Source organism: Salvelinus fontinalis, chromosome 5, assembly GCF_029448725.1.
Source record: "Salvelinus fontinalis isolate EN_2023a chromosome 5, ASM2944872v1, whole genome shotgun sequence".
Classification (NCBI taxonomy): domain Eukaryota; kingdom Metazoa; phylum Chordata; class Actinopteri; order Salmoniformes; family Salmonidae; genus Salvelinus; species Salvelinus fontinalis.
This window is the reverse complement of record NC_074669.1, coordinates 38,337,308-38,409,396: the sequence shown is the minus strand read 5'-3', so window position 1 is coordinate 38,409,396 and position 72,089 is coordinate 38,337,308. Positions and strand designations below refer to the sequence as shown.

At 42.9% G+C, this 72,089-nt stretch overlaps 2 protein-coding genes and 1 pseudogene across 5 annotated transcripts in view; all 3 read left to right on the top strand.

Annotated features, from left to right (window-relative positions):
- The first annotated feature begins 23,696 nt into the window (after positions 1-23,696).
- LOC129856084 (RAB6-interacting golgin-like) lies at positions 23,697-29,985 on the top strand (annotated as a pseudogene).
- A 6,363-nt stretch (positions 29,986-36,348) lies between these two features.
- On the top strand, positions 36,349-45,301 carry LOC129855553 (paired mesoderm homeobox protein 1-like). 4 transcript variants are annotated; one of them, XM_055923340.1, is made up of 5 exons: positions 36,349-37,241; positions 40,693-40,868; positions 42,248-42,429; positions 43,842-43,903; positions 44,192-45,301. In XM_055923340.1, exons 1-5 carry the CDS (start codon positions 36,995-36,997, stop codon positions 44,245-44,247), a joined length of 723 nt encoding a protein of 240 aa, XP_055779315.1. In that variant the 5' UTR covers positions 36,349-36,994; the 3' UTR covers positions 44,248-45,301. The 4 variants fall into 4 exon arrangements, with proteins under 4 accessions (XP_055779315.1, XP_055779312.1, XP_055779314.1 ...); XM_055923339.1 differs by having other exon boundaries at positions 36,350-37,241; positions 43,842-43,907; XM_055923337.1 differs by lacking the exon at positions 44,192-45,301 and having other exon boundaries at positions 43,842-44,179.
- A 21,777-nt stretch (positions 45,302-67,078) lies between these two features.
- Positions 67,079-72,089, top strand: part of LOC129855546 (myomegalin-like) — a 137,775-nt gene continuing 132,764 nt past the window's right edge. Inside the window, exon 1 of the mRNA XM_055923328.1 lies at positions 67,079-67,407. Within this exon, the coding sequence (XP_055779303.1) occupies positions 67,364-67,407 (44 nt within the window). The 5' untranslated portion in view covers positions 67,079-67,363. The remainder of the gene's footprint in view (positions 67,408-72,089) is intronic.

Here is a 72,089-nt window from a genome sequence, read left to right as displayed (position 1 = left end):
TTTATGAGTATTTATGTATACGACTAGATCACTGTCTAATATGGCGCAGGATATTTTCTGACCAGCTGGGCTACTTTTCTCATTGTCTAACCATGATTTTGGTGGCTAAATATGCACATTTTCGAACAAACTGTATATGTATGTTGTAATGTGATGTTACAGGAGTGTCATCTGAAGAATTCTGAGAAGGTTAGTGAAAAAATTTATATATTTTGGCGATGTTTACGTTATCGCTCTCTTTGGCTAGAATCAATGCTGGTGTAATGTTTGCACATGTGCTATGCTAATATAACGATTTATTGTGTTTTCGCTGTAAGACACTTAGAAAATCTGAAATATTGTCTGTATTCACAGGATCTGTGTCTTTCGATTAGTGTATGCTGTGTATTTTTACGAAATGTTTGATGATTAGTAGTTAGGTAAACACGTTGCTCATTGTATTTATTCTAGTCCATTTGTGACGGTGGGTGCAATTGTAAACTATGACATCTACCTGAAATATGTACATTTTTCTAACAAAACCTATCCTATACCATAAATATGTTATCAGACTGTCATCTGATGAGCTTTTTTCTTGGTTAGTGGCTATCACTATCTTAGTTTAGCCGAATTGGTGATAGCTACTGGTGTTGGTGGACAAAGAAAAGATGGTGGATTATGCTAATGTGTTTAGCTAATAGATTTACATCTTTACATATTGTGTCTTCCCTGTAAAACATTTTAAAAATCGGACATGTTGGCTGGATTCACAAGATCTGTGTCTTTCATTAGCTGTATTGGACTTTAATGTGTGAAAGTTAAATATTAAAAAAAAATATTTTTTTTGAATTTCGCGGCTCTGCCTTTTCAGTGGGGGTGGGGGGGGTCCTAGACAGGTTAACAAGCCTCCAAACGAGCTTCGATGCCATACAACACTCCTTCCGTGGCCTCCAACTGCTCTGAAATGCTAGTAAAACTAAATGCATGCTTTTCAACCATTCGCTGCCCACACCCGCCCACCCGACTAGCATCACTACTCTGAACAGTTCCGACTTAGAATATGTGGACAACTTCAAATACCTAGGTGTCTGTCTAGATTGTAAACTCTCCTTCCAGACTCATATTAAACATCTCCAATCCAAAATGATATCTAGAATCGGCTTCCTATTTCGCAACAAAGCCTCCTTCACTCACGCCGCCAAACATACCCTCGTAAAACTGACTATCCTTGACTTCAGCGATGTCATCTACAAAATAGCCTCCAACACTCTACTCTGCAAACTGGATGCAGTCTATCACAGTGCCATCCGTTTTGTCACCAAAGCCCCATACTCCACCCACCACTGCAACCTGTATCCTCTCGTCGGCTGGCCCTCGCTACATATTCGTCGCCAGACCCACTGGCTCCAGGTCATCTATAAGTCTTTGCTAGGTAAAGCTCCGCCTATCTCAGCTCACTGGTCATGATAAAAACACCCACCCGTAGCACGCGCTTCAGCAGGTATATCTCACAGGTCATCCCCAAAGCCAATACCTCCTTTGACTGCCTTTCCTTCCAGTTCTCTGCTGCGAATGACTGGAACGAATTGCAAAAATCGCTGAAGCTGGAGACTTATATTCCAATAATAACTTTGGAAATGTGTGCGTTTCTATCAAAGTAAGTGCCTTATTACGTTGTAATAGCTTCTGCATGTTGTGTTTACTGTAGCATAACATTTTTGTGTATATTCCTTATAACCACGGACACGCGAGGTGACGTTACTCATTTCATAGCCTTTATGGTGTTATACTCAATGCTTAGGTAGCTAGCTACATTCTTCTATTAGCCCTGGAAAACAATGCTAATTGCGTCAGAGAAGTATTAGCATGTGTTGTATTTTGAAGCTACCCTGGCCTTATGACCCCCAAGCGGCCAGCTGTCTAATGCGCAGCATTTCAGTGCTAGAGGTGTCACTACAGACACCCAGGTTGTCACGTCTGCTCAACCTAGAGGGGGGGGGGGGTTACTGTCACGTCTGCCCCCGCTCTTCCCTCCCCTGGCGCCCTGCATCACGCACTCCTGCCTTCCCTCGTCACGCGCTTCAGCGATATTGGACTCACCTGGACTCACTTATCATCTGTTTATTACCTCCCCTATATTTGTCAGTTTCTCTGCTCTGTTCCCCACTTCTGCATTAATTGTTTTTTGTCTGTGTTACTAGTTTGCTGACGCTGTTCCTGTCTCGTTCCATGTCCGTTCTTTATTAAATGTTTGACTCCCCGTACCTGCTTCGTCTCTCCTGTGTCATACATGTGACAGAATTCAGAAGCCAACACACGAAGCATCGGGGAGTACTGGCGTTCCGGTTGGTATGGTGGCATCGGCTCTGGGTCGCCACCGATGGAACCGGGGGTGCCTAGCCATCTCGTCGGGCTTCCACGCCCTAGCTGGCTCGAGAGGTTTTCTTGCCCCGGTTGGCTCGGATGGCGCCCATCCCACGTTGGGCCTCAGCTGGATCGTCAGTTCTTGTTCGCCCAGCCGGTCCAGGAGTTTTTTCTGTTTGTTTTTTGTTTTGTTGGTGACGTCGGGGTGTATTCCACCGCCGATGGAATCGGGGGTGCTTTAGCCAGCCCGTCGAGCTTTCACGCCCTGGCTGGCTCGAGAGATTTCCTTGCCTCGGTTGGATCGGCGGCTTCCCATCCCACATCACACTCCACCGGATCTTTGCGCTCCTTCTCTGCAGCGGGATCGACAGGCGTCTTGCCTCAGCCGGATCGTCAGGCTTCCATGCCTCAGCCAGCTTGCCAGGCTCTCACACTCCTGCCGGTTCGTGGGGCTTCCACGCCCAAATCCACGCCCATGTCTCGGCCGGTTCGCCCAGGTGGGACGTCGGATGGCGCCCCTAGAGGGGGAGTACTGTCACGTCTGCTCCCGCTCTTTCCCCCCCTGGCGCTTGAGGGCGCCAGGATGCCCTGCATCACGCACTCCTATCATCCACACCTGCCTTCCCTCGTCATGCGCATCAGCGATATTGGACTCACCTGGATTCACTCATCACCTGTTATTACCTCCCCTATATTTGTCAGTTCCCCAGCTCTGTTCCCCGCTTCTGCATTGATTGTCTTTTGTTTGTGTTGCCTGTTTGCTGACTCTGTTCCTGTCTTGTTCCATGTCCGTTATTTATTTCATGTTTTACCACCTGTACCTTCTTCGTCTCTCCAGCATCATTCCATGTGACACAGGTTCAAATCCAGACTGCGTTTCTATCAAAGTAAGTACCTTATTACGTTATAATAGTTTCTGTAAGTCGTGTTATACCGTTTCTACTGCAGCTCACTCTATGTATGGAGCATAATATATTTGTGTATATTCCTTATAACCGCGGGTACGCGAGGTAATGTTACTCATTTCGTAACCTTTATGGTGTTATATTCAATCGTGCTTATGTAGCTAGCTACATTATTCTATTAGCTCTGTAAAACAATGCTAATTGCATCAGAGAAGTATTGGCTTGTTGTATTTTGAAGCTACCCTGGCCTTGTGACTCCCAAGTGGCACAGCGGTCTAAGGCCCAGCATCTCAGTACTTGAGGAATCACTAGACAAACTGGTTCAAATCCAGGCTGCGTTTCTATCAAAGTAAGTGCCTTATTACGTTAATAGTTTCTGCATGTGAACTGTATGTCCAATTACAAAAATTCCTTGTTAAGTAATCATCTCACTTGTTAGTTGGCGGTGGCCATTGAGGGCTGCGTCGATCAGATGGAAAAATATCTTCTTATACCACTTGGTCATTTTCTGAGTCCATTCCATAAAGCTGTTTATCATGTCCGCCTTATCCACTGCCCCCATTTTGAGGTAATCTGGTTTGATCTTTCTCTCTCCTGTCAGGTGGTCCACCTTCCCTGTGGCCGACATGGTTGCTGTATGGACAGTAGAGAGGGCATGGATGTCTCGTTTGTCATGTCACTTTACTGCCAGCTGTTGACCGTTCTCCTTGAACTCCGCCTCCCCTCTCTGCATCTTCCTACATCCAAATGCCGGCATCCCCTTCCTGTTTGACCTGACTGTGCCACAGGCCCCTGTGCTGTTGGAGAGCAGATGCTGGAAGAGTGTGGGACTGCTGTAACAGTTGTTTACATACAAAGTGTGTCCCTTGCTGAGATGAGGAGCCAGCATGGTCATCACCACGGACATTGACACCCCAAACCCCTCATACTCAACAATGCATAGGTCCTTGTATGACACAAAGACTCAACCAAATGCTATTGTCTGGCTGGTAAGAACATTTCTTATTTTGTATAACGGGTCATTTAGGATGGCAGTAGCATTGTTGATGAAATGCAGTCATCGCAGCAGAACTAGGAAGCGGTCTTGGGAAAAGAGGGTGGCAAAGAAGGGAGTTGCAAACATAGGATCTGTGTATTCTCTTATGGAGTTCTTCTTTACTATCCCCATGAGAATGACTGTCACCAGGAAGGTATACATTTCACTAATTGTGGTTGTCCCCCCCACTCCTGGCTCTCTCTTCTCCTGTAGCTCCAAGGCATAGTGATTGGTCTCTACTATGTCTCCCACCAGCTCCTCTGTCAGAAACAACTTGAAGCACTCTGCCTCAGATGGAAATGGCAAGGGGTGTTGCACTCCAGACTGGGACTCATCAAAGCAAACAGCAGGGCCAGGAGGGAGGAAATGGATGGCAGCCTTCCAGCTACCACAGAACTCCTGTACTTCATCCACTGTCGGTCTGCCTCCATCACCACCAGCATCTTCAAAGGGAACTGTGACTTTGTCAGTGGATAAGGGGTCCTCAGATTCAGGGTTCTCAATGGCTGGAGGGCAGCTCCTCACTGTCAGAAACTGATTCCTGACTTTCAGACTCATTGTCAGAATTTTTTTTAAATATCCAGAATTTCCGCGTTTGTGAGTTGTCTCCTTTTGAAAGATGTTGCTAATGCTACAGCTTAGCTCACTAGCTACATACATAAACAACACTGAATGGCTCAGCGTGGGAGTGAGAGGTTACGTGATTGACTGCCAGCACGCGCCATTTGTATCAATAAATCACTATTAGAAAATGATTTGTATTGATATATTTACTGTTTTATTCACATGTTTTCAAGTAACGGTGATAAATCATGCATTGTAGATAGATTGTAATGGGCACATATTATGTGTGTAAAATACTTTTTTGAAGGTTGTACTGATTATGATGAGCTATGCTAATTCCAGCTGTGTGTGTGGAGCCATGTTTGTTTACATACAATGCATTCTGGGTTTCACATAATCGTTTGTTGGACCAATGATGCTAAGAAAATGAGGTGAGTAGGGGTTCACTCATTTTTTGAGAACTTCAGGAAGTGAATGGTGGGATGTGAACGATGGTAGACGACACACCGCTTCAACATGCATACTATTAACTGACCAAATTAATATTTTCTTATCTTATTATCTTTGGTTTCTGTGAGGAAAAAAAGCATGGCGGCACGCTGAAACTAATCATCGTCGGGTTACTTTCAATTTCTAGAAAGGTTTTTACTCAATTATTTCGATCTATGGTGAGCTCACCCGTGATGTGATTAATTATAAATAGAAAATGCTATTAGCTAATTCATATTGTAGTTTATGTCAACCGAGAGTTATACAAATATGACCTCTTGTGTTGCGTCAATCTTTCCTCAGTTAGCGCTAGAACAAGTGTAGCCTACATTTTTCCGGTTTGGATGTTTGTGTTATGCTGTAGATACTTCTGTGGATGTCTGAACATTGAATCCAAAAAATAAACTGCTCACATTCTGGACATAACTTTGTAAGGACTGTGTTTGTGTAAACAGTTTCTGAAAAAAGTGTGGCCAGCTCAAATGCTGATTGTTGCGTTATTCAAAACTGTCCGTTCTAAATAAGCGTTCTAAATAAACGTTCTAATCACACAGGTGTGATCGTACGCTTCAGGGACCACTGTAGAATGATCACACCTGTGTGATGGTATGTGTGGAAGGGTTAATATTAGAGATCGAGCACAGCAGACACACACAACCCCCATTGAGTTTACACAACGCTGCCGTTCTGTCTTGCCAATGTACACGCACGCACACACAGAACTTCAGGGACTGCGTGAGAGAGTGACTCTGGGCTAGCCTCTCTCTCTGTGTGTGTGTGTGTGTGTGTGTGTGTGTGTGTGTGTGTGTGTGTGTGTGTGTGTGTGTGTGTGTGTGTGTGTGTGTGTGTGTGTGTGTGTGTGTGTGTGTGTGTGTGTGTGTGTGCGGCAGTCCTCCAAGAGTTGGATGGATGAGGTATGAGGAGCCGTCAAGGTTCAGGGCATAGTCCCACACGTTTCCCTCTATCGCTCTTTCATGCTGAATGAGTGGAGTGGAGGAGGAGGCAAACAGTGACTTGACTTTATTAGCTACGAAAACACAACTTGTTTTCAATTACAGTCTAATTTAAGCCACAGCCAAACCTACACATCCCAATTATAATCCTATGTCATATTTAATGTTTCCGTGGTAGAGAGCTGCATTGCGGTATTTCAACTCTTTCCCATGGTCATATAAACTCATAGAACGGTTTGGGGTTTTGTTGAAACCTACTGCTCCCACCAGGTATTCTTTCCTTCTTATTCCCTTTTGACAGGATCAAATGCTTGAATCTTGACCTAAGTGTATGCATGTGTAACGGATGTGAAATGGCTAGCTAGTTAGCGGGTACGCGCTAGTAGCATTTCAATCAGTTACGCCACTTGCTCTGAAACCTATAAGTAGGGTTGCACCTTGCTCTGCAAGGGCCGCAGCTTTTGTGGAGCGATGGGTAACGACGCTTCGTGGGTGTCAGTTATTGATGTGTGCAGAGGGTCCCTGGTTCGTGCCCGTGTCGGGGCGAGGGGACGGTTTAAAATTATACTGTTACATTGGTGCCGTGACCCGGATCACTGGTTGCTTCGGAAAAGGAGGAGATTGAAAGGGGGGTGAGTGTAACGGATGTGAAATGGCTAGCTAGTTAGCAGGTACGCGCTAGTAGCATTTCAATCAGTTACGTCACTTGCTCTGAAACCTATAAGTAGGGTAGCACCTTGCTCTGCAAGGGCCGCGGCTTTTGTGGAGCGATGGGTAACGACGCTTCGTGGGTGTCAGTTATTGATGTGTGCAGAGGGTCCCTGGTTCGCGCCCGTGTCGGGGCGAGGGGAGGGTTTAAAGTTATACTGTTACACATGGGCAGTACAGTAGCTTGTAAACAAAGACAATGTCTAAATATTTCTATGGCTGTTTTGATTGAATTCCAGTCCACGACAGTGTGGTGTGTGTGCATGTCTGCATATCTGTATGTCTGTGTAAATTTGTCTGGATTATATGGCCTTGGACATTTCAAAGCTAACAGATTCTCCAGTTATGAGTGAAAGTGGGAGCAGATGTTTATTTTTTTATGTATTTTCTCACAAATTTGCTTCAATAAAGATATGGCAAACTTCCAGTCATTTATTTGATAATGGCATAATGTTTATCTGTCAGTTCTCACTAAACTAATCTCTTCGAATCATCAGCATTGTCACAGTGCAGAGTTAAAGGGTAGTATAATTCATGTCCACAAGTCTTGCATGCCAAGCACACACACACAGTAACTGACATGAATGTTAACAGGTGCCGTAGTTTAGCGTGATCATTATGTCAATCGTGAGAGCTGCTGTACGTGCTTGGAGAGTATGTGCCTGTGTATGTGCACGTGTGTGACATAGAGAGTTTGTGTGTGTTTAGGGTCGCAGATGGTACTGTATGTCACTACACATTGAGTGAACTTGTTCCTGAGCCTGGCAAAGAGATAGCACTCACACTTGCACGCACGCACACACACAAAGTATCAATCGTGTCCATTAATTATAAATGCCATGACTTTGATTTAATCAGTGCATGAAAGTGACAGCATTCAAGCTTGTTCTACTCGTGTAATTCCATACAAATTAAGACAGATGCTTTGAGTTCTCTGCCCTTACACATCAACAGAAATAAGCAAAAACACATTACTGGTGGCTGTGTTGGCTGTCTGTGCCTGTGTGTTGGTTTTCTATGACCGTGTGTGTGTCTGTGCATGCGTGCGTGTGGGTGTGTTGGCGTGCACGTCTATGTGTGTGGGTGTGCACGTCTGTGTGTGTGTGTGCCCTTGTGCATGCCTGTGCACATATGTGGCTGCGTGTGTGCTCTATACCCTGCAGTCAAATGTCCTAAACTAGAGGAGAGTGGGTGTATGTGTCAAACCCAGAGGATCCTTCCCATCGTCAGGCAGAAACATGAGTACTGAGCTCTGTCAGACATTGGTGGCTGACTGACATTTTCCACCGCACTAGAACCTCCCTTAGTGCTGACGGCTACATGCTAACGACAGCTCCATGCTAATGTTGGCGTGTCTGACACAGCCTTAAAGAGGCAGCTGATGAAATGATTGGCCTCTGGTTCCCCTACAGGAAGCGCTGGGCTGACCACTGAGGTGGGTAACTGTAACTGTACTGCTGTAAAGACGGATAGAAATGTAGACATGTACAGTATCTATATAGGGCTCTAGGAAACTCCGATATAGAATGACAAACAGCCATGTTTTCTATTTCCATTTAGAATCCTTTGATGGCTAGAATAATAGAGCACTATTAAGACTTTCATTCACTCATATATACGATTTCTATCCCAAACATGAACCGAAACAAGAGTCGCGTGTGTATGTTTAAGAAATGTGGTTACCCTTAGGCCTATTTTTCATTTAGAGTGATTGCATCCCTTGTGAGGATTGCAGGCCCATTGAGGAGACGTAAAGTAGAGAGCAGCAAAAACAAAAACTCCGAATACACTGTTTTACAGGACACACCCTTCATGTTACTGACCGATTAAGGAAACCTTGCGGGCTCTCATAAAATAAAACAGCGTCCTTCTCTCTCTTACTCATAGAATAAAACAACATTTTATCCTTCCACAAAAACACACAGGCAGCACTTTTCCCTGTGTTTTTTTCTGGGACTAAAATATTTGTAGAGTGTAATTAGATTAATAAATAGTACTGGGTAGTAAATCACAACCACTATCTGTGTGTGTGTGTGTGTGTGTGTGTGTGTGTGTGTGTGTGTGTGTGTGTGTGTGTGTGTGTGTGTGTGTGTGTGTGTGTGTGTGTGTGTGTGTGTGTGTGTGTGTGTGTGTGTGTGTGTGTGTGTGTGTGTGCGTGCGTGTGTGTGCGTGTATGCGTTTGTGTGTGTTTACGGTAATTGCCTGCGTGTATGTATGTGGCTAAGGGGTGGGATGCTAAACAATGGTAACAAAATCATTAAATAAATGTTCCCCTAATCCACCAGGCATGGCTCCCACTGCATTACCTCTAGCGGTTGGCTGGCTGGGCTAGGGTGGAGCAGCGGTGGGGTGGTGGTGATGTGGTGGTCTGGATTGTGCCAGTTTCTGTTGTAATAAAGACATTAAAAAGCTCCCCGTTAAACTATTTTAGGCACAGGGGTTGGCAAGGTGGGGTGCTGGGGCTTTAAAAGGGGGCATAAACATAAAGAGAGTTAGAGAGAGGCCTGCGCTGAGCTCCCAGGCAGCCAGTGTTTCTGTGCCAGGACACCTCTGTGTCGCTGATGGCTAGAATGAAGTAATTACTAACACATGGTTATTAATGGGCTCACTGGAGACCTGTGGGATGGATGGAAGAGAGAGAGAGTGAGAGAGAGAGAAAGATTAAATTCAGAGAAAAAGGAGTAAGGAGAAAGAGAAAACAAAGAAGTCCGTTGAGGTATCCTCCCTGGTTGGCGTGTACCCACAACTCTTTAACACCCTGAGAGATGGAACAATGGGTACCATCTGACTGATGAGGGTTGATGGGAAAGAGGGGTTTGTAGATCCGTGACAGCTTCTCCATGGAGACGGCTCTAATGTGAGACATATAACGCAGAGCTTTTTCTTGATGTGGTGTAATGGTAATTATGTCACCCGGAGTCTGACTGTGCCGGTAGTGGAGACGCCGCTTGAGAAATTATCCACACCTTCAAACCAATGCTGATGAAAGGGCTCGGCCACTGTTTCAAAGCGCCTCGTTGCATTAAGAAAAACTCTTGCGGTGGTGACAGCAACATTTACAAGGTTGTAACTCAAATAAGATAAACAAATAGCTGAAATCATATTACTAAGTGACTCCTCATCTTCTCACACTGAGGTTGGTATTGCAGGACGAGAAGGTTCAGGGCCATTATTTAACCTCCAAAGTTCAAATTCAGGCAACACCTAGAGGGCAACATTTTCATAATTAGCCCACATATTTTTCTGGTTGTAAACAGGTCTTCTGGTTAAAGACACATCAGATAACAAGAGTACAACAATGACTTGTAAAATCCAGGCAATACAACCAAATAATACAACCTGACCATGAGGTCAAAGTCTGACTGTATTGCAAATAGTTTTGCCTGCTTGGATCGTGTTGACACGTTAAGGTGCTGATGACTGTTCTATTTCCCACAGTCAGCATTACATCTGTCCAGTCATTCCTTGTGTTTAGTAATTCTGTCACATCAACCAATCACAGTACGGCTAGCTAGACTACTGGGATCTGCAACGTTAATGTGAAACTAATCTGAGCAATAAGGTGCACATGTAAAGCTAATGATCAAAGGGTGCCTGTGTGTGTTACTGGGTTCCCATGATATCAGACCACCATGTTGTCTGGGTCTCGGTATCAGCTGTGGTTACGTGACTTGATGAACGGTTTGGGGCATCTGTCTCCAAGAGCTTAATGTATCCTGATGTTCATAATCGGAATACCTCAGTGCTAGAGGCCTGGATCTAATTAAGAGTGTATTTCTCTGTGTGTGTGTGTGTGTGTGTGTGTGTGTGTGTGTGTGTGTGTGTGTGTGTGTGTGTGTGTGTGTGTGTGTGTGTGTGTGTGTGTGTGTGTGTGTGTGTGTGTGTGTGTGTGTGTGTTGCATGAGGTTGTATTTTTAGACTGCTGGCTGGTGGCAATAATGTAATTACTTGTTCAGTATTTAAAGTTGGAAATTCAAACATAAAATTAATTTTTGATGCAACAGCTTACTAATCAGCTACCAATAGATTTTTGGGAAATACAACTGTCCTGTATAGGCTACCTGAGCTGTCCTGGCGCTCTCTCTCAGCTTGGGTAGAAAGTTGCTGTGCATAAAACCAGTCTACTAATGCCAAACAATATGGTCATAATACATTATTTAAAAAAATCTCCAAGCTCTGTCAAATTGGTTGTTGATCATTGCTAGACAAACATTTTCAGGTCTTGCCATAGACTTTCAAGTAGATTTAAGTCAAAACTGTAACTTGACCACTCAGGAACATTCACTGTCTTCTTGGTAAGCAACTCTAGTGTAGATTTGACATTGTGTTTTAGGTTATTATCCTGCTGAAAGGTGAATTCATCTCCCAGTGGTTAGGTGGAAAGCAGACTGAACCTAGATTTCCTCTAGGATTTTGTCTGTGCTCCTTTCCAATTGTTTTTTATCCTGAAAAATGTCCCGGTCCTTAACGATTACAAGCATACCCATAACATAATGCAGTCACCACTATGCTTGAAAATTGGAGAGTGGTACTCAATAATGTGTTGTATTGGATTTACCCCAAACATAGCCCTTTGTTTTCAGGATGAAAAATGAATTGCTTTGCCACATTTTTTGCAGTATTACTTTAGTGCTTTGTTGCAAACAGAATACATGTTTTGGAATATTTGTTATTCAGTGCAGGCTTCCTTATTTTCACTCTGTCAGTGAGGTTAGTATTGTGGAGTACAAAAGCTGAAGAACATACGCACATCCAGGAACTTTCCGCATGTGCTGGAGTTGCAGGCAAACTCATGAACAAAAGAAAGGAAAACGCAGAACACTGCTGCTCATGCTCCCAGGTGATATTTATTTCTAACAACATTTTAACCCTTAGGTCTTCATCAGGCATCCATTTGGAGTATTGTGGAGTAACTACAATGTTGTTGATCCATCCTCAGTTTTCAACTATCAGAGCCATTAAACTCTGTAACTGTTTTAAAGACACCATTGGCCTCATGGTGAAATCCCTGACTTCCTCTCCGGCAACTGAGTTAGGAAGGATGTCTGTATCTTTGTAGTGACTGGGTGTATCGATACACCATCCAAAGTGTAATTCATAACTTCACCATGCTAAAAGGGATTTTCAGTGTCTGCTTTTTTTTACCCCTCTACCAATAGGTGCCCTTCTTTGCGAAGTTTTGGAAAACATCCCTGGACTTTGTGGTTGAATCTGTGTTTGACATTCACTGCTCAACTGAGGGACCTTGTAAATTATTGTATTTGTCGGGTACAGAGATGATGTAGCCATTCAGAAATCATTAACTTCTTTGGGATCGGTGTCCCTTCCACAGAACGGTTGAGCTAACGTAGGCTAATGAGATTAGCATGAGGTTGTAAGTAACAAGAACATTTCTCAGGACATAGACGTATCTGATATTAGCTTAAATTCTTGTTCATCTAACTGCACTGTCCAATTTACAGTAGTTATTACAGTGAAAGAATACCATGCTATTGTTGGAGGAGAGTGCACAATTTTGAACATGAAAAGTTATTAATAAACAAATTAGGCACATTTGGGCAGTCTTGATACAAAATTCATTGGATCAGTCTAACACTTTGCACATACACTACTGTCATCTAGTAGCCAAAATCTAAATTGCACCTGGGCTGGAATAATACATTATGACTTTTCTCTTGCATTTCATAGATGATGGTATAAAAAATTTAAATAAATAAAAACTGTTCGTTTTTTCTTTGTATTATCTTTTACAAGATCTATTGTGTTATATTTGCCTACATTCCTTTCATATTTCCACACATTTCAAAAGTGTTTCCTTTAAAATGGTACAAAGAATATGCATATCCTTGCTTCAGAAGAGCCTGAGCTACAGGCAGTTAGATTTGGGTATGTCATTTTAGGCGAAAATTGAAAAAGGGGGCGGATCCTTAAGAGGACAAAGACTGAGTCCATGCAACTTATTATGTGACTTGCTAAGCATATTTTTACTCCTGAACTTATTTAGGCTTGCCATAACGAAGAGGTTGAATACTTATTGACTCAAGACATTTCAGCTTTTAATATTTAATCAATTGGTTAAAAAAATTACAACATTATTCCACTTTGACATTATGAGGTATTGTGTGACAAAACATCTAAATATAATCCATTTAAAATGTAGGCTGTAACACAACAAAATGTGGGAAAAGTCAAGGGATGTGAAAACTTTCTGAAGGCACGTTTAGATGCTATTTAGCTGATATTTATAAACTTTTTATAAAAAATTACACATCGAATAGCCTGACAATGAGGAAAAAAGTACATTTTACATCTACATTTGACTTATTTTGCAGACGCTCTTATCCAGAGCGACTTGCAGTGGTGAGTGCATACATTTTCATATTTGTTCGTACTAGTCCCCTGTGGGAATCGAACCCACAATACAGGATAAATTCAGCCATTAATTATTGCAGGCCAGTCAAGTTCTTCCACACTGATCTTGACAAACCATTTCTCGATGGACCTTGCTTTCTGCTCAGGGGCATTGTCATACTGAAACAGGAAAGGGCCTTCCCCAAACTGTTTCCACAAAGTTGGAAGCACAGAATTGTCTAGAATGTCACTGTACTGTATGCTGTAGCGTTAAGATTTCCCTTCACTGTAACTAAGGGGATTAGCCCGAACAATGAAAAACAGCCCCAGACCATTATTCCTCCTCCACCAAACTTTACAGTTAGCACTATGCATTCGGGCAGGTAGCGTTCACCTGGCATCCACCAAACCCAGATTCATCCGTCGGACTGCCAAATGGTGAAGCGTGATTCATCACTCCAGAGAATGCATTTCCACTGAGTCCAATGGCGGCGAGCTTTACAACCCTCCAGCCAACGCTTTGAATTGCACATGGGGATCTTAGGCTTGTGTGCAGCTGCTCGGCCATTGAAACTAATTTCATGAAGCTCCCAATGAACAGTTATTGTGCTGACGTTGCTTCCAGAGGCAGTTTGGTACTCGATAGTTAGTGTTGCAATCAAGGACAGACGATTTTTACACACTACACGCTTCAGCACTAGGCGGTTCCGTTCTGGGAGCTTGTGTGGTCTACCACTTTGCAGCTGAGCCGTTGTTGCTCCTAGACATTTCCACTTCACAATAACAGCACTTACAGTTGACCAGGGCAGCTCTAGCAGGGCAGACATTTGATGAACTGACTTGTTGGAAAAGGTGGCATCCTATGATGGTGCCACGTTGAAAGTCACTGTCTTCAGTACAGGCCATTGTACTGACAATGTTTGTCTATGGAGATTGCATGGCTGTGTGCTCAATTTTATACACCTGTCAGCAACAGGTGTGGCTGAAATAGCTGAATCCACTAATATGAAGGGGTGTGCACATACTTTTGGCCAATATAAGTGACAAAAATAATATTGTCCAACCCATGAGTTCTCACCACACCCCATATGCCATGTCTTGAAATATGCTGATAGACGAACTAAAAGTTCATTCACATTGTAAAACTTCTGACAGCCAACTTTCTAACTCTGCCCATAACTTTTTGACTTCATAGCACTCCCAGAAGGCATGAAATATTAAGTCATTGTTAGTTTTACACTTTAGACATGACTCTGCCTTTGTGCTGTAGAATTTGGGAATTTTGTCTCTTGTATAATAAATGATACACATTTGTTTATACTGGATTAAGCGTACATTTTTGTAAATTGCAATTTTGTTCATTATGCTCCATCTTGTGCCAATATCAGTTATTTTTAAGTCTTGGTTCCAATCGTTTATTATTTTTTTCTAAGAGATTGTCAGAAGGATAGGCACTCTGCAAGGTTTTGTATTTCTTACCCATCACATGAGTATCTTTTACTGACTCAAGTAGGATTTTCGAAATGTTGTGATATAAAACTTTTAAGTTGCATATATTTGAAAATGTTTACATTGGTCAGTCCAAAATTGCTTTTTTATTATTTTATGGAAATCATTTTATTTCCTATTACCACGTCATTTACGTTTTCTATGCCTTTAGTTTTTCATGTTGGCCAATTTATCAGTGAATTCTGAAAAGCTATCCAAGGATTGTTCCATATGGGGTGTGTTTTTAGGGAGTGATGTTGGTTCTTGTACAATCTTTTAGATTTTCTTCAATGTTGTTATAGTGTTCTTAATTATGAAGTTGTTTTAATGTTCTTGGCTCCATCCTTTGAAAACAAGCAAGTGAAAAGATTGTGGGGATGAGCATGCACATCTTCAATGTGTACCCATTGTCCCTCTTTAGTGCATTTAACGATATGTCACAAGTGAAAGCCTTGGGTGGTGTAAAGGTTGTCAATGTCATTCTCCTCCTCAGACGAGGAGGAGCATGGATCGGACCAAGATGCGGAGTAGGAGGTATTCATGATTTTAATGGCAAACCAACAAACACTACAAATTAACAAAACAACAAACGTGACTAACCTGCAACAGTCCTGTGTGGCCCAAACGCTAACACAGGAAACAAACACCCACAAAACACCAGTGAAACCCTGGCTGCCTTAGTATGACTCTCAATCAGAGACAAACGATACACACCTGTCTCTAATTGAGAATCATACCAGGCCGAACACAAAACCCCACATAGAAATAGAAAACATAGACTGCCCACCCAACACTCACGCCCTGACCAATAAAGACATATAAAACAAGAGAAAACAGGTCAGGAACGTGACATAACCCCCCCCTTAAGGTGCGAACTCCGGGCGCACCAGCACAAAGTCTAGGGGAGGGTCTGGGTGGGCATCTGACCACGTGGTGGCTCAGGCTCTGGGCGAGGTCCCCACCCCACCATAGTCACTCCCCGCTTCCGTATCCCCCTCCCAATGACCACCCTCCAACTCAACCCACCTAAATGAAGGGGCAGCATCGGGATAAGGGCCAGCACCGGGATAAGGGGCAGCAGCTCCGGGAGAAGGGGCGGCTGCTCAGGGATAAGGGGCGGCTGCTCAGGGATAAGGGGCGGCAGCTCCGGGAGAAGGGGCGGCAGCTCCGGGAGAAGGGGCGGCAGCTCCGGGAGAAGGGGCGGCAGCTCCGGGAGAAGGGGCGGCAGCTCCGGGAGAAGGGGCGGCAGCTCCGGACTGTAGGGCAGCTCCGGACTGAGTGGCAGCTCATGACTGGAGGGCAGCTCATGACTGGAGGGCAGCTCATGACTGGAGGGCAGCTCATGACTGGAGGGCAGCTCATGACTGGCGGGCAGCTCATGACTGGAGGGCAGCTCATGACTGGAGGGCAGCTCATGACTGGCGGGCAGCTCATGACTGGCGGGCAGCTCCTGACTGGCGGGCAGCTCCTGACTGGCGGGCAGCTCCTGACTGGCGGGCAGCTCCTGACTGGCCGGCGTCTCTGGCGGCTCCTGACTGGCCGGCGTCTCTGGCGGCTCCTGACTGGCCGGCGTCTCTGGCGGCTCCTGACTGGCCGGCGTCTCTGGCGGCTCCTGACTGGCCGGCGTCTCTGGCGGCTCCTGACTGGCCGGCGTCTCTGGCGGCTCCTGACTGGCCGGCGTCTCTGGCGGCTCCTGACTGGCCGGCGTCTCTGGCGGCTCCTGACTGGCCGGCGTCTCTGGCGGCTCCTGACTGGCCGGCGTCTCTGGCGGCTCCTGACTGGCCGGCGTCTCTGGCGGCTCCTGACTGGCCGGCGTCTCTGGCGGCTCCTGACTGGCCGGCGTCTCTGGCGGCTCCTGACTGGCCGGCGTCTCTGGCGGCTCCTGACTGGCCGGCGTCTCTGGCGGCTCCTGACTGGCGGGCGTCTCTGGCGGCTCCTGACTGGCGGGCGTCTCTGGCGGCTCCTGACTGGCGGGCGTCTCTGGCGGCTCCTGACTGGCGGGCGTCTCTGGCGGCTCCTGACTGGCGGGCGTCTCTGGCGGCTCCTGACTGGCGGGCGTCTTTGGCGGCTCCTGACTGGCGGGCGTCTCTGGCGGCTCCTGGCAGACGGGCGGCTCTAGCGGCTCGTGGCAGACGGGCGGCTCTAATGGCTCGTGGCAGACGGGCGGCTCTAATGGCTCGTGGCAGACGGATGACTCAGATGGCGCTGGGCAGACGGATGGCTCAGACGGCGCTGGGTAGACGGATGGCTCAGATGGCGCTGGGCAGACGGATGGCTCAGATGGCGCTGGGCAGACGGGCAGTTCAGGCGCCGCTGGGCAGACGGGCAGTTCAGGCGCCGCTGGGCAGACGGGCAGTTCAGGCGCCGCTGGGCAGACGGGCAGTTCAGGCACCGCTGGGCAGACGGGCAGTTCAGGCACCGCTGGGCAGACGGGCAGTTCAGGCACCGCTGGGCAGACGGCAGACTCTGGCCGGCTGAGACGCACTATAGGCCTGATGCGTGGTGCCGGAACTGGAGGTACCGGGCTGAGGGCACGCACCTCAGGGCGAGTGCGGGGAGGAGGAACAGGGCTCTGGTGATGCACTGGAAGCCTGGTGCGTGGTGTAGGCACTGGTGGTACTGGGCTGGGGCGGGAAGGTGGCGCCGGATATACCGGACCGTGAAGGAGGACACGCGCTCTTGAGCACCGAGCCTCTCCAACCTTACCAGGTTGAATGGTCCCCGTAGCCCTGCCAGTGCGGCGAGGTGGAATAGCCCGCACTGGGCTATGCAGGCGAACCGGGGACACCACCTGTAAGGCTGGTGCCATGTACGCCGGCCCGAGGAGACGTACTGGAGGCCAGATACGTTGGGCCGGCTTCATGACATCCGGCTCGATGCCCAACCTAGCCCTCCCAGTGCGGCAAGGTGGAATAGCCCGCACTGGGCTAAGCACGCGTACTGGGGACACCGTGCGCTTTACCGCATAACACGGTGTCTGACCAGTACGACGCCCTCTCACTCCACGGTAAGCCCGGGGAGTTGGCTCAGGTAACCAACCCGGCTTCGCCACACTCCCCTTTAGCCCCCCCCCCCCCCAAGAAATTTTTGGGTGAGCCTCTCGGGCTTCCAGCCTCTCTTACGTGCTGCCTCCTCATACCAGCGCTCCTGGGCTGTGGCTGCCTCCTCCTCCCGAGAGCGGCAATTCTCTCCCACCTTAGCCCAGGGTCCTTCTCCGTTGAATATTTGCTCCCATGTCCATTCCTCTTCTCTCCATTGCTTTTGTTCTTGCCGTCCTTCTCCAATCCGCTTGGTCCTGGTTTGGTGGGTGTTTCTGTAAAGGTTGTCAATGTCGTTCTCCTCCTCAGACGAGGAGGAGCATGGATCGGACCAAGATGCGGAGTAGGAGGTATTCATGATTTTAATGGCAAACCAACAAACACTACAAATTAACAAAACAACAAACGTGACTAACCTGCAACAGTCCTGTGTGGCCCAAACGCTAACACAGGAAACAAACACCCACAAAACACCAGTGAAACCCTGGCTGCCTTAGTATGACTCTCAATCAGAGACAAACGATACACACCTGTCTCTAATTGAGAATCATACCAGGCCGAACACAAAACCCCACATAGAAATAGAAAACATAGACTGCCCACCCAACACTCACGCCCTGACCAATAAAGACATATAAAACAAGAGAAAACAGGTCAGGAACGTGACAGGTGGCGAGTTAATACAAATCCATATCTGGATGGTTAAAACTACCCTCAGATTTGTAAAACTTTCTGTTATGTTTGAGTATACTTTTTTAAAGAATGTTTTTGGTGGGGTAATTGGTATTACCAAAAATGTATATAAAAGATTTGGGAGCCATATCATTCCAAATAGGTTTATTCCACCTGTAAGATTTATGGGGAGATTATTCCATTGAATTAGATCTGCTTTCGTGTTGTTGAGTAATCGTATAAAGTTATCTTTATATATTTGTTGTTTGTTGTCACTTGTTAAGCATCCTATGTATTTAATATTGTTTGTGGTCCACTTAAATGATTGCTGTAGAGTTATTCTATTTATTTTTCATTTTTCAATATTAGTCATGCATATCAGGAGATCGTCAGCAAATAAGTTTAGTTTATAGTCATGTTTACCAATACTGATGGCTGTTACGTTTGGGTCGTGTCTAATTCTTTCTGCAAGTGCTTCATTTGCCAGTGCAAACAGGAGGGGGGAGAGATGACATCCCTGTCTCATACCCCTTTTTAAAGCAATTTAATGTGTTATTTGTGTATTTTTTTGCTTTTGGATATATAATATTTTTATAAAATGTATTATTTTTGCTGGAAAGTTGAATACTTCCACATTTTTTAATAGAAAAAGCCAGTCAAGATGTTCAAAAGCCTTTTAGGCATCAACAGCCATTATTGATGAATCTACTTTTTTTTTGCATATTGTATTGTACTAAAACATGTTATTGTATTTATTTGTAAGTGTTTTTGAATAAACCCTGTTTGATAAAGTTGTATCAAGTCTGGTAATACTTTGCCATTCTGTTGTAGTGGACCTCAGGAGGTCAAGAACAAATAAGAGAATGAACAATGAATATTAGAGCCTTTTATAAGCATCTGAGTTGTTTGAATTCAAAACCTGAGTTGTTGACTAATAGTATTATTGTTTAGAAACATTTACAATCAAAATGACCTCCAAAATTGCACAATACATTATTTACTATTCATTTCTATTGGGCACAAGATAATATTTAACACAACTTAAACAAACAGCAAATGCATCCAACAATTTTGTAGAGTCACAAGCTTGATGTAATCATGGTGTGCTAGGAATATGGGACCAAATAAAATTAAAATGACTTCTTTATTACACATATACAGTCCCAGTCACAAGTTAAGACACACCTACTCATTCCAGGGTTTTTCTTTGTTTTTGCTATTTTCTACATTGTAGAATAATAGTGAAGACATCAAAACTATGAAATAACACATGTGGATAAAACAAACATTGGCTTCAGCTACTTCTATTGTTACTTCAAAGAGAAGAACAGTTACTTGGGGAAAGTAGAGTATAGATTTTATTGGGGGAGGGGGAAACAATATTGTCTTAGTTTACAATGAGCTTGTCTTAGGCATCACTGTATGTAGCCTAGTGTGCTTAATGCTTTTTACCCGCTTCGTCCTCTTCTCAAGGCAGGGGGCTCTCCTGCTTCAACTGGAATTGTTTCTTGTTTAGGGCTTGATAAGCACTTGTGAATTCCATCCTTTGCGTTCCCTTCCATACCCATAGCACTGCCGGGAAGCGGAGTTGAGATTTTATTCACCAGTAAATGTCTTATCAGAATGTATTCCTTGAGTTTTTCCCCCAGTCTAGCAAACAGATCCTGGAAGAATCGAATGGAATGACTGTGGATTTTGATCTCCTTTCCACCTGTGCCTTCAGAATGTTGACTTTGATCTGATAGTTCCACAACTTGAAGATTACCATGCAGAGAGTATTTTACGGTAAGGACAATATTCTCATGTTGTTTTGTCTCATTCTGTTTCCTTGCTGGTCCAATTCATCTTTTCATCTTTTCAAACAAAGTTTGCAACTTTGTTTCCAGAAGGCACATTTTCTTTGTCTTGTTCATTCATGCTCGCTCATGCCTTGTATGTGCATGTCTGACATGATAGACTCTACTTTCTTTTAGAGCGAATATACTTTTTTAATTACAAAATGTAGCTGTTTGTTCGTTTTTGTCTGCATTGACAGCATTTTGGCTTTGTTTTCCTGGAAATCCTTTAACTGTTCATTATTCGTGTTGGCATCTCCGAGTTGCTCCTTGTCTTTTCCTCTGGGGGAAGCCATGGCCTGTTGGATTCGTGTCCTAGCGCCGCTTTACCAACTGAACGGTTCGCTGTTGTAAATAACTGATCGCTCACTCTCTCCCTGTTGCGGAGCTACTCACACCACATGCATCCTATCAGTACGTGCATAAACTCAGCAGGTTTTGTCTGGCTAACAGCCTAAACAAATGTGCTGCAACATTCAAGGTAAATTACATCAAATGATATCCAACTCGAGAGAATCACCCGGTCTCCTGAAGTCCTCTTTTTTTTGTGTGCAAACGTTTTCACCACAGCCTGTCGATCCAGGTTGCGGGCCCGACTGTTTTCTATAATGAGTATTGCCAACCCAGACAGTCTTTCCTGAGACATTGTGCATTATATGTCCATTGCGGCGCACACAATTTAAACATAGTCTTGAATGACGCATGCCAAGATATACCAGCGAGAAGGGACTTGATATTGCAACCACACAACTCAAACGTCAGTTCACCAGTATGAACGAAACCGCAAACTGCTTTTTGTTGTTCAAGCCCTCACTGTTGTCTGCTAAAGACGATCATCTGTTTGCATCTGCTAATTCATTGGCCGTCCAGTATCCAGACAACCTGTCCCCAGAGATTCCTATACAGTTCATCTCTTTCTGTATTGTGTTGAGGTGGCAATTAAGGAGGATGAGAAGCTCAATTAAAGGTGTTGCAGAAGCACCGCCCCCTTCTGCCCAGTTTCCCTGGAGCTGCTACGGCCATAACGCTGTTTTTACTACCCCTGTAAGTGTTGCTTCTGCGGAGAGATAGCTTTCTAACTTAAAACTTAGAAAGAACTACCGAAGAAGCATTAGGCTCTCGGTCTGATATGTGTTTTCGAAAACCTGAGTAAGCTCCAGCCATCGCACTGGCGCCATCATCGCCTTGACCACGGCATTTGTTCACCGATATTCCCTTACTTAGCTTCCTAGTACATATGGAAATTAGAAAGGTTTATGGAGGGTTACTGACTTGGAGGGTTACTGTCAAAATGGTTTATTAAATACATTTACAAAAAATAGACATCAATGACAGGCACATGGGCCCCTAGAGTTCATGGGTCACCTCCCCCCTGTGGGGGTGTCCGATACGCCAGTGTGTGTGTATGTTTACAGTATATGCTTGTGCAATTTACTGGATATACCCTGCCTCAAAGTCATTTTTTGCCTGATCGTATTACTCTACATTGAAGCATCTTTCTATTCATTCATTCAAGAGATTCCATCATGCAACTTTTCCTGATTAGTTTAGAAGCCAGTTAACAACTGTATCCAATCACAACAGATGTCTTGAGGCCAAACATCACTGCCTGCCTTCCTACTTTTATACACTCTTGTTTACAGGAATGTTTTCTATTAATCCATTTGTAATCGCCCAAAGTGTACGACCTCTCATTTCAAACAACATATGTATTGTTTTATTACTTCATTATGTCTCCAAGAAGGGTTTTTTAAAATAATGAAATACATTTTATGAAATTGTTTATAAAGAACATAAAAATCCCTACCAGACAAAATGCTGTAAATTAGGGAGAGATTATAACAGGTCTTTAGCTGGAATAATGACTCATTTTGTTCTTCATAGCAACAGAACACCAACCACGGGCCTTTCTAATTCAATTAGTGTCGGTGGAGGCTGACGAGGCTGGCGCGAGGAGTTTCTAGCCCATAAATCTCTACTCTCTGCTCTCAGCAGGGTCTCCTTAGCCCTGAGGCTGCTAACAACCCAATCCATGACTGCTGTTAGTTTTGTTCCCCTCGTTTAAAATCTAATTAAATCAGGTAATAAGGGTGTGGCGAATGGGTTGGAATAGAGGCCTTATACGAGGCTACTGTAGCTCTAGGGGAGAGATGGATGTGGGACCGTTGTACATAAAGACTACTGCCAAACCATGGACTGCAAATGAACATGCATTCTCTCTCTCTCTCTCTCTCTCTCTCTCTCTCTCTCTCTCTCTCTCTCTCTCTCTCTCTCTCTCTCTCTCTCTCTCTCTCTCTCTCTCTCTCTCTCTCTCTCTCTCTCTCTCTCTCTCTCTCTCTCTCTCTCTCTCTCTCTCTCTCTCTCTCTCTCTCTCTCTCTCTCTCTCTCTCTCTCTCTCTCTCATTCTCTCTCTCTATTTTTCACTTTCTTTCTCTAATTTCTTTCTTATTCTCTCTCTCTCTTTCTCTGTCCCTCTCTCCCCCCCTTCTTCTCTCCCTCTCCACCCTTCTTCTCTTTCTCTCTCATTCTCTCTCTCTCTATTTTTCACTTTCTTTCTCTAATTTCTTTCTTCTTCTCTCTCTCTCTCTCCTGATTGGGACCAGATGTGAGCTCTACTCTGGGACAAGGCTGAGATGGGAAACAGTGAGCTCCGCCAGACCCACAGTTACATTTATTAAACCAGTAATGAACAAAACAATAGCAGGTTAAATGTGCCATAGTTAAAAATAAGTTGATTAAGAATGTGATTTTGAGTCCAAATTGTGGGGCCGTGCCGGAGGCAACTAGTGTGTTTGTATTTGAGTATTGTTGTGTCACTGCAAGTGAAAGTGCTTTTTTTCTCTGTTCATGTGCTTCTCTGTTTCCACAATCTAGGCCCTTTAGGAAACTGTACGAAGCCTGTAGCAGAACATTTAACCAGTTGTCATCACCATGACAGTTGGCTGTATGGGAGCTCAGTACTCTGTGAGTCATCTGTAGCTGTTATCAAGTCCAGTCTAGATCAAAACTATTCATTCAACCACATCCCCATTTCAACAACATTTCTCTCCAACTCCATGTCTCTTCCCTCATCAACTTAGTATCTACGCATCTCCACATCTCCTCCCAGGCTGGCCCATGCTCCATCTCTCATTCTCTGTGTATCAGTCCCGTCCTACTGTTTATGGTTTACCAACATCATCTCAAGACAAACTGACAGGCTGGATCCTCCCGTGGATGCTGGATCCCCTCCAACTAAATCTCCGACCTGCTGCTTAGCTCTGGGGCTGGGACCTGGGGTTCTGGCTCCCTTGCCAGGGCTTGAAGCTAGCTGGATGTCAGGGCTGGGGCTGAATGCTGTGGCTGTGAGCATGCTGAAAGACTGGGTGTTGTCCAATCAGCTCGCTAGTGTGCACAAAGGGCCGCACAGAGGAGGGCTGCCAGGGGAAACAGAGGAGCGGGGAGGCAGGTGAGACAGATAGACTGGGCTCCATTGTTTCAATGTGTTTCTATTTTCTACAGGTGTGACACCTCTGAGCCCGGAGCACAGACCTCTGTTCAGATGTGTGAGAGGAAGACTCGCCAAGAGCTATACGAGAGTTTGGCACTGGTTTAGCATGGCACAAAATTAGAGCCACTTTGGGGGAAATAATGATGGCAATGGGACTCTGGCAATGACTCCCTGGGACAGCAAAACCCACATAGCAGAACGTTACGGTATATTGACTATTAATATATCTGAAACTACTCCAGTGCAGGCACACCTAATTAGGGAGATGGAATGGAGAGAGTGGGAAAAAAGGGAGACCAATAGAAGTTGTGATAGACTAGGGAGAGATGAATAAGGGAAAAAAGTGGGAAGTGTGCAGATCTTTCCCATTTTTCTCTTCTCCAAAAGAGGAGATAGGAATAGTGTGTATTTGGGAGGTGGGAAGATAGAGTGAAAGAAAGAGTGAGAGACAGAAAAGGGGGGAGAGAGAGAGTGACAGAGAACGGGAGAGGGGGAGAGAGATGAAGACAAAACGGTGTGCATGATGTCAACTGGGGTTAGCGCTCCAAACACACCGCAGATGGCAGGACGAGAGGTCAGGGATGGAAATTAAGGAACTAATTTGGGACAGGAGCATGGGAAGGCTGTTCTGGAGTTGGATAGGGAAGGGGGACAGAGGGGTCAGAGCAGCCCCAAACATATGGGCTTTTTAAACAGCAATTAGATGCGCCGCCGCTTCTACCTCGGAGCTACGGGTACGGTTTGACCCCCAATCATCCCCAATTTCTCCTGAGCCCTCTGACTCTCTGAGATGTGTCCCCTTCAGATTGGCTGTTTATCTTTTGGCCTGTTTCCTGTTTGACTAAAAGCGAAGATTATGGATGACAGTGAGGGCAAGGGCAACGCATGCACTTGCTGCATGGCCATGCTTTCAGCCCCCACTCACCCCTATTAGTCACTCTATTTTATTTTATTAAACCTGATTGATTGTGATGATAGTGCGCACTCCCATTTGACATTCAAAGTCATTGTCTTTTCAACACTATACTAACTAGATGAATTTTCTCCATTATTTTAGGCAAATAAAATGAAAGGGTCTATCACGTATTACTCCATATCACACATAATGTTTATTTTATTCCCCTGTTCATCTTTCTCTGACTAAGATGAATTGTATTTCATGAGAGAGCATCATCTATAAGAGAAAGCTTTTTATGTTTTTTATTTTACATTTTTTTATCTGCAGCAAAACATTTGGTTCAATCTGACATCTGACATACCGTGGAAGTGTTGCTGAAGATAATATGTCCCCTAAGAATTCTTCCCTTTTTCTTGTACTGCATATTACTGTACATGCATATTTTTGGGGTTTATTGGGCTGTAAGAAATCATGCTGTCGGTAACTTCCTTGTTCTAACATCTGTACTACAGTATAAATTAATCCTGGTAATAAATGAGGGGGATTCAAGTCGATGGTAAATAAATGGTCCTTTTTTTCATGAATGTCCCAGATGTCCCGTCCGATCTGTGACATGTTGTTATGGACCTTATGGACAAAGATTGTATTTATTCATTACATTCAACCTTCAGAGAGGTTCTGTTCTAAAGACATAAATAAACACACTCCAAATTGATGCTTAGTCGCTGTATGAGAAAAGGGGGTGCACACACAAAGAACTTTCTCCCAGGCTTGCACACACACAGCCATACCCCTACACACGTGAGCGGCAAACTTGTCCTCTGACACTTTGAACCTTTGAACCCTGCACAGCCATCATCAAAAGCCATAAACCTCCCCCACCATCACATTCCCCCACTTATAACAACTGTGTGTCCCTGTATGTCTTTTCTATAATAAGGGCCCCCCATACATCCCAGTAATCAGGGAAACAAGATCGTGGCCGGCCCCATCTTACCTTGCCCTGACACAAGCAGCCAACACACTTTAAATGACCAGCAGCAGGTCTTTCCTAACCCTGGCTGCCATCTGGCCCCAATGCTTCAGCCTGGCCCTGGCCATTAAGTCCACTGACTCCACAGTAGAAAGCGATAGGTCTACTGTGACTGATGAAGTAAACATAGATTCCTGACATATCGCTCGGATCCCTCTGCTTTCTATCCAGTCTTTTTTGAACTTCATGCTGTTGCGCATTGCAACATTATTTCATTGACCTTTGACTCTGACCCCCAAGGGTCAATTGAAAGAGATGATTAGGATAGAGTTTGATTAGGTAAAGAGGAAGATGAGATAAACAAATATTTCCTATGAAATTACTTAAATGTTACTTAAATAATCCATGCTTATTTTGTCCTTTGGTTTTTCCAAAATATTGAGTACAGTGTCTGACAAATAAATCAGTGACAGACCTATGAAGCCGAAAGTTTTCTCTGAAGGCTGGCAACAAAATTAAAAGTGCTTTCAATGGTATCAAGGAGATCTGACCCTAGGTGTAACGTCCGTCGTTAAATGAAGACCAAGGTGCAGCGTGGTAGGCGTACATTTTCTTTCATTTGAAATGTTCCACCAAAAACCAAAAACAACTCAACGAACGTAAAGCTAGGAGTGCAACACGTGCAACACACAAAGACAAGATCCCACAACTGAAGGTGGGAAAAAGGGCTGCCTAAGTATGATCCCCAATCAGAGACAACGATAGACAGCTGCCTCTGATTGGGAACCATACTCGGCCAACAAAGAAATATAAACATAGATGTCCCACCCTAGTCACACCCTGACCCACCAAATAGAGAATTTAAAGGATCTCTAAGGTCAGGGCGTGACACTAGGCCAGTGCTTATGGACAAACTCTGGCTCTGAAGCATACTAGAATCCAAAGTATATGCCAGTATTTTACTTTTTCCATTATAAAAAAAAAGCTTTTTTCTCACTGATCAATTTAAGTTTAGTATTTGTGTGTGTTCAAACAGGTACTCCAGTGTCCCTTCACTGGTCCTTTTTGTCTTTTAGGTTGTTTGACGTGGCATCAACAAACAAATATTTAAAGTGTTGCTAAAATGTGATTAACTTTGGGCACTTTTAGCTGGTGGTTTTGCAAAAACGTTTAATTTTATTAGTTAACAAATATCTTGTCGCTAAATTCCTACGATATCAAACGGCTGGAGGGCAGGGTTTTCGGAAGAGGAGCTACAAAAGTTGCAGCAGAAAGGTAACTTCAACTTGACTTCAAGCTAATGCGTTAGCATAATTTAGCCATAGAGGATCTGTCGGCTTTCCACAGATATCCATTGATTCGTAAATTAGGTTGTAGTTGCAGTTGCAGCGAGAGAGAGCCCTCCAGTTAGCTGCTCAGCAAAAGAGTGGACCCGGTTCGCCTGCGTAACCACCCGAGCAGCAGCTCACTAAGACCCCCCCGCAGCTGACTAAGCCCCCGCCCCAGGCTGTCATTCAGCCCGTCATTCCATCGTCACCCTCACAACACCTGTGGAGGAATTCAGCCCAAAAAATCCCTTGCCATAAACCATGCCCCTGCACCAGCAGAGGTCAAACCACCGATTGCCAAGGAGTTGGAAATACAAGAGGTGGAATTGTTAGTAAGTCTTTGATATAATAGTTACGTTCGATATAGAGCAATGTGTTATGATGATCTTATCATAGTTTAGTTTGACATGGCAGTGATGTTTTTGACACTCACTAGGTCAAAAAACCAAGAAGAGTGCAGTATTGCGTTAGTAAAAAAACGTATCTAAGGCAGATTAATAACTGACTGTCCTTTATTGTTTATAGATCATATGCATAATTATGTCTGTTGATTGCCTTTCTCTGTGTTGTGTAAAGACTCCTCGTTATTATAGGTGGAGAAGACTTGCGTAGAGCTGCTTCAGCAAGACCAAAAGATGATAGAAGAGAGGAAAAGCGCAAGAAAGCCCTCCTGACCAAAACCATCGCTGAGAAGTAAGGACATGACCCATAGTTCACATTATCAGTCCTAACTATTCTCTGATACCAATTGTTTTGTATGAACATGCTCTGTTCAATAGAGAAACTTCCTGGTTGCACATCATGCACAAGTTCACTCAACTTCCTGTTTTGTGTGAACCCAGATCCAAACAGACCCAGGCCAAGGCTGTGAAGCTGAAGAGGATCCAGAAAGACTCTGGCCGACATGGCGACCAACGACACTGGCATCCTGAGAGGTGTGATCGAGCAGGCCAGCTGGGACGACACCACTGCAAGGTAGACACTGAATGCAGAACCTGCAGAATCCTTGCTATAGAGATGGACTTCTGTTCAATCAAGATAATTTTTTCACGCCGGGAGAGTTGGCCTGTTCCCTACTATGGATACTAGGACTCACCACACTCAAACTAATGTAATTAGTCTATTTATGCTCAGTTAATTCACCTAATTAATGTACTAAAACCCATTATTCGTATTTGTATCACCAACAAAAAAGCACAACAGTCCTGGCTTTTCTCATACGAACATCTGTGATTTTGTTGCCTCCATTCAACCCTGGAAACAATGCCTCCTACAGGTTATTCAGAGTACTCCTTCAATACATCACAATATACACTGAGTGCGCAAAACATTAGGGCCAACTTCCTAATATCGAGTTACATCCCCTTTTGCCCTCCGAACAGCATCTTATTGTCGAGGTAGGGACTCTACAAAGTGTTGAAAGCATTCCACAGGGTTGCAAGCACACCCTCTGAATGGCACACATACACAATCAATGTCTCAAGGCTTAAAAATCCTTATTAACCTGTCTTCTCCCTTTCATCGACACTGATTGAAGTGGATTTAACACTCACTATAGCTTCCAGCCAGGGTTGGATTGGCTGTAGATAGCTAGCACTAGCTAGCATGCTGGGGTCTTCCTCACATGGCAATCAACCGCCTGCAAAAAAAGTATTTCATCGCTTTCAATGGAAACCCCCTTGTGAGGCCCTAAATATTAATTAATAATTAGGTGGGTGATATAGATGGGTCACATAGGTGTTCCTTCCTTTTTTCTCCAGGTGGGAAAGGGCAGTGTGGAGTGCAATAGAGATTCCATTATCTGTGGGTCTGTGGATTGCCATGCGGTAGCAGAGAGAACAGTCTATAACTTGGATGGCTGGAGTCTTTGACAAATTTTGGGCCTTCCTCTGACACCGCCTAGTATATATGTTCAGGATGGCAGGAAGCTTGGCCCCAGTGATGTACTGGGCCGTACACACTACTCTCTGTAGCGCCTTACGATCAGATGCCGAGCAGTTGCCATACCAGGCAGTGATGCAACCGCTCAGGATGCTCTCGATGGTGCAGCTGTAGAACTTTTTGAGGATCTGGGGACCCATGCCAAATCTTTTCAGTCTCCTGAGGGGGAAAAGGTGTTGTCGTGCCCTCTTCACAACTGTCTTGGTGTGTTTGGACCATGATAGTTCGTTGGTGATGTGGACACCAAGAAACTTGAAACTCTCAACCCGCTTCACTACAGCCCTGTCGATGTTAATGTTACTGTTAGTCCACGATCATCTCCTTTGCAGATGTGGTAGCCAGTGTCTGCCATTAACATCCAGTGTCTGCCATTAACAACAGCGACTCTGGAACAGTTGGGATTAAGTGCCTTCCTTGCTCAAGGACACATAGACAGGTTCTTTACCTTGTTGGCTCTGGGATTTGAACAAGCAACCTTTTGGTTACTGGCCAAGCTCTAACCGCTAGGGCTATGCTCCCTGCCGCTCTAAACGCCTCTCGCTCTACACACGCAGTCCCTTTTCTCTGAAATTCCATGAATTGCTACAAAATAAACTATTAAGTATATTCACAATTCCGTCCGTCTTCTCTCCTTTGCTGTTCAGGAAGCGCTATGAGAAGGCGGAGGCTGAGCATGTGACGGCCAAGCTGGACCTACACAAGAAGACTGAGATAAAAAGCAACTGACGGAGCACCTGGGCCATCATCCGGCAGAACAAGCTCTGTAAGGCCCACAACCTGGAGGAGCTTCTGCAGCAACTACACCTTTCAGGCCACAGAGGAGGAACAGGAGGAGGATAGGAAGAGTGAGGAGAAGCGGGAGGAGGAGGAACAGAGGATGAGTGCCACAGACAAGCAGGGAGTGGAGAAGGTCCAGGAAGATGGAGAGAATGCTGTCCAGTCTTCCCTAGATTTGTATGCATGTGATGCCTGAGAACTAGCTCACTGAGAACAAACATGAGTATTTTGTTATTGTTTGTTAGGGGTGCTTTGTCTGTGTGCTCGTAATGTGGCTCTGCCTCAAGCTCTTCTTTTACACAACATTTGACCTTACATCAGAAGTGAATGCTCTCTCTTTCTTTCTCTCTCCGTCATTTCTTCCGAAGCAAAATGTAGAATTGAAAGCATATCCGTTTTAGAGTTGGTCTGGTTTGAAAGAAGGTGGTTAACGTTTTACCCCCTGAGCGTCCCTCATCTGTTCCAGGGTACAGATGAATATAAGATACTAATGTTCAATAAAGCAGCACTGTACCAGATCTAGTCTGTCTGTATGTCGTAGATCAACATATTATCTTGGGGGTTTTTGCTATCAAGTGCTGGTATTTCTCAAAGCCCAACTCAGTCTCTGCCAGTCACAGTGGGCTTCCTTGGTAAAGACTTGCAGAATGGTAAGGTGATATCTCCTAATGTATGTATGTATTCTCTCGGAGGAAACTGGTCCTCGGCCGTTACATACCATTATGGATTTAGAAGAGCTGGTTTTCAGTGGCGCTCTATGGAACAAATGTGTCTGCAGCAATATAACATGTATCTAATATGAATGTGCTGCAGCTGGCTGTTTTGTGTGTAGAACTAACTTTCTGTCCCTGTGTGTGCCCCTGGTACCAAATGATCAATTGTGTATACTTTTTGTTTTTAACCTTGAAGTTAACACATTCATGTGAATATGTTTAGATCCATCAGATCTGTAGTTTTGTTTTGAAATTGGATTATTTAAAGCGGCTGGATATTTCAACGTTTATTTTACACTGCAGTTTTGTATTTAGGTATGTTTTGTCCTTGCTTTTGTAAAGAATGCACATATATTCTGAACATATGCAACTGCACAAAACCTGTTAACAGTAACACTTGGTTATATGTTGCTCATGTCTTCTTGGTCTGTTGAATTCATGTGAATAAAGGGTTATAATGAAATGGATGAGAAACCTGTATGTCTTTTATATCTGATTTATAGGTTTTGCTTTTGTCATTTTCATCTTCATCTTCAGAAAGAGGTATTTTGAATCATCTGTTTCAATCTGTCTTTCTAACTGAACGTCTGAAGGGTATTTGGGTGAAACGGATTCCTTGGAGTTTGTGCTGCCGGGGTGGAATTAACTGAGAACATTTTCGAACTCAAGTCATTTTAAAGTCCAGTGTTCTGTCAACCACTCTGAGATTTTACAGCGATTTGGTCACATCTGGCCGCCTGAAAGAGAGACCATAAACCCCAGTATTTTAATTAGTTGGCGAGTAGTGAGTGACCACTGAATGTCCCCTCCACCTCACAGGTCACCGCTTTAATGCTTTTGATATCCTGCCTGAAATTATATTTTACTCATTTGTTTTAATAACAACAATGTGTTATTTACTGACGAATGTTTAAAGGCTAGTTGCGTGCAGGACTATGCTTCCTCAGAAAATAGTTGAGCGATTTTTCTTGTATGGGAAAATCAAAATGGAAAAATCAGCCCTGACTTGGAGCCAGTCTTTTCATTTAGCTCTATCGAGGACTGGTTTTTGATAATTCAGCAGTAGTATACTTGGGGTATTGGCCCAATGATTATGCGATCTATAGGCTATACGGTAGAAGACTACAATAACACGAATTGGAAATTACTATTAGCCATTTGGTTTGGTGAGGCGGTAGGGCCAAACAACATCAGAGAGCGGCGGACTTCTAGAGCACTGTGTGATTTATGTGGCGCTAGCGTCCCTATACAGGTTGAGGAAAGCCGTGTAACCCGAGAACCGACCACAGAGAAGCCGTGAGATCAACTTTTACTGAAAATCTCCGCCATCTGGCTCATCGGCGTTATTGAATTTTGACTTTGGCACTGTGGGCTATGGGATTTGCACAAACCATTAATAATTAAGCCATAGGACAAATAGCCTATGCCCAAATGTTTTAATGAATGAATATGCTATATTATTTTAGCCTCAGGCAATATTGATCTCTGCGTTCACAATTGAAACAGAATGGTCAACGCAGCGATCAATGTTGCCAATTAATTAATTAAAAGAAATCACGTTGGTTCCACCACGAACAATTCCTCAAGATGTATATGGAAAAGTACACGTTTAATTTCAAGTCAGGTCTATCAAGAAAAAGTACACTGACATTAAACAACTGATATTTGTTAATTATTTGTAAATTATACTTAATGGTGGAGAGTTAAACTATAACTGCACTGCATAATGTATCTATGCAGTTTACTTAGGGCGGTAAAAACGAATGTTTGTGGAAAAGGCTCTAACAAGCCAATGTGTAGATTTGAGATTTTTGGATCACGTTATTTATCAAGTAGTTATTTCTAAATGGGTAGGCCGATGTGTTAACCACAGCCATATTGAAATCAATGTAGCTAGGCATTTATATATATATATATATGAATCATTAATCATTGCAGATATATATGAACCCTGAATTTACCTTTTGGCGAAAGTTTGTTTTTGCATTTTCATGTTGCTAGTGACGCTGGAAGACTCTTGGGCAAATATGATTTCAGTTGGTCTTTAGTTAGAATTTTCGTTACTTGTTAAAAAAATATGTTTAAATAATTGTGTGAATAAATACACATAGGTAAAATAACAATTGTATCAAAATTGTTGGAAATTGTTCTGGAAAAATATTTCGTGTGAGGATAATGTGCATTGATTGACATTGAAAAGCCTACCTGCAGCAATGGTCAACCAACCAGCGTTTACGCAACCCCAATGAAAACTCACACTTTGTGTTTTTCTATTGCATTGTTGTTGATTCTGTGGTGTCTTAAGTAAAAGTTAGCCTTTTCCTTGGCTGAGTGACTTGCACCCATCTCAGGCGGCGGCATGCGTCTCTATCGGCCGGGGTGGCTGGCTGGCCGCAGTGCTGTCCAGTGACCCGTGGTGCTGATTGGACCTTATTTACCTAATTGAGAGTAAATGGCCTCCTTGTTGACTTTCCATATTCTGTACGGGATACCATGTGTTGCCTACAGCCCCCACACCCTTCCTCTCCATCCCTGATTGCAGCAACAAGGGAATTCTCATCGTCAGATCTGTTCTGATTACAACATCAAAATCCACAATTGGCAGATGCTTTCAATAACAATATAATAAAAATTGTCAATTTCTAATTGAGATCATCTAAATCAATTTATCACACAGAAGCTATTTGATTTTAACTGGTTCGAGGTAATAACAGTAGATAATTTACTACAAGGGTTTCCACTTAGATAGTATTGATAACGGTATTGCCGGTGCGGCATAGTGTGTGCGTAATTTCAGTCCCCGCTTCGCGGTTTGGGACTGGTTTCTGGCTGAAGGGGCATGAGCCACTCTCTCTCTTTCAATCTGTCTCTCTCTCCCCCTCTCCCTCTCTCTCTCTCTGACTCTATTTAAGATGAACTCGGAGCGTTAATTGCGAACTGCCTGTGTGTGGTGTTCCGACAAAACAATCTGTTCCCGATTAAACAACACACAGAGTTTACAAAGCCCTGCGCGAGTGAAATTAATTCACCCGCGCTGATTCTGATTATAAAGCCAACCGCTGCTGTTGCACTCTTCTGTGGGCAACGGTTTCATGCTTCTCAAATAATGGATATACGTTTTAGAGCGTGCATATTTTTATGTCATTGCTCTATACATCTCAATTTTAATTAATTATAAATGCCTTGTTATATAGTATTGATGCACGATTATTTCAAACCGTTTGGTTATTATTATTAGTATTCTTTCATATTATTGTTATTTCAGTTTCTGTATTCCAGTCTAAACAGCTTCCCAAACATTCATTTTGTATAAATGTTTTCAGCACTGTAGGCCTAATTGTGGTACACAATTATTGCAGCTTGAAAACTGAAGACTTATTTTAAAAATATCTTTCTATGACGTGTCCATACGATTCCCTGTATCCTATATTTACTTACAGCTGCTTTCACAAACAGGCCTACGTATCAACATGATCCTAGTGCATTACGTTTCCCTTATTCCTGTAGCTATTGTTTAATAACCAGAGTGAATTCCTTAGATGCACGAAACAATGATTGATTTGTAATGAAAAATAACAGGCCAAAAGTAAGTGTGAAGTGTGTGATCAAATGATCTTATTGAAACTGAGAATTCAAGGACGTTACATCGAGGCAATAGGGGGAAAATAATAACTACAATAATGTTTTTTCATAGTGACTGAGCACGTCTCACTTTCGTCGCTTCCCATTTACATTCAATTAGTTTCATCTTCTCCATTGTTCGTAATATCTCAGTGAATCTGGGCTTATTACGTTTTACAAGGTTAAATAATGAATTGAAATAATAAACATATTACGTAAAAAAATATAAAAAATATAAAAAAGATTGCAAACATTTGCCCTATAAAATGTGCGTGCGTAAAGGCGCACCTGTATCGCAGGGGCATAATTGGTTCCTTGTAAGATGGGCAACGATGTTTCTGATTTTTATGCAGACATATGAGTTATAAAACGTTTTGTTTATAATTTGAACTTTTCCGAGCAAAACAGTTTTGCTTGACCCTTACAGATGTACAAAGATTGGAGCCTTGAACATTAGGCAACAATATTTAGGTCTATTTTTTTTAAATGATGAAAATAAAAACATTAACACGGATTTTCTATTCTCCTCTCATAAAAGTTCCCATTACTACATTGAATACCACATTTAGTACATACATGTGCCACGCTAAACAAGGCATACATATGAGTATTCCATCTGGTGATGAATAAAAAAATAAAATAATATCAATGTTGGTTCTTTAGGTGTATACTCCCACTGGGCATAGACATTAGTTCAATGTTGAGTTTTATTTACAATTGGTTGAGTTGTCAACTAACGTAAATGCAACGTGAAATTCAACAAAACATTTCAACAAGCCATTGGACTTAGATAAAAATTTGAATGAAAAAAGACGAAATGCCCTTACGTTGATGACTTTTTGCAAATCCAATCAGTTTTCCACTGATTCAACGTCACCACGTTGATTTTGGGGTTGAAATGACGTGGAAACAATGTTGATTCAAAGGTATAGGTTTACACCTATAGGATGGCAAGTTTCCTGGAGTTACATTGACTTTTTGGTCAGACCAACATGAATGATAGGCTTCTAACTTTCTCGTAGAATATTTTTTAAAGCTGGAGTGAAAATAGTATATGAAACTTTAAGAAGAGAAGAGGTTTAGGCCGAGACTTTTGGGGAGGCTTTTTACGCTGGCACCAGCATGGACGTGTAGCCAGGAAAATAGAATCTGGAGGGGAAACTAATGATGAAAAAGTCTACTTTGTCCCCGCGCCTTCATTAAATTAAATACATGGAAAGAACTAAAGCAGCGCATCTGGATTCAATTGCATGTCTTTGATGGCATCAAGTGTTCTTTTCCCAGATCAGGGGATGGAAGCTGGGATGTCTATAGCAGCTTGGAGCTTATATAGTCTACTCCTAGCTCCCATCTAAACACATGGAGCCCCCCCCCCCCTCACTCCCCATTCCTCCTTCATTCCTACATCCCACCCCTAGCCCCCCTGTCAAGACTCCCACTCAGAGCGTGCACAAAATGAGACCCCAATTCTAAACCCAAAGTCTAACAAATGTATGTTTGTCAGACAACGGCTTGTGTAGCCTAATAGAATGTCTGGGGTTTGGTTTTGATTGTACCATTGAGTGCCAGGGGGAAACTTAGCTAACCTATGACAATAATTGCATCATCACAGTTTATTCATAATAATATATTGGTTGACATTTTTTTATGTTTGGATTATGTTGAACTTTACCTATTGTAGCCATCCGTGTAATAGCTGCAACGGGCAGACGAAATGTCTTGTCAATGTCTCTTCTTAAAGCTTTTATCAAACATAGCATTTACAGTATGACCTATCCTTCAATGTCCACATATCTGAGGAAAATGGAGGCATGGGCCACGGCTGAATCCCGTGCAGTAATAGTGATTTGGTCTGGGGCCGAGTACCCCGACAGTTAATATCTCTTTACTGGCTCTATCATCGCACTGGGGGATAATTACGCCTCCCCTACAGAGCTCGCGGGGCTCTTCGCGCCGCTGGTTCCAATTAAGGGTTTGGTTAAGGTTGCCAAAGGTTCGTTAAAAGCCTTAATCAGTGGGTTCTGGGTGGTGGATATGTTGTTGGTGTGGTGTGTGCTGCTGAAGTGGAGGGCAGAGCTGTAGGAGGACGGGAGAATAGAGAGGGGGTCTGTGAAACGTCAGAAACAGCACAAAGGCATCGCACGTAATTACGGGTTCCTATTAGGGTCCATATACCCTCCCAGGGGTCTCAGCGTTTCATTTACTCCCCGGCTGGTACAGGCAGCATCCGCAGCGTGCCAGCGTGAGGCTCGTTTGAAGTTGCAGGGCGAGAGAGAAGCAGCGAGAACGAGAGAGAGAGAGAGAAAGAGAGAGGGGGGGGAGCAAGAGAAAGAGAGAGAGAGAATGTCGACTGATTCTCACTGAGAAAAAGCAATAGCTTCAAGAAAGGCGGCGGCGTCCAGCCTCTCAGTGCCATTGCTGAGCTGAGCCAGCTTTACGCACACACGAGCGCATCTGTTCGCCATCAGCACTTTCTACTAAACTCAGTCAGTTGCGACCGTGAGTCAACAGGAGTGGGAAGTGGGACAGGACTTTTTAAGAGTACTTCTTGAAAACCCAGCTGCAGGATGCTGTGATTTTATATGGTGACCTATATTTGTTGTTTATGCGCGTGTATGGATGGGCCAGATGCGTAGATATTTGTGATCCCGGGAAACAAACGAGGAGAAAAGCTTTTCTCCTCTGTCTGTAGAAGTTTGGTTTACCACTACTGTTCCGTCTGGATGTGAGCCGCAACTTTGCTTTGCTTGGAAAACGTAGGCTTCTCTGCTGGTTTGGAGGCGCTGTTCCTGTTAGTGAGTTCTGGGATCAATTTGGCTCGCTTATTATTATTGCTCAGTTTTTTTTATTTTACTGCGTCCTATTTGCGTCATGACTTCTAGCTATGCACATGGAATGGACAGGCAAGCAACGATATCAAATCGTTTGGAGAGTTCGATTACATCCAATCTGGAAAACCTTCAAGCCAAAAAGAACTTCTCCGTGAGCCACCTGTTGGACCTGGAGGAGGCCGGAGAAAGGGTTGGGACCCAGGCGGACGAGAGTGTCGGTGAGGCGGGGAGGAATATGCTGGAGTCCCCTGGTCTGACCAGTGGGAGCGACACTACTCAGCAGGAGAGTAAGTGCAAAGTGCACTCTAAGTGCAGCCTATACACTCGGGACTGAGGTTGTCATCAACACCTTAACGCAGAAATATATTTTCTAGGCTACATTAGCAAATGCAGGCTAGAATCTTGAAAAAAGGGTTCCAAAAGGGATCTTAGGCTGTTTCCATAGGAAAACCCTTTTTGGTTCCAGGTAGAACTGTTTAGGTTCCATGCAGAACCCACTGGGGAAAGGGTTCCACATGAATCCCAATTGGGTTCCACCTGGAACCGAAAGGGTTCTACCTGGAACCAAAAATGGTTCTTCAAAAGCTTATCCTATGGGGATAACCGAAGACTCCTTTTATGCTCTAGATAGCAGCTTTTTTTTGAGAGTGTAGGTCTATATAGGGTATATAAACCCATTTTGAGAGGGTTTTAATCCGCAAAATAATCCGCATTGTTTGATGGTTGAACCCATTATGGTGTGCGCCATCTGTAATTTAAGTGGGACTCTTTGGAGCCACGAATTGTATGACCCTTACACAGGCTACTGGAAGCTACTTTAATTTATTTTCATTTAGTCTTGTCCAGGCTTGTCCAGCCTACCGCGCGCATGGAAGCAATCCTTCGTGACTCGTGGTAATACATCATATCTGACGGCTACACTAAAAATGGCCATCCATTTACCATTAACACTTTGATGTCAACGAAGTATGGCAATGTTGGTGGATATGGTCAGTAAAATAAGTCAAGCTTTACAATAGTAAATCAAACCACTACCATTGAGCCGTTCACAACTGCCTAGATGACTTCAAATGGGTCCGGATAGCCTGACCTATGGTTTGTCTATGACTCTTTTAAAAAGGCGATTGATGAGACTGAAGTAAACTTGAATACACCCCAGTACAAGCCAAATAACACAGTGGTGCTTTCCCACTCAGGCATGCCGTTGAGAGAGTAAATAAACCAGTCAGGTCCCGGGTGATACGCCCTCATATCCAGAGTCATTTGGAGAGGTTGACAGAAACGTTAGGGTTTAATGACTGTTATTGTTATGATATGGGTAAATCAGACCTCGAGGAGAGGTGTGTGAGAAACATGGGTAAGGGAAGGCGCTAGGTGATGTCGTTAATTCAAAAGCTATTTCGCTTGTCAAACAACTTCAGAATATTTATACCTAATCATTTTGTCATAATTATCTGATCTGTCTGCTAGACATGGCTCTGACAATTACCGGATCAATTAACAAAACCTCATTTGATCTGCTTGTCAAGAATAAATATGTTCCTTAATGAATCACGTTGGATGTTTGTGTAATGTTTGGAATTCTTAAACACATTCATCGAAAACAAACAATACCCGTGTTGTGATATTAGGAGGTGCACATAGCTTGGATAATTACCATCAAGCAAAGCCAATAAATAAATGATTGTAGTGAATTCTCTCACTTTGAAAATATATTACCAGCATTTTCACACGAGCTTTAACCGATTCCCAAAACTATTTTTTGCATGGGATCACCTCGCAGTAGGCTCGAGACTATTATAATTTGGTTTAGGCTTAAATCCACTTGATTTATAACCATCTGCTTTAATGCGATGGTTTTCACCCCATTTACCACCTAAAAGCTGTGTTGGAAGTGTGCTAGGTCAGCCTGCAGTGAACCATCTCACCATTTTTCAGTAAGAAAACAATAACTGCACTTTTGGACGAATGTGTTAAGATGATAATGTCTTAATCCTTCCCATAATAAAAACACGTTTCAAATGCATTCCTGTACCAGGGACAAACATTTTCCTAGTGCACAATTAGCCTAGTGATTTTCATTTAGGCCTAATGTTTTAAGTTCATTTCGAAATGGCACATTAACCTTTTTGGCAAGGAAAAAAAGCAGCAAAATTGTATCCAATAACAAATATTATGATTATAATATTATGGCAGATGTTGTCTTGTGAAAATAGTGTATATAAAATTTTTCCATGCTAAATTTATAAATATTTATTTTTGAAGGCCATTTTCCAAGCCCATTACAATCGTATACATATAATTCATATTAATTACACAATAATAACACAACTAGCATTTAAGTCCTGTAATGTGGACTGCTGCGATCCCCCTTTGACTTGGCAGTTGTTCGTCCTTCATTATTAGCTTACAACGAAATACCATATTTAAATGAGTGCATTGCAACTTTACAGCCTTCAGAATTTGGTTACAGATGAATAATATCCTATGGTTAAGACACGCGAATTAGCACTGGAATTGTGTTCTCAATGTGGATGGACACTGCGCAATCTGTTTTTGTATTATTAGTCTGTCCGGTTATATTCTTGATATTTGTATATTCCTGTTATTAAACATATGTATATAAAATGTGGAAATGGATAAGATACGGATTTAATATTTCATTTTAGGACTGCGCTATGGGCTAGCAGGCATTATTGTTATGCACATCAAAAACCAAACTTTAGATAAGATAATGTGATTGGTGAAATAGTCCAAACTATACTCTATTCTGTTTCACACAATGGCATACACAATGCATGTGTAAAAGTGCAAATGTGTGTGCGTTGTTGCTTTGCAACACAATTACTATTGCTATGAGATTAGGCCTTCAATGATACACTAGGGCGGTTGTTCCGTACCGTCAGAAAGACTCAATCATGTCACATTCACCATGGGCTTCCTCTCCAACGGACGGGCAAAAATCACCTCCATGTATTGTGGGAACACTACATTTTTGTCCTTCAGTATGAAATTGCAACTATCCCGCAAAAGGGACGTGTCGGCTTACTTTTTATTAACACATGACTGTAGCAACAGTAGAAATGTCTGTGATGCTTAACACAATACGATCATAGAAGAAGTCAGGTCATGCATCCTCTGAGAAGAGAAATAAAGCACATATATAGTTTCTGATTTACGAGAAAAGCTCTTTCTCTCCCCTCATTACACTATATGATGACAACAAACTGAGCTTGTTGCCACCAAGAGTTGTAGAAAATAGTACACAGTGGACACACTTGATGACGATATGGTGATCTTGACAAGAAATGTGTTTATGTGTACTGTAAGCCTGTGTGTGCCTGTATTCCGTATATTATACACGGGTATGTCGCTATCCTAGTGGAGTTTGAGTCAGAGACATTTATTCAAGTGTCCCTCAACAATGACGCAATCATTTTCAATACAAAATACAGACAAAACACACATTGTGGACCACTCAAATAGAGCTTTCACACACTAAAAACAATCACAGTCAAAATATGTGAACATGTATGTGTATAAATTCAATAATCAAATGATGGGATATAGAACTGCATATTCGGATGCAGGCAGGAAACAGTGAGCGGACATTTACTTTCGTCTCTAGAGTTTAGATTATAGTTAATCCCGTGCCAGTGCAAAGGCGGATGGTCTACAGTTCCTCTCTTCTTTCCTGCATCTGACAATGTTGTTGTGTTGTGTTGTGTTGTGTTGTAGATGAGCAGCTGAACGCGGAGGAGAAGAAAAAGAGGAAACAGAGAAGGAACAGAACTACATTCAACAGCAGCCAGCTGCAGGCTCTGGAGAGGGTGTTCGAGAGGACACACTACCCCGACGCCTTCGTCAGAGAGGACCTGGCACGCAGGGTCAACCTCACAGAGGCACGGGTGCAGGTAGGACCATAGTAAGCGATTTTGTATGCGCGCATGCATTTTTCTTTTCTATGGGTGGACCCATCGGGGATAGAACCCACAGCTTTGGTGTTGCAAGTACCATGCTCTACCAACTGAGCCACAGAGGACCTCGCCCCCCAAGCAGTCAACACTGTAATCCTAACAGCGCCAGGTGACTGTGGGTCCTTATGTTATCTCATCATAAGAAAGACTCCTCAGCAAAATCCTAATAGGTGATCCCCAGGCACTTAGACTCTCATTATGGAAACTAATAGGACCAATAGAACCTTGTAGCCTATTTATGTAACTCGGACAAGATAATGTACAATATCTACACATTCTTCAATCAACTCGGGTAGATCTTGATGGTACAGTTGTGTGTGTGTGTGAGAGAGAGAGAGAGAGAGAGAGAGAGAGAGAGAGAGAGAGAGAGAGAGAGAGAGAGAGAGAGAGAGAGAGAGAGAGAGAGAGAGAGAGAGAGAGAGAGAGAGAGAGAGAGAGAGAGAGAGAGAGAGAAAACACATCTGCGATTAATGCGTACCAGAGTGAGATGCAGAAATCCTTTGATAAAAGAGACTTTGGGCTCATTCCTGAAGTAGTGCGTAAGTGGACACTGTGCCTCCAAGAGCCTCAGCGCTCCCAAAGCGTTAAATAATGGATTTGATTTCGGTGTGGAACGCCATTATTAGTAATCCCAGTCAGGCCCCTTGATCTACTAATAAAGGAGACGTGTGACTGTGTGTGTGTGTGTGTGTGTGTGTGTGTGTGTGTGTGTGTGTGTGTGTGTGTGTGTGTGTGTGTGTGTGTGTGTGTGTGTGTGTGTGTGTGTGTGTGTGTGTGTGTGTGTGTGTGTGTGTGTGTGTGCGTGCGTGTGTGAAAGAGAGAGTGTGTGTGCGTGCGTGAAGAACAAAACGTGTGAGTGTGTGTGGTTGAGTATCACAGGCTCGAAGCACCGTGAGGAAGTTTGGTTGTTGAAAGGACAGTATTTGGTCATCATGCTGAGCGATACGGCTATATTATGTTACAGTATCTATAGATATGAACAAAGGTTTGAAGAATTGCCCGTTCGATCATGCATGTAAACCTATTTTACACATTGTAAAAATGTTAAACATGGATGTCATGGAGAAGTAGTTAAAATCATTACATTTAGGAGCTAGATATGATATAAGTTCTAAAATACTGTATAAAGATATGAGTGATCATTTACATAGATGTATATTGTAAAGGATTTATAAAAGGTATTAAAATATGTTTATTTACTGTAATTTATACGTATATAATTATTGTGATTATCAATCAGACTGCTTTCATTCGAGGATACTTATGTTAATTCCTTGAATGAGAATGTTCTCTCACATTCTGCTGTTTTTCTCCAGGTGTGGTTTCAGAATAGAAGGGCAAAGTTCCGTCGGAATGAGCGCGCCATGTTGGCCAGCAAGAACGCCTCGCTCCTCAAGTCCTACTCCGGGGACGTCACGGCCATAGAGCAGCCCATCGTACCCCGCCCTGCCCCCCGCCCAAACGATTACCTGTCATGGGGTAGTGCCTCTCCTTACAGGTAGACCCTCTCGCCCCTGTCCTGACTCCCATGCGTCCTCGGGCTCCCTCTCTCACTCTACCCACTCATTCCTCTAGCAATAATCACATCTAACCGTACCACCCGTTCCTAAACACCACCCTAACCTCAGACCCCAAACCGTCCATAACACCCCACCATCCATAACCTTCAACCCTCTTTCCCCTCACTAACACCCCACCACCCCTCACCTCCAGCCCCATCACCCTTCCATAATACCCCGCTGCTGTCTGTTGTTGTTTCATTTCCTCCCTTTACATCTCACCTCCTCCTCCACCTCCACCTCCTCCTCCTCCACCTCCTCATCTCACCTGTACATACTCCTCATGTTTACACTAACCCCTATAGATCCCTCTGTTGGTCCGCTTGCCGCCTGGATCCAAGGAAACTGTCACTGTATTCAACCTTGGCTTTGATAAACAATAGTCAAGTTTAGTTTATAGTGTGTTTAGTTTTTGGGGATTTGTGCTAAAAGTAATGTTAGAAAAGCACGGCCTTGTTTATCAAAGCTTCAGTGATCAAATTCAGTCAGACCCCCCCCCCCCTCTCTTTATCTCTCTCTCTCCTCTCCTCTCTCCTCACTCTCTCATTTTATTTTCTCCAGTTCTACACTCTCTCCAAGGACTTTCCATATACACTACAGTTCAAAAGTTTGGGGTCACTTAATTTTAATCAATGTCTACACTGTATTTCTGATCAATTTGATGTTATTTTAATGAACAAAAAAAAAAAAAATCTTTAAAAATAACAAGGACATTTTTAAGTGACCCCAAACTTTTAATGGTAGTGTACTTTAATGATACCCTGTCCATGGCAGTTGCAATCGGAGACCTATATTTCCAAACCATTATGCATGAATGTTTTGTATAATCTATGGTGACATTGCACAATATGGATCTAGTCCTATTCCTAGATCTATAGAGTATCTGTAAAAAGGTCAGTCTCTCTCTCTTTCTTTTCCTTCCTTCTCTCAATTCTTCTTAACAGAAGGGATGGGGCGAGATCCAATGACCCTCATGAGGAGGTGATAATCTGAAAACAAACTGTATTAAATCCACTGTTGACCCTTGCGACCTTCTCTGCAATACAAAACCAAGTAATGAACATTAGAGCAACAGCAGGCTCCACTGGGCAGGATTTTTTGTGACTCTGGTTACATTGGTTGTGATTTACAGTAATCCCCCCTTATGAAACTCAGTATAAAAGGTTTGACCCGGTTGCTACAGCCAAAAGCTCCCTTCTCCAATTGGACCTCAGTGGGGAACACTTTTCTGGCCTGGCTGTATGCACTAGTGGATAGTCACATGACCAGAAGTAATACCAGTGAATAATATCACACTAATGTGGTCGTGCTAACACATACATTTAAACACCATTTATATATTCTTATTAAGCTGGTACCCAATGCCGGAGGGAGGGCCAATGCGAGTACCACAGAAAATGCTGCCCTCAGAAAGCAAGTACTCTTTCACTTTACTACATGTGGTTCCTTTCTTTTTTTTTGTTTTTGGCTTGTAGTCTTGATATTTAAAAAAAAAAAACATTGCCATCATTAAAAACACTACCAAAATCTTGACTTTCACAGCCATGAACAATTAAAGACATTTAATGTTTTTCCTCATTATGAGTTTTGTGATGTTAATATCGATGCTATTCTAGTTGAACTCACACTGCTATGTTGGCTCGATCGCCGCTGGTTACAGTTCTATCTGACCTTTTCCCTCTGTTCCATTCTCTCCTCCAGTACCATGGCAACCTACCCCCCCACATGTTCCAACCCCAATACATCCCAGGGAATGAACATGGCTAACAGCATCGCCAACCTGCGGCTCAAAGCCAAGGAGTACAGCTTGAACCAGGTGCCCACGGTTAACTGAGGAGAGAGGGGGGAGAGAGTGCTTCACGGCGGGGCTGGGGGCAGGAGCAGGGACTCTCTCCTTCACGTCTGTCCCACACAGAAAGACAGTCAGACCCCAGCCTGGCCCCCCACAGGGATGATCAAGATCTGACCACCCTCCATGGAATTTTAGCTTGAAGTCTCCTCTCGCTCCAGAGCGTCGTCGCTATAGTGATGGACGTGCTTCCTATACTGTCCTCATAGCTGAAGCATCAGATGAGAAAGCAAGTGACGCTGGGGAAATCGGAGAGGCTGTTTCTGTGAGCTGCCTCTCTCCTGTCCTGAGCATCGCTGAAACGTCACTGTCTGTACCTTCCAATGACACCAAAAGACATCGAGACCGAGACTGGATGCTTCAGTCGTCTTTATTATTTCTTTCAATTTGGTGTCGGCTGAATGAAAGGCTAATTTCCAAAGATATCAACGGAGAGGTGTTCTCTCAGACCCTGACAAAATAATCTGATTGTCAGACTGTCAGTGTCAGTCTATAGTTTGAGTCACGTTCAAGACCACAGTGCCTTGCTGGGGGTGAGGGAGGAGACACCAGTATGGGCTACTTTTCAAGTGGAATGTCTTTTTATAATAGAGCTGATCAATAGGATTATAACACCAGAATGGGATGAGCAACCTTCTGATCAACAACAACAACAAACAACAACAAGGACTTATCCATGCAAATTGGGAGGTCGCAAACATTTATACATTTAAAGAATTTTAGTTTTCACATACTGTATCTTTCTATTTTATGCCACTGACAAGCAAACTTTTTTTCCCCCGACGCATTTTGATTCATGTAATGGTACACTATACCGGAAAGGCTAATGTAACCTATTTCTGAATACAAGACTGTAGTTTCTCTTAATCTTGGTATGATATCCTTTATTTGTAACAGATAATCATGTATATGAATAAAATACACTTCAAGCAAAGTAAAGCCACTGTGTCGGACTCACAGGGTTGAAAACTATTTGAGAGTTGCACTACCCATCCGTGATATCCACATGGGAAATAAAGTATTTAAATGGATATAAAGATGTGATCACTTTTAGAATAATTTAACATTATATAATGTTATTTTCAGAATGCATTGTTTTTTGAGCTATTGAGTGAACAAAGTGAATCATATCAACTTTTTTACTATGGTTAGTTTTATCTTTCTATGACTCAAGGGAGGACTTATCCATAGAGAACATGTATACTTTAAAATAACCATAACAGCAAGTCTAATTTCCATTCGACCACTGCAACAGAGACCATTTCGAACATTCGCTTTGTTTAAAAAATATATATAAGAAATAGTACCTTTGAAGTAGTGGTTGTTTGGAGAGGAAATGGGGTTTTGGAAGTTGTGCAAGTCCCCTTAAAAGTGTTTGATAACCCGGAGACAGACTTCTGCTTCAGAATAATTCTACTCTCCAAACCTTAAGCTGTTCCCGATGTGCTGATTACTACAAACTGAAATATTCCATCTTTAAAAAGCGGATATTTATGAGGAGGGAAATCCTCTCTCTAATACTGGGTGCCCAGTGGCCTCGTTGTGCTCAGCGGCTGTCACCAAGAGGTGGTTTCTACTCACTGGCCCTTCATTACCTGTTGTAAACTGCTGATGATTGACATCTCAGCAGTTCGGTCCAAGCCTTTTTACACCTTGTCCTTAGTACACCTTGGTGTGTACGAGAAAGTTATTATTTTCAGGCAGTGTTCGGGTTTGCTTTTGGCTGTATTGGTTTTTGATTGCATTACCCACTTTGGAGGTTTTCTGTATGGTAGTCTATATGGGATAGTACTAGGTGTCGGGTGCGTGGCCGTGGCATGTCCGTACAGCAGAGTGGCGCCCTGGCTCACCTTTCACGGCCAGGCCAGGCTGACCTGAAGTGATTCCAGATGTTCAGCCCCCTCTAACCCCCGCCCCCTGTAGCCCTCCTCGCCTCTTGTCCTCCGCACCCCTCGCCCCAGGCCCTGGCCACTCCATCAGGCCTGACAGCGTCCCCTCGGATGGGCGTCTCTCTCTACACCCGCGCAGATAACATACAAGCAGCTCTCCCCTCCTCCCTCCTCCACTCCCCCCTTAGCTTCACATCTGGAGCCCATTACAGAGGAGACAGTCAGTGAGAGGGGGGAGAGACAGTCTGTGTATGTGTGTGTGTGTGTGTGTGTGAGAGAGAGAGAGCGAGAGAGCGAGAGAGAGAGGGAGAGCGAGAGAGAGCAAGAGAGAGGTGGTGTAGCATCAACTTCAGCCTCCATACATTACTCTATATCTGCTCTTCTTCACTTTCTATCTCTTATTATTTATCATTCTCTTTTCTGTCGCTGCCCTTTCGAACTCCTTCTCTCTGTTTCCTCTTCTCTTACTGTTTCCCTCTCGTCTCTTCCCATGACCGTCCGCATTCTTTGTCCTACTGTCACTGCCATATGATCACAGATCTTATATTAATGAGAGGTTTTGGATTGGGCTTTGCTTTGCACAGAAAACTCCCGAGCTCAAGAGGTTGAGTGAAATAAGGCACAGCTGTTAACAGTGTGTGGTTCGGGTGAACAACCAAAAGAATGTCCTGAATTGTGGAGTTTCCACGCAGGGAGAGTCTAGTTGACTGAGAGAATCCAGTGTTTGTGTGATTAAGTCAGTTAAACTAGACATTCTCTTAAATACAGATGCAACAGCCATAGGATAAACAAAGCCTAGCCCACAGTCAAGTATCATTATGAACATAATCAATTCACCTTAGAGCCATTTCAATTTACTTAATGGCAGGCTATGTCACACATTTGTTCAACAGAATTTTAAAATGAGTACATTTTAAAATCGTAAATACTCATTCACCATGTTTGGATATCTAACTAATTTATGTTCGCTAGGCCTAGTGTGTGTAGCCTGGGCCTGAAAACACTAAGCTTATTTAGACAAAATGCCACATAAATGTCAATTTTCTTGCAACACATCCTAAAGATCACACCCATGGTTTCTTCTCTCAAAGAAAGCGAATTATTGTGAGAGAAACATTTTGGGTCATGTAAACCCGACTGGCATGGTTGGTACTGGATGAATTTGCATTTTAATTTCCTCAGAGCGAGAGGCCACCGGGTACCGACCAAAACAACAATTATGGTGACTGACATGACGTGTGTTCTGAGACATCGTCACCATATAATCACAGTCAGATTTCCTCTGCGTACAATATATATTCCCCATGCACAGCCAAAGTATTTACAGTATTTGCTGCTGGAATGGTGTTTACGAATATGAATAGAATTTGATTGAGAGGTTTGGCTCGAGAGACTCCGAGGGGAACACAGGCGCAGGTTTGGCTCAGAACATGGCAGCTTTCATCGTGCGCGGGAACAGGGAGCTGGGGAGGAACGTGCACCGCTGAGAGTGAGCTGCCTGAACCCTACAACCCCCCAAAATACCCAAGGAGCATATCTTTCCTAACCCTTAGGCCTACATTTAATTTTTTGTTTTATGAATCCTAAATTCATGTTGTAAAAATTGACTTAGGCTACACTGCAATCTACCTACTACTCCATAGGCCCTTTTCCCGCCCCCGGAAATGACACACTTCAGCCAAAATGCATTCGTTTTCAAGGTCCCTAATGTTTGTACTTCAGATTTCAAAGTTTGACTAAACCGATCTAATATCAAAGATAGTGATGTTATTCTGATCGGCTGATGAATAGCTAATAACTAAAGCATGGAGCCTAATCAGAATTGATGATGAAAGTCGGATTTCTTCTGATTGAATCCAGAAAGAGGAGGCCTATGTGATACAGGCCTAGCACATTGGGGCCTAGCACAATGGGGCCTAGCACAATGGCTTCTTAGGCCATTGTTCTCTTGAAGATGGCTTATTCCTTGGGAAACAACAATTAACAACCACTCTAGTCAACAACGGGTAAATGAACAAGCTACTAGAAAGTTTGTGATGGTTTCAACAAACTACTAAGTGACTAGCCGCCATCTTGCATAGACCGGGATCCAACAGGTAATACAGGACTACAATAGCAGCTCACCTCACCTGCCTGACATCTTCCCCAGATAACCAGCTCTCTTCTTCCCTCTGCTGGCTGCTGCCTCTCCATGCAGTAATGTCACTGCTGGTCAGGAGGGCCACTGAGTCAAGCCAACAGATAGCATGTTGTTACAGTAGGCTACATACAGTATGCGTACTGAACATACACTCACAAAATGAATTATACACATCTTACTTTGTGTAAAGTTAGTTGTAATTATTATGAACATTTATCACTTGTTCGGATGAAGAATTGTGTAAAGGATAAGTTATATAGCGATCTAACTAGATGGGCTGTGAACATCATTTCAAGCAAACTGTCAATGGAACATTTCTGAAAAACAGTCCAGTATCTGTGGCATTAAAAATGTCCGTAGTGTAAATAGTTTAAGGTTGAGGGGAAACGTTGAAGGGGAAGAAAAAGGCAGAGCTGCCTACGCTCCTTTTTTTAGCAACTCAGGGTTTCAACTTACTGTTAAGAGTTACAAATTTGGTAGTGCATCAACACTTTTCCACTTATGTCAGTCACTCAATTACCCTACGTCAGCTAACATGTTTTAGATTGCTAGGTAAGGTAGTCTGGCCAGCTATCTACACATTGTAGTAGGCCTAATCATGACCAAATTACTGACCGGGCACACAGGCCATGTGCTCAGGGACCCCGATTGATTTTGTTAGTCACTCTCACACAGATATCATATGAACATGGCATAAGTTATGGCAAAACGTTGAACAATGACAGAAAATGTGCTTCAAAACTGCAACACTTTGGGCCTCCTAAGTGGCTCTGGTCTAAGGCACTGCATCGGGGTTTGTTCCCGGGCTGTGTCACAACCGGCCATGATCGGGAGTCCCATAGGGCGGCGCACAATTGGCCCAGCGTTGTCCGGGTTAGGGGAGGGTTTAGCCGGGGCGACTTTACTTGGCTCATCGAGCTTTACCGTCTCCTTGTAGCAGGCCGGGCACCTGCAGACTGTCCTCGGTTGTCAGTTGAAAGGTGTTTCCTCCAACAGGTTGGTGCGGCTGGCTTCCGGGTTAAATGGGCAGGTGTTAAGAAGCGCGGTTTGGCAGGTCATGTATCAGAGGGCGCATGACTCGACCTTCGCCTCCTGAGCCTGTTGGGGAGTTGCAGTGATGAGACAAGATTGAAATTGGGGAGAAAAAGGGGGTTTAAAAAATAATCAAATAAAAACTGCCATGCTTTTTTCTACACTTTTTCTACAACACTTTTTCTATGGATTTTTTAAATTTATTGCAGGACTTTAACATTGCAACAACAAATTTTAACAATTTACACTGAACATTTTTGCAAGAAAACATTTACTGGAAGAACTGTGCAGATGTAAAGTTTGGTAAGAGAATTTCGGTATAATCTACCTCAGTTTATGTGACCACGTTTTCCAAAAACTCTGTTAAATATCTGCTACGAATTAAAATTTAAAGATGTCTGCAGAAAGAATGTCAGCTATGACATGGCACCTTGACTTTGAAAACAGTTATTTGGTTATTGAACAACAGTAAGGGAAGTGGATTTACACCCGGTAACGGAATTGCAGTAATGGAAATTCATCATGGGTTCCTGATCTGCACCACACAGAAATACATAATTATGGATATGAATGTCAATCTCTTCATGGTGATGTATCCCTAAATAGGTACACAAATATTGCCTCTAGATTGTAAACTGACATGGTCAAGACATATTGATGCAATGGTAGCTAAGATGGGGAGAGGTATGTCCATGATAAAGTACTGCTCTACTTTCTTGACATCACAATCAGCAAAACAAGTCCTACAGTCCTACAAGTTTTATCATACCTGGACTACTATCCAGATGAAGATGGCGCCAGAGGAGATGGCTGCTGTTTTTCAGGCTCCTTACCAATTGTGTTATTGTGTGTGTTTTTTTGCGCTATTTGTAACCCCTTTTGTACGTAATGTTTCTGCCACCGTCTCTTATGACCGAAAAGAGCTTCTGGATATCAGGACAGCGATTACACACCTCATACTGGACAAAGATTTTTTCTTTAATGAGTCGGACGCAAAGGATTTACTTCAGACACCCGACAAAGCCCAAATCCTCATCAATCGCATGAAGAAGAGACGGAGATATCAGGGACGTAGGTTGGGGTGCCTTGTAAGGATCTGATGGTGAGTGTGTAATCCGCCTCTACAAACAGTCCTATTAGCCAACTTGCAATCATTGGATAATAAAATGGATGAGCTCTGATCAAGACTATCCTACCAACGGGTCATTAAAAACTGTAATATCTTATGTTTCACCGAGTCGTGGCTGAACGACGACATGGATAACATACAGCTGGCTGGATTTTCGGTGCATCGGCAGATAGAAAAGCTGCCTCCGGTATGACAAGGTGTGGTGGTCTGTGTCTATTTGTAAATAACAGCTGGTGCGTGAAATCAAATATTAAGGAATTCTCTAGGTTGTGCTCGCCTAAAGTAGAGTATCTCATGATAAGCTGTGGACCATTTACCAAGATAGTTTTCATCTATATTTTTCAAAGCTGTCTATTTAACATCACAAACCGATGCTGGCACTAAGACCGTACTCAAAGAGCTGTATAAGGCCATAAGCAAACAAGAAAATGCTCACCCAGAGGCGACGCTCCAAGTGGCCGGGGACTTTAATGCAGGGAAACTTAAATCCGTTTCAACAAATTTCTACCAGCATGTTAAATGTGCAACCAGAGGGGAAAAAACTCTGTACCACCTTTACTACACACAGAGATGCGTACAAAGCTCTCCCTCACCCTTCATTTGGCAAATCTGACCATAATTATATCCTCCTGATTCCTGCTTAGAAGCAAAAACTAAAGCAGGAAGTACCAGTGACTCGCTCAATACGGACGTGGTCAGATGACACAGATGCTAAGCTACAGGACTGTTTTGCTAGCACAGACTGGAATATGTTCCGGGATTCTTCCAATGGCATTGAGGAGTACACCACATCAGTCACTGGCTTCATCAATAAGTGCATCGATGACGTCATCCCCACAGTGACCGTACGTACATACCCCAACCAGAAGCCATGGATTACAGGCAACATCCGCACTGAGCTAAAGGGTAGAGGTGCCGCTTTCAAGGAGTGAGACTCTAACCCGGACACTTACAAGAACTCCTGCTATGCCCTCCGATGAACCATCAAACAGGCAAAGCGTCAATACAGGATTATGATTGAATCGTACTACATTGGCTCCGACGCTCGTTGGATGTGGCAGGGATTGCAAACTATTACGGACTACAAAGGGAAGCACAGCCGCGAGCTGCCCAGTGACACAAGCCTATCTAACTAGTTAAATTACTTCTATGCTCGCTTCAAGGCAAGCAACATGGAAGCATTCATGAGAGCATCAGGTGTGCCTGACGACTGTGTGATCACGCTCTCCGTAGCCGATGTGAGTAAGACCTTTAAACAGGTCAAACATTCACAAAGCTGCAGGGCCAGATGGATTACCAGGACGTGTACTACGAGCATGCGCTGACCAACTGGCAAGTGTCTTCACTGACATTTTCAACCTCTCCCTGACCAAGTCTGTAATACCAATGTGTTTCAAGCAGACCACCATAGTCCGTGTGCCCAAGAACACCAAGGTAACCTAAATGACTACCGACCCGTAGCACTCACATCTGTAGCCACATCTGTAGCCATGAAGTGCTTTGTAAGGCTGGTCATGGCTAACAACACCATTATCCCAGAAACCCTAGACACACTCCAATTTGCATACCGCCCCAACAGATCCAAGGATGTTGCAATCTCTATTGCACTCCACAGTGCCCTTTCCCACCTGGACAAAAAGGAACACCTATGTGAGAATGCTATTCATTGTCTGCAGCTCAGCATTCAACACCACAGTGCCCTCAAAGCTACTCACTAAGCTAAGGACCCTGGGACTAAACACATCCCTCTGCAACTGGATCCTGGACTTCCTGATAGGCTGCCTCCAGGTGGTAAGGGTAGGTAACAACACATCTGCCACACTGAGCCTCAACACAGGGGCCCCTCAGGGGTGCGTGCTCAGTCCCCTCCTGTACTCCCATTCACTCATGTTTCGAATGGCTAAGCATGCCTCCAACACCATTATTAAGTTTGCCAACGACACAGCAGTGGTAGGCCTGATCACAGACAACAATGAAACAGCCTATAGGGAGAAGGTCAGAGACCTGGCAGTGTGATGCCAGGATAACAACCTCTCCCTCAACTTGATCAAGACAGAGGATATGATTGTGGATTACAGGAAAAGGAGGACCGAGCATACCCCCATTCTCATCGACGGGGTTGTAGTGGAGCAGGTTGAGAGCTTCAAGTTTCTTGGTGTCCACTTCACCAACAAACTATCATGTTCCAAACACACCAAGACAGTCGTGAAGAGGGCACGACAATGTCTATTCCCCCTCAGGAGACTGAAAAGATTTGTCATGGGTCCTCAGATCCTCAAAATGTTCTACAGCTGCACCATCGAGAGCATCCTGATTGGTTGCATCACTGCCTGGTATGGCAACTGCTCAGCCTCCGACCGAAAGGAAATACAGAGAGTAGTGCATACGGCCCAGTGCATCACTTGGGACAAACTTCCAGCCATCCAGGACCTTTATACCAGGCGGTGTCAGAGGAAGGCCCTAAAAATTGCCAAAGAATCCAGCCACCCAAGTCATAGACTGTTTTCTTTGCTACCACACGGCAAGCGGTACCAGAGCGCCAAGTCTAGTTCCAAAGGCTTCTTAACAGCTTCTACCCCCAAGCCATAAGGTTCCTGAACAGCTAATCAAATGACTACCCGGACTATTTGCATTCCCCCCCCCCTCTAATTTTTACGCTGCTGCTACTCTCTGCTTACTATCTATGCATAGTCACTTTACCTCTACCTACATGTACATATTACCTCAACTAACTGACTCTGTACTGGTACCAGATGTATATAGCTTCGCTACTGTTATTTTATTGTTGCTCTTTAATTATTTGTTATTTTTCTATATGCTTTCTTTCACTTCAGTTTATTTTAGTAAATATTTTCTTTAAACTTATTTTTCTTAAAACTGCATTGTTGGTCAAGGGCTTATAAGGAAGGATTTCATGGTATTTCACTGTTGTATTTGGCACATGTGATGGCACATGTGACAAATAACATTTGATTTGTGGGGATGGTATTCTCAGGGTGATGAGAGGTGTTGGGTTTGCGCCAGACATAGCATTTTCCTTGATGGCCAAAAAGCTTAATTTTAGTCTCATCTGACCAGAGTACCTTCTTCCATGTGTTTGGGGACTCTCCCACATGCCTTTTGGCAAACACCAAACATGTTTGCTTATTTTTTTAAGCAATGGCTTTTTTCTGGCCACTCTTCCATAAAGCCCTGTGGAGTGTATGGCTTAAAGTGGTCCTACGGACAGATACTCCAATCTCTGCTGTGGAGCTTTGCAGCTCCTTCAGGGTTATCATTGGTCCCTCTCTGATTAATTCCCTCCTTGCCTGCCCCATGAGTTTCAGTGGGCAGCCCTCTCTTGGCAGGTTTGTTGCAATGCCATCTTTTAATAATGGTGCTCCATGGGATATTCAAAGTTTCTGATAATTTGTTATAATCCATCCCTGATCTGTACTTCTCCACAACCTTGTCCCTGACCTGTTTGGAGAGCACCTTGTTCACTTGCTTTTACCTTTTAACAAGGAAAGTCAGTTAAGAACAAACGCTTATTTTTAATGACAGCCTAGGAACAGTGGGATAACTACCTTGTTCAGGGACAGAACGACAGATTTTTACCTTGTCAGCTCAGGGATTCGATCTTGCAACCTTTCAGTTATTAGTCCAACACTCTCACCACTAGACTACCTGTGCCCCTAGCTTAGTGGTGTTGCAGACTCTGGGGCCTTTCAGAACACGGGTATATATATATATACTAAGATCATGTGACAGATCATGTGACACTTAGATTTCACACAGGTGGACTTTATTTAACTAATTATGTGACTTCTGAAGGTAATTGGTTGCACCAGATCTTATTTAGGGGCTTTATCGCAAAGGGGGTGAAGACATATGCATGCACCAATTTTCCATTTGATATTTTTTAGAATTTTTTTAAACAAGTTATTTTTTAAATTTCACTTCACCAATTTTGACTATTTTGTGTATGTCCATTACATGAAATCCAAATAAAAATCAATTTAAATTACATGTTGTAATGCAACAAAATAGGAAAAACGTCAATGGGGATGAATACTTTTGCCAGGCACTGTAAACTGTTGTTTTGAGAGTGAAATTTCACCCAGAGTATTGTCATCAACCAAATTTCAACATAAACAAACCTTGTATAAATGATGTGGCATGTGTACCTTTAAAACGACATCAGATCTTCAGCGTTATATCCACTATCAGAAAAAAATATATATGCTGGGAAGCACCTCCTACTGGAGAATTGATATAATTACAGCAGGGGTAGAAAACCCTGGAAACCCGTGTACAGCACTGTTTCCATTCAATTGAAAGTTCTATCATGTTTTTATGTACGGAACGCAGCCCTGACCAACTGAGCCAATTGATCAGTTCAGTGATTGCCTAAGTTTGACACATCTGGTCTTCCAGGTCAGTTAAATAAAAAACCTAAATCACCTGTGGCACTCCAGAACAGCTACCTTTTGGTCTCCCATCCAGGCTTTTAACTAAGCCCAGCACTGGCTTAGCTATGATGTTTGTCATTGACTAGTACCAACTTGCTATTGTTAGAATGACTGTTGAGGGATCTCCACTTAAAAACCAAGTAGATTCACCATTGCTATCAGAGCAAATTAAAGGCCTCGGCTTTCAAATTCTGGTTGAATACAATATGCCCAGGGTTTCAAGTTCTGGTTGATTACAAATGAAAGCATATTTATTGAAAGAATAGGACTGAATCAAATCAAACTTTATTTAAAGTGCATTTAAAGTTTGATTTGATTTATTTGATTTAGTCCTCTTCTTTAACTTAGATTTTTGTTTGAGATGGAGACGTGAATCCAACATATCAATTATTAATTTGTAGACAAACTGAAATTAAAGCCAGATTAAGTCAGATTTACATTTTACATGGAAATACCCAATAGGAAGCTGATCTACTTCCCAACAGTCTTAGAAAATACTTATTCCCAGATCATCCTCACATTATTGGCTTCATGTTAGTCTATTGGGCGATTCCACATCAGGAAGACCCCAAAATATTTTTGGTATTTCAGATTGTTCGGGCAATTCTCACTTAGGAACTAAATTGGGAGGAAGAATGTTTGATATCCTTTTTACATTTGTATCAAACAATTTTTTTTTAAATCCTTTTTTTAGATCTACACATGTTTCCTGTAAGACCCTATAATCTGTGAAATGTGAATGATATGGACAACATCTTGATGTCATTATACTCCTTATAGTGTGCTCTGAAATATGGAGTATGTCTACAGTCTGAAATAAAAAATGACATATTAATTTAACATAAAAACAAAAAGGACCCTTTTTGATTTGGCTTATTTTTAGACATAATGTTTGGAACAATTTAGTCTTCAAACATGTCAAATTTCCAGAGTTAATGTGCATTTCATATTTAGACATACTCCATATCTTAGAGCACACTATGAGGAGTATAATGACATCAAGATGTTGTCTGTATCAAGCACATTTCACAGATTATAGGGACTTACAGGAAAAACATGGAGTATGTAAAGAGAGAAAATCTTACGTTTTATAGTAGATCCCGAATCTACTATACTGACCAGTTGTATCCAATCAGAAAAATACACATTCCCGGGGTAGAATTAAATCTACCTAGCTATTCTGTATGATTTCTGTGTTTGATCACTGTCTAACTCAGGAAGTGAGTATTTCTTTCTCTTTCTTTGAAGGCAGTTTAAGTTTTCAGTAATAGTTTAGTTTCTTCTGGGTTTTGTGTGTGTGAAGCCCTTGGTATAAATGGGGGCAATCTCTGAAACAAATATAACTGTCACATCTTGTGCCAGACAAATTCCCTTTCCAAACGAGCAATTTGGAGCCTATGCCTGCCATGGAAAATCTGCCTTCAATTTGCCACTCTGACGGCTTTGCATGCACTCTCACTCTCCGCCTCTTTCTTTTGCTAATACACACACATAGTGTACAAGTAGGGGCTCACAGGCGTACAGTGATGAGCACTCACAATCAGTTTCTCTCTCTTCCTTTTTCCTCTCTCCCTCCCTCTCTCTCTCTCTCACACACACACACACACACACACACACACACACACACACACACACACACACACACACACACACACACACACACACACACACACACACACACACACACACACACACACACACACACACACACACACACACACACACACACACACACACACACACTGCTCGATTAAGCTGGCCTACACCAGCAAGTGGACCCCAAAGTTAGTTTCTGTCTCAGTTATCCATTTAGTGTAAGTGGCAGGCTCATGAGGAAATGTTTTTTTAAATTCTCTTTATTAAACAATTACATTGAACTTCATACCTGATTAGATTGCGTGAAACACATCCTGAAGATAACAATCCCCAACTGATTTGTTTCTTTATTATTGAATGGTAAGGTTACAGTAATTTCCTTTCTCTACTGCAGGTCCTCTGGACATTTGCTTGAGGGTTGCCTCCTGAAGTATGCTGAATAGTATGTTAGAATTCTTAGTTTCCGAACATGTCAGGCCTATTTCTGGCATTAGGCCTAGCTACTTTGTTCAGGACTGAAACAAGTTTTAAATGGCATCCATTTACAACATATCCACACACACGTGTGAGTGTGTGTGTGTTATTCACATGTAAGATTAACAAGATTAATCAGTACATGGGATTAGAATCCAAAGCCTGACACTTGACTCTAGGCTGATTTACAGTTTTTTACAATCACTTTGGCACTAATTTCGGGACCTTGATGTCATTTTTCAAAACTCTAGACACAAAACTCACAACCAATGATCAAAATGCAAATCTTTCAAAACTCTAACACTTTTTCCAATTGCTTGGATACAATACACATCAAGCTAAGATCATTTGTTCATTGAACTAAAATCACCTGTTCAAAATGACACAACTTAACATCAAAGTATTACCATTTCAAAATTAAATTCACACGTTACATCTGAGATGACTGCCTATTCATTTCATTACAATGATCTAACTATCAATTGATACAACTGCTCAAAATGATAAGTAACTATTGCATTACTCTTAATGCATAGTTTTATGGAAACTGACGAACAATATTCCATGTTAAGATCATGAAAGTTTCAGGATAACGAGATCCATTAACAACAATTACCGTGGGACATGAACCAATTGGACTACATTATCTATGGATGTAATATTTCATTATCATTCTTTATCAGACACTGTTTCTATGGTCCCATGTACGACTTTTCCAGACCATGTTTTCAGATTTGACATGAATTATTCACGGTGTTGTACGTTAAGAGATGCCCTTCTGCACACCACTGTTTTAAACCTCTCTCATTAACAAGGTGTTTTTGCCCACAGAACTGCCGCTCACTGAATGTGTTTTGTTTATCGCACCATTCTCTGTAAACTCTAGAGACTGTAGTGCATAAAAATCCCAGGAAGGCAGCTGTTTCTGAGATGCTGGAATCACCATGTGTGGCATCAACAATCATACCACGGTCAAAGTTGCTTAGATTATGCATCTTGCCCATTCTAATTTTAGGTCGAACAACAATTAAAGCTCTCTACTCTATATACTCTATATATTGAGTTGCAGGCAGCCACATGATTCGCTGTTCGAATGTAACCTTCCTTGATGGGCTAAATCAGGTCTGTAGAGCTGATGGCATGACCTATGTCATTGTGTGGGATAATGTCAGGTTCCACCATGCTCAAATGGTGCAAGCATGGTTTCAGGCCCATCCACAATTTACCACCCTGTACTTACACCCGTACTCTCCTTTCTTAAAACCCGATTGAGGATTTTTTCTCCACGTGGAGGTGGAAGGTATATAATAGGCGCCCTCACGAACAAGCCACCCTTCTCCAGGCCATGGATGACGATGACATCACGGCAGACCAGTGTCAGGCCTGGATTCGCCGTGCCCGAAGATTCTTCCCAAGATGTTTGGCTAATGAAAACATCCATTGTGATGTGGATGAGAACCTATAGCCAAATCCACAAGACAGGGTTGAGGGAAATATAGAAGTACAGTATTTTTCTATTTTTTTGTAGCTAATTATTTTTGCTTTGATTCAAAGAAACCTATGAGTGATTTTATTGTATTTCATCAATAAGTTTCAGATTTTGTTCAATGATTCCACTGTGTCTGTAGTATTGTCTTTACTAGTCCTTTTACAGTGATGTATATACGTGTAGTACCATAATGAAATATGTATCACATATTTTGTACTACAATATTTAATGATTGTACGAACAACTACACAGTGAAACTATCGGTATCTTGTGTGTGGGTGATCTAAATTAATGTTCCTATGGTATTTCATGATACATTTGTTATTTGAACCAATGATTCTGCAAGTGCAAGGTTTCTTTAAAGACATGAATGCACAATGCAATGTTTTGAACATTGGACAGCCTGTATTACAAGTGATGACCGTTTTGAGTTTTGTGTCTAGAGTTTTGAAAGATTACCACAAGGTTCTGAAATTAGTGCCAAAGGAATTGTAAAAAACTGTAATACATATCATTGTAACAGCTACAGTGTACATCCATATGGAAATCATACATAGGTGTGGTCCTATGTATGCATTGAATATGTGGATTAAAATAAATGCATTTCATATTGAATTTGCAGCAAATCATATGGTAACACTTTAAATTAAGGTCCCTTAATAAACCATTTTTAAACAGCTTGTAAAGAGTTTACTTACCATGTATTATTCACTGTTCCTACATTTGTAAATGTCAATAAGCAATCTCTAAAGAGTTTACAAACACTATTTAAAATGATTTATGAATGATTTATAAGATCATTAGTAAAGGGTTTGATTATAGTAAGTTCACAATTTGAAAATTATTAATAATGTACTACTAAAGTATTTATAAACCAGTTATAAAGGTGTCATTGTTAACTCATAAGGCTATAAGCTTGTTAATAGTTGATGAATACTTTGACTCACCATTTATTACATGTATTTTATATATGTCATGAATGGCATATGTATTAATTGTTAATGAGTGCATTTGTAAATGTGAGTACATGTACAGTTGAAGTCGGAAGTTCACATATACCTTAGCCAAATATATTTAAACTCCGTTTTTCACAATTCCTGACATTTAATCCTAGCAAGAATTCCCTGTCTTAGGTCAGTTAGGATCACCACTTTACTTTAAGAATGTGAAATGTCAGAATAATAGTAGAGAGTATGATTTATTTCAGCTTTTATTTATTTCATCTCATTCTCAGTGGCTCAGAAGTTTATTGCCTTTAAATTGTTTAACTTGGGTCAAACGTTTCGGGTAGCCTTCCACAAGCTTCCCACAATAAGTTGGGTGAATTTTGGCCCATTCCTCCTGACAGAGCTGGTGTAACGGAGTCAGGTTTGCAGGCCTCCTTGCTCACACACACTTTTTCAGTTCTGCCCACAAATCTTCTATAGGATTGAGGTCAGAGCTTTGTGATGGCCACTCCAATACCTTGACTTTGTTGTGCTTGGGGTCATTGTCCATTTGGAAGACCCATTTGCGACCAAACTTTAACTTCCTGACTGATGTCTTGAGATGTTGCATCCACATAATTTTACTTCCTCATGCCATCTATTTTGTGAAGTGCACCAGTCCCTCCTGCAGCAAAGCACCTCCACAACATGATGCTGCCACCACCATGCTTCGCGGTTGGGATGTTGTTCTTGGGCTTGCAAGCCTCCCTCTTTTTCCTCCAAACGTAACGATGGTCATTATGGCCAAACAGTTCTATTTTTGTTTCATCAGACCAGAGAATATTTCTCCAAAAAGTACAATCTTTGTCCCCATGTGCAGTTGCAAACCGTAGTCTGGCTTTTTTTAAGGCGGTTTTGGAGCAGTGGGTTCTTCCTTTCTGAGCGGCCTTTCAGGTTATGTCGATATAGGACTCGTTTTACTGTGGATATAGATACTTTTGTACCCGTTTCCTCCAACATCTTCACAATGTCCTTTGCTGTTGTTCTGGGATTGATTTGCACTTTTCGCACCAAAGTACGCTCATCTCTAGGAGACAGAACGCTTCTCCTTCCTGAGCGGTATGACGGTTGCGTGGTCCCATGGTGTTTATACTTGCGTGCTATTGTTTGTACAGTTGAACGTGGTACCTTCAAGCGTTTGCAAATTGCTCCCAAGGATGAACCAGACTTGTGGAGGACTACAATTTTTTATCTGAGGTTCTTGGCTGATTTCTTTTGATTTTCCCATGATGTCAAGCAAAGAGGCACTGAGTGAAAACAATTCTTGGAAAAGTTACTTGTGTCATGCACAAAGTAGATGTACTTACTAATATATCAGTAGATTATTAATGTAGATCTTATAAACCATTTAGTAATTATTAATACACTTTTTAACAGTGCTCTTTCCATGACATAGACTGACCAGGTGAATCCAGGTGAACGCTATGTTCCCTTATTGACAGGTTAAAGGACTTTTAAGCCTTGAGACAATTGAGGCATGGATTGTGTCTGTGGGCCATTCAGATTGTTGAATGGGAAAGACAAAAGATGTAAGTGCCTTTGAACAGGGTATGTTAGTAGGTGCCAGGCGCACCAGTTTGTGTCAAGAACTGCAACACTGCTGGGGTTTTCATGCTCAGCAGTTTCCCATCTGTATCAAGAATGGTCCACCACCCAAAGGACATTCAGCCAACTTGACACTAGTGTGGGAAGCACTGGAGTCAACATGGCTAGCATCCCTGTGGAACGCTTTCAACACCTTGTAGAGTGCATGCCCCGACGAATTGAGACTGTTCTGAAGGGGGAGGGGGGAGGGGGGAGTGTGTGCTGTGTGCGTGTATGCGTGCCTGTATGAATGCATGTGTGCATGTGTGTGCGCGCGTGCATGGTGAACGACAGCGCGTGTTTCAGTGCTCCATGGAGTGTCATTGCATTGCTCTGAGGGGAGCAGGAAGGAATGTGATGCATTTCCTGTTTGGTGAGTTCTCTGCCAACTCCCAGCCACAGACCTCTGCCACATGACAACCTCCTCACACACGGTTCTCCACGGAAATCCGAGAACTGATAAGTAACCAAACAAATTCAATGGATGGGGTATGTTAGGAATGGTGTAATATTAAAAGTCATGTGAAAATGTCAGACCTGTCATATGTGTCACAGACTATTTGGACAACTTCAAACAAACTGCAGGACTGATGGCAGACTAAGGGAAACGTGATATTACAGGCACACACAGGTCTTCATGTGCACGCATGCACTCACAGGGCACACACACCTGAATTCAGTGATTCAGCCCAAGCCAAATAAGAGCTGAAACTGAAGTGAGATGTGAATTATCATTAAGTAATGGGACTTTTCACAGGAACTATCTGCTGACGGACTGTGTTTGCATCCACAGTAATTGGCTCTGCAGCCAGGGCACAGGGCCAATGTGTCGAGCAAAACTGCCCTATTATACATGCAGTATACTAGTTGCAGCTGGATACATCATGAGCTGGGCTCTGGAGAGTATAATAACCCTATGGAGGGACAATCACTATGCAAGTAGGATATTTATGTGTGTGTGTGTGTGTGTGTGTGTGTGTGTGTGTGTGTGTGTGTGTGTGTGTGTGTGTGTGTGTGTGTGTGTGTGTGTGTGTGTGTGTGTGTGCGTATGCGTGTGTGAGTGCTTGGCTTGTGCACTTTGGAATAGATGAAGTTTGAAAGTCTAAAAGTTATGGAGAGAGTGAGCGAGAGCAGAGTTGTCCAGTAATTCCCGGCTCCGTTACAGTTATGTAACCTAGTCTCCTTGAGTCTCCTGTTATTTCCCCAGAACCTCTAACTTATTCATATCTCCATTCTTTATGAGTGTGCAGGAAGGGGAAAGACACAGATGCTATTTTGGGTTTAGTAATAATATCTAAGTACTGCAGCTAGCCAGGAATAGAAACGCTTGCAACATCCCTTTGGTTTCAATGTTAGATTATTGAATATTTACAAGCATCAAGATGTGGCAGTGGTGGAGTACTTCCTACTCTAAATGATAGCAGTACAGCTACAGTATACAGCTCCTATTTGTCACAGTTTAATTGAAACACAACACAATATCTTTGCTTCTTGAACAGAGGTGGTTCGGTGAACCACGCACACCACAAATTAAGTAATCTTGCCTGAGACCCGAAGAAGTGCAATAGCTTCCAGAATAATCCCTAGGCTTTAGCTCAGTGGGCTAAAATACCCTTGTGGCCACGGGAGACCCAGGTTTGAACCCAGTCGGTAGCACTTCCATATACATAGACTTCTTTCTGTTTTTGTTGTGCAGATGACTGACCAACTGACCTGATTCCAGTGCCATGGTATTTACTCTGGTGTATTTCCTGTAGGCTAAATCAATAGCTGTGATGTAAAAATCTATATACCACCGATATCCATCCGCTCCCTGCCTCCACACACAACTTACTGCACATGTTGTTGTTGCTTTCAGTCACTACGCAGGTCTACATCGACCCAGGATTATTTGACAAAAGCAATGTTGCAAATAATCTTTGTGACATGTGCAATGGAAATGACAAAGATGACACTTTCTAAAGATCGACAACATTTTTATCCTGTCACGACTTCCGCCAAAGTTGGTCCCTCTCCTTGTTCGGGCGGTGTTCGGCCACCGACCTTCTAGCCATCGCTGATCACTTTTCATTTTCCATTGGTTTTGTCTTGTCTTCCATCACACCTGCTTCCAATTCCATCAATTACATGTTGTGTAATGTTACACTATTGTAAAGTGGCTGTTCCACTGGATGTCATAAGGTGAATGCACCAATTTGTAAGTCGCTCTGGATAAGAGCGTCTGCTAAATGACTTAAATGTAAATGTAAATGTAAATGTGTATTTAACCCTCTGTTCCCCCCATGTCCTTGTCAGTAATTGTTTCTTGTAGTGCTTATGCACGGTATGCTGGTATTTACCAGGTTTTGTTTGACCCATTTACTGTATTGTTCTGTTGATGATGGTTTATGAATATTAAACGATTGTAAATCAGTTTTAGCTCTCCTGCACCTGACTTCTCTGCCGCCAGTACGCACCTCACTACATATCCGTTCATCAGGGGTGGATTTTTCTTTTGTCAAACTTTCTTTATTGCGACAAATGATGAAGGAAACTGTGTTTTTTGAATAAATTATGATTGCCAAATAATTTAATTAATTAATTGCATTAATTGCTTCGTCTTGCTTTTCTGGTTGGCTGGCAAGTTTCACCATCCAATTGTTGCAGCCTGGCCTCAAAGTCTAGACGATACCGATGTACCAAGTCTGGAACCAACAGGACCCTGAACAGCTTCTACCCCCAAGCCATAAGACCACTAAATAGTTAATCAAGTAGCTATCTGCATTGACCCTTTTTTGCACTAACTCTTTTGACTTATCACATACACTGCTGCCACTGTTTATTATCTATCCTGCTGCATAGTCACTTTACCCTTGCAGTACCTATATGTACATACAGTATCTACCTCAATTACCTCGTACCTCTGCATATTGACTCGGTACTGGTACCCTGTGTATAAAGCCAAGTTATCTTTACTCATTGTGTATTTATTCCTTGTGTTATTATTTTTCTATATTTTTCTCTTTGCATTGTTGGGAAGGGCCCTTTTAAGTAAGGCAATGTTACTTAAGCCCAAAATGAAGGAGGGAGGTTGGTCGGGGAGGATGGGTACGGTGTTCGAATCACATCACGGACAACTCGAGGATATTAGCAACTTTGCAAATACGTACTATTTTTAGCTCATTTGCAACTACTTAGCATGTCAGCTAACCCTTCTCCTAACCCTAACGCGAACCCTAATTCATAATCCTAACCAAAACCCTAACCCCTAGCCAAGCTAACATTAGCCACCAAGCCACCTAGCTAACGTTAGCCACAACAAATTACTATTTGTAATATATAAGTATTGCAAATTACATATTGTACAACTTGCAATTCTTAACATATCATACACATTTTAATTTGGATGATGGACATCCACAAATTAATACAAACCGTAAGAAATGGAACATATCATACTAGTTTTAGTGTCACAGATTTACATTTACTTTGTTACGTCTACCCCTAAGTCCAGGTTGCAGCCAACATTTCAGATCAACTGGAGTGCACGTTTGTAACGAGTGCGCTGAGAGTCGGGAAGCAAGTTCAGGGAGTGAGTGTTTTAATAAATAAAAGAAACAATGAACACGAACCACAAAAAACACACCAACGTGAAAACAGAATCAATAACACCTGAGGAAAGAACCAAGGGGAGTGACAGATATAGGGAAGATAATCAAGGAGGTGATGGAGTCCAGCTGAGTGTCATGAGGCGCAGGTGCGCGAGACGATGGTGACAAGTATAATCAACAGCCTGATGAACTAGAGGCCGGAGAGGGAGTATACGTGACAACATTTCACCATGGCACGGACCGTGGGGATGTGTTAACACGTGAATTATTTGAATATGGAAATATTCGTAAATTATTGCATTATATCCACTCTTGCTTTCGCAAGGCTACCCGAGACATGAAACAGACAGGTGGGAACAGAGGTGGCACCTGTAACGTGTACTCTGGGAGTCGGGAAGCAAGTACAGGGAGTGAATAATGTAATAAAGAAATAGAACATGATGCAAAACAAGAAACACGAAAGCGTGCAGACATGAAACCCAAACAGAGTCAATAACATCTGAGGAAAGAACCAAGGGTAGTGTCATGACTGGCCTCTGAGAATCAGGTTACAGTGGATCACAGTTCTACAGAGATATTTCTCCCTCCCGCAAGGGGGGAGAGGTATGGTGGGGAGTTTTATGACCTCACGCCCATCGAGTCAATAACACTTGAGGAAAGAACCAAGGGGAGTGACAGATATAGGGGAGGTAATCAAGAAAGTGATGGAGTCCAGGTGAGTGTCATGAGGTGCAGGTGCATGTAATGATGGTGGCAGGTGTGCATAATGATTAGACAACTGGCGACAACGAGCGCCAGAGAGGAGGAGCGGAAGTAGACGTGACAGTCACTCCGCCTCCTCCTCTCTGGCGCTCATTGTCACCAGTTTACTTACTATTACGCACACCTGCCACCATCGTTACACGCACCTGCGCCTCATGAGACTCACCTGGACTCCCATCACTTTTATGATTACCTCCCCTATATCTGTCACGCCCTTTGGTGCTTTCCCCAGGCGGTATTAGTCCAGATGCTACTCTTGTTTTGTATTGTTCCATGTTCTATTTATTATTAAATTCACCCCCTGTACTTTCTTCCTGACTCCCAGCGTCTGCGTTACAGCACCAAATGTCCCAGATTGGTGTAGCGAAAAATACGTTTTTCTAATCAGGTCCCATTGCTTTAAAACAAACCCCAACAAACTCCTGTGCTTGGGGAGGTTGAAAACCCTGTCAAGTTGCAGCAACCTTCTACTTGTCCATATGAATTATATTTTTTAAGAAGGACGAGGAGGGTTTCCTATACACAGTCACAGAGAAAACAACATGATTGGACAATAAAACTGACAGGGCTGAGCTTAATTTTTTTTACACATATTTAACCCCCTTTCTTGAGAGCGATTTTCAGGATGTCTCCTGGTCTGACAAACACCTCTGGGATTCCCTTCATAATCCGTGATAGTTTGGCAAACCCTGACACATCTGACGAGCGTCAGAGCTGGCGTAGTAGGATTCAGTCTTCGTCCAGTATTGATATTTTGACTGTTTGGTGGCTAGCCGGAGGTCGTAGCGGATTTTATTATAAGCTTCCATATTAGTGTCCCTCTCGTTGAAACCGGCAGCTGTAGCCTTTAGCTCAGTGCGGATGTCAGAGGAAGGCAAGTCATAAGACTGTTCTCTGTGCTACCGCAGAGCAAGCAGTACCGGTGCACCAAGTCTGGAACCTCCACCCCCAAGCCATGAATCTGCTAAATTGTTTAAATAATTAACCAATAGCATCCCGGACTATCTGCATTGACCTTTTTTTGCACAAACACTTTTTACTCATCACATACGCTGCTGCTACTGTTTTATTATCTATCCTGTTGCCCAGTCACTTTAATCCTACCTACATGTACATATCTACGTCAATTACCTCATAGGCATACCCCTGCTCATCGACTCGGTATTGGTACCCCAGGTATATAACCAAGTTATTATTAATCATTGTGTATTTATTCCATTCTTCATGTTATTCTTCTTCTATTATTTCTCTTTTTTCTCTCTCTGCATTGTTGGGAAGGGCCCGCCAGTAAGCATTTCACTGTTAGTCTACACCTGTTTATGAAGTATGATAAATACGATTTGATTTGAGTCTGTGAATGCAAAGGTAGGCATAGGAACACTGAGCAGAGCAGTAAAAGCGTATAGGCTAACATTAATTTAGGAACATAGCCATACATTAGGCCTAGTACGAAATCCATGTTTGTCAAATGCAAAGGTAAATCTGTTATTATAACATTTCATTCATAGAATAAACTAGTAAAAAGTTATATAATTTGAAAACCCATGTGATCCATTTTTGCACTCTCATGGATGAGTCTTTGTCATGCGCGTAATGGTCCTCACCCGTGCGCGAATGGACTGGGGTCCTGGGTCCGGCTTCCTTTGATCTCGGCGCACGTGCACAGACGAAGTGCATAATATAACGCAGGAGAAATCAGCCAGCATTTATTGGACGGTGGGGGCCACTGGCAGCTACGAACCAATTATAACTAACTGAAAGCATCAGCCGCTTTTGTACAACATTTCGCGGATTCCGTGAGGTATTCGGTACCTTGCTTGGAGAGATTCGGTTGGATGATACAGTATTTATGGTTATTAACGGGAAGATTCCAACGTGAGGATTCCCCCGTGATAAATTAGTATGGATTGGACAGTGTCAGAAAGCACTTTGAGAGGAATTGAAAGGTAATGTAGTCGGACATCTAATCAGTCATTGCAATGCTGTAAATATATGATTGATGATTCAACTGAGCATATATTCATTGCATGACAAAGTCATCTGTGAGTGGATTGCAATTCGTTTTTTCATGCAAAGATGCTCTTTTGAAAATTATATATTTTGCACTCTGAAATGCAGAACAATAATGTTATCCTAATTTATCAACATTAATATTACATAGAGGATTGTGCCCAATGTGGTTGTGCAAGTTTGGAAGCTACATGAAGAGTGTTTCCTGTTGTAATTATTGACGTTTTAAAAATGTGTCCAGTTGACAGCTGCTATCTATCTCTCGCATTTTGTCATTACATTCCTTGTTCTAATCTAAAAGGGTAGCATACACTATATTCAAAATAATGTTGCATTATTATACAGATGAATTGTTGTATAAAAAGGAGCATTAATATCATTTTGAGTGATATAGTGGCTTCCCTAAGCCATATATCATTTACTGGCACACTGGGCTAAAACACTCAGGTCAAGACGTTCCAATGGTGTATGTGTATTCACTCTGGTGTTGTCAGTGCTAGAGGGGAGGTTTATGAACAGGGGTCTGTCTGTCTAACCCATGGCCATTATATCGCTGATGTACTTTGACCTGGTCTGGCCCCTCTACCAGCTAATCTTGGAACCCAGAACCTGTGTCCTGTCAGGCCAGCACTACTAACCTACCCACTGCTTGCTCCCCTTGTTTAGGGCCTATAATAATCAAGCAATTAGTTGATTGATTGTAGGGTCTATAGGTGATAACTGTCATCAGACTTCAAAGGAGTATGTTTCCATTTATGACAAAACCCCCCCCCCCCCCCCCCCATTTTAATTCAACCTTGTTTGAAAATAGACCAGTGGTACTTATTGAAACTGCCAAGCTTACATTATGACAGTTGGCTAACAGTGATGCAAACCTTGTTGTACACTTGTTGTCATCGTAGCTAGCTCACCCATTACAGCTGTATGGAGCGCCACACATTGGAAGTGTTAAACGCTCTCATTAACAGCTTGTAAAAACGTGACACAATGAATTAGACAGTAGGCTACATCTCCCCCTCTATCAACACAGGGAAGGTAGCAGTAACAGACCGAGCTGGTTCTAATCAGTAGGCGCTACGTGAGCCATCCCATCGTCTGTTTGTCTGGGCTTCATTCAGTACAGATGGCCAGAGACACAGCTGAGCTCAACTCAGAGAAGGATATTATCTACTGTACTCAGATCAGGTGTGTGTGTGGGGGGGCTTGTAGTGAAACATATGCTGTGTGTGGGCTTGTAGTAAAACGTGTTTGTGTGCTGCTAACGATGCTTGATGGCAACATATTGGAACTGCACTGTCTGACTCCAGCACATAGAACTATAGTAACATAGAATATAACCTCATTCTGTTTCTATGGTCCAGACCAGAGCCATATATGCAATAGTACTATGGATTTGGTCCAGACTGTCATTTTTCATGGCAGTGTCACTCTGACTCCACACTTATTAGCTTCTTGAATAGGAAGTTGTTATTTTTCTGGAACCTTTTGGTGACTCAAGGTTTTCTGTCTGTCAGTCAGAGCAGCTGGTTCAGAGCAGCTGTTTAAACACAGTAGGAGAGGTGATGAGGGGAGGGGGGAGGAAGAGAGGGAGGGGAGGGGGTTGAGTGGTCAGGGTAATTACAGTGACCTTGTAGTAGAGCCAGACCAATACATTGCTCCCTCTCTCTCTTTAGATTTCTTTATTTCTCTCTCTCTCTCTCTCTTACGACAGATCATAGGTTCTCTTACGACAGATCATAGGTTGACTTGCACTGTCTGAACTTTCTCAGTGCAATGACTGATCAGTCATTTTGGTTCCATTTATTGAACCGATGTTGGTTCATTAAATCATGATATCATGTCTCTGAGAATCAACCAGGTCAGTAGTGGTTTTTCACACCTTACTTCTTGTCCTGAATTGACCTGACCTGGTAGAAAGAGGAGGAAGGGAAGCGCTACTAAGGTACACAATAGTATATGTTGGTAGACAGAAGGTGCTCTTTGGTAAAAGGTGTAAATTGGTCATCAAAAAGAAAGGAGGACCAAGGCACTCTTCATATAATTAATTAAAATGCCTTTATTAGTATGGCATGTTCAATAGAAACAAAGTTGTTTTTTTTAAACCGACGCGTTTCGGCTGCATGGCCTTCATCAGACAAAAAAAAGAATAGAATGTCCTCTTTTGAACAGCTTTTCCAATTAGCCCTAAGAGGGAGTGGTTACAAAATTGATTAGACACACCTAGTAAGCAATACTATACACATTAAAAGGTGAAATACTGTAGCTATGTTATCATAAAAATACAACTCCAAGCTAGACCTGGTATTGGGTACTCTTCTCAGAGCTATGTGTGAGATTTCCCATGGCCAGCAGAAACACTGCAGGCAGGGAGTGTAACCATGATTGGGATGAAATCAACAGTTATGATGATGACGGCAATGTCTGCAACGCGACGACGATCTAACATCACGGAAGGAAAGAAAGAGTTGAAGGAAGGGGAAAAAACCACAAGACGCATTAACTCATATACACAGTGAGGTGTTTTGATGGTTACATAACATGATAACAGCCCAGCACAAGAACAGTGCAAATAAAACACAACGTTCTCCTCCTCCTCCCCTGTACAGACATGCAGTGCATCAGGGGCATAGCTATCTGGAGCCTGCCCAAGCTGCATGTGGGAGCCTCTCTTCTACCCTGTTCCACACTGGTTAGACTTGTGAAATGTCAGACAGGTATGCGAGTTAGAGAGGGCAGATGCGTCAGAGAAGGGGGGGGTTGAGAGAGAGGAGGGAGACAGACACAAAGAGCGAGAGATAAGGAGAGCGAGAGGATAGAGGGTGAAGGGTGGATGAGGGGGGCGAGTGTGTGTGTGTGAGAGAGAATATTCAGAATATGCATAATCTAATTGACTGCTCCCCCCCCACATATAGCTACTCCATTGACCACACCCTAATGTTTTGATCAACATTTCCATGGAATGGCATTCACCCTCTGTTGGAATAAATCCAGTGGAATGATCCCCTTGTCTTCTCAACGGTTCTATCAGTATAGCGTGCTTAGGTGACAGCCATAGCTTCTCTTAGCCCGATGACAAAAGACATGATAAAAGGTCAAGAATAAATTGCTGTTTTTTTCCCACCAGTGTTACCTAAGGTATCTATAATGAAAGGTTTCTTAAGAGCGACACCAAAGATCTGAAACCTTGTCGGTGCATGACTTGCAGTGGACCATCCAGCGATCACTGTTTTCAGTTGGAGAGGAGATCATTTCTTGATCCGCTGTTTTACCTGCGGCCTCTCTGAACCTGTCTTGTTTCATACACACACACATACATGCATACAGTGGCTTGCGAAAGTGTTCACCCCCCCTTGGCATTTGTCCTTTTTTGTTGCCTTACAACCGAAAATTAAAATCAAATTTTGGGGGGTTTGTATCATTTGATTTACACAACATGCCTACCATTTTGAAGATGCAAAATATTTTCTATTGTGAAACAAACAAGAAATAAGACAAAAAAACGGAAAACTTGAGCGTGCATAACTATTCACCCCCCCCAAAGTCAATACTTTGTAGAGCCACCTTCTGCAGCAATTACAGCGGCAAGTCTTTTGGGGTATGTCTCTATAAGCTTGGCACATCTAGCCACTGGGATTTTTGCCCATTCTTCAAGGCAAAACTGCTCCAGCTCCTTCAAGTTGGATGGGTTCAGCTGGTGTACAGCAATCTTTAAGTCATACCACAGATTCTCAATTGGATTGAGGTCTGGGCTTTGACTAGGCCATTCCAAGACATTTAAATGTTTCCCCTTAAACCACTCAAGTGTTGCTTTAGCAGTATGCTCATGGTCATTGTCCTGCTGGAAGGTGAACCTCTGTCCCAGTCTCAAATCTCTGAAACAGACTGAAACAGGTTTCGCTCAAGAATTTCCCTGTATTTAGTGCCATCCATTATTCCTTCAATTCTGACCAGTTTCCCAGTCCCTGCCGAGGAAAAACTTTCTCACAGCCTGATGCTGACACCACCAAGCTTCACTGTGGGGATGGTGTTCTCAGGATGATGAGAGGTGTTGGGTTTGCGCCAGACATAGCGTTTTCCTTGATGGCCAAAAAGCTCAATTTTAATATCATCTGACCAGAGTACCTTCCATATGTTTGGCGAGTCTCCCACTTGCCTTTTGGCGAACACACCAAATGTGTTTGCTTATTTTTTTTCTTTAAGCGAAGGCTTTTTTTCTGGCCACTCTTCCGTAAAACCCAGCTCTGTGGAGTGTACGGCTTAAAGTGGTCCTATGGACAGGTACTCCAATCTCTGCTGTGGAGCTTTGCAGCTCCTTCAGGGTTATCTTTGGTCTTTTTGTTGCCTCTCTGATTAATGCCCTCATTGCCTGGTCCATGAGTTTTGGTGGCAGGTTTGTTTTGGTGCCATGTTCTTTCCATTTTTTAATAATGGATTTAGTGGTGCTCCGTGAAAAACCTTTTTACCCAGACCCTAACCCCTTTACCCTTTACCCTATCCCTAACCCCTAAGCTTAAAATAGCCTTTGTTCTCATGGGGACATGGGACATTTTCACACGAGGGAGAATTGTCCTTGTTTTTACTATCCTTGTGGGGACTTTGTGGGATTTTAGGTCCCCAC

What these genes read in the sequence shown, in the direction of transcription:
- LOC129855553 (XM_055923339.1), top strand. Translation starts at nt 36,995, where the DNA reads ATGACTTCTAGCTATGCACATGGAATGGACAGGCAAGCAACGATATCA. An exon ending in GGTAGTGCCTCTCCTTACAG is followed by an intron (nt 42,430 to 43,841) that starts GTAGACCCTCTC and finishes ATTCTTATTAAG; the next exon opens with CTGGTACCCAATGCCGGAGG. An exon ending in ATGCTGCCCTCAGAAAGCAA is followed by an intron (nt 43,908 to 44,191) that starts GTACTCTTTCAC and finishes TCTCTCCTCCAG; the next exon opens with TACCATGGCAACCTACCCCC.